Consider the following 63351-nt stretch of genomic DNA (forward strand, 5'->3'; position numbering starts at 1 on the left):
GTGATTTAAGTGGAAATTTACCCCCTCAATTTGTAAGCAATGGACAATTACTACATAAATTAATTTTGTGTGCAAATTAGTCACAAACTTGGTAATTATAGGTAATTAATCTCATTTAGGCAAACTAGTTTAAAAGTTGAGAGGGAAATTTGCCAATCTGGGAACAAATAGTTTACAAATTAAGGCGGCAAATTGTTAAAATGGGGTTAATTATCCATAATCAACAAGTTCGTGACTAATTTGCCCAAAAAGTTAATTTATGTGTTAATTGCCCATTGTTTACAAGTTGAAGGGGAAAATTGCCACTTAATTTGACGCCTCAACTTGTAAGCAATGGGCAATTACCACATAAATTAACTTTGTAGGCAAATTAGTCATGAGCCTGGTAATTATAGGCAAATAACCTCATTTGGGCAAATTAGTTTACAAGTTGAGGGGAAAAATTGCCAATCTGGAAACAAATAGTCTACAAATTAAAGGGGCAAATTGTCAAAATGGTGTTAATTACCCATAATCAACAAGTTCGTGACTAATTTGCCCACAAAGTTAATTTATATGTTAATTGTCTATTGCTTACAAGTTGAAGGGTCAAATTGTCACTTAAATCTTCATGTTGTTCTTTTTAGCCCGTGTTCGTTCATCAGCTGCTAAACGAGCAAACACGTTCATAAACGAGTGCTAGTGCATTAACTGCTAAATGAACAAACACGAGTTTAACAAGAATCAGACCTAAACCATTTCAAGGTTAGAAACTAATGAAATTAAGTAAAAGGTATATGACTTTTAGAGTTTTCATTTAACTCTTTTTTTTATTAAAATTGTGTAATTTTATTGAAAACTACATAGTTTTAATTAAAATAATAATTTATATTTAATTTAAATATGAGTTAGTTTGCGAATTCTTTATCGACCTCTTATACAAGTTAGTTCACAAACTCTTTATCGAGTCTTTATACGAGTTCACAGAATCTCAATTAATACGAGCCGTTCTTGTATAATTAAATAAGTCAACAGAAATGAGCTGAACACCAGTATATTCATGTCCGGCTTGTTTAATCAAACTCGAATTTAATTCGTTTACAATACAAACGTACACGAATCGAGTTTTTATCAAGTCGAACACCATCGTTCGATTTACAGTCTGAGTATTAAAATTAGAGTGTATAGGTAGAAAGTTCATATATGTCTAATCTTCTATTACTCAAAAAGTGAATAATGAATGATATAAATAAGTGAAGCAGTCGAATTTCCTATCATTAAAAAGAGCACACGGCTGCGGCTGCCATCAATATGTGTGGACAGCAAATCCAGGAATCAGATGGCATATGTTTTTAATTAATGAATTTCTCGTCTCATCACATGTTATACAGTCATCCACCCACACTACATTCAAAAGGTTTTGCATTCATTAAAATTTTCACGAAAATAGAATGAGAATAAAAAATATTATTTTGTTGATTTCTCAAATATAATATCCAATTTCCCATATTTAATATAAGGTACCTAATGTGTTTTTATTATTTTGAAATTATTTTAACCTTATTCATACTTCTAATCTTAGTTCGGGTCAATATTCTTCCATGCCAAGAAAGAAAAAGAGGAGTTTTTGGTAAATTGCAGTGGGGGTGGTGGGGATATTGATTTGAAGCCAAAATGTATAAATAGTGTGTATTTATGCATGGAATGAGTCGTAAAGTGAAGCTCTGTCTTCTACCTTTATCTTTATTTTCTCATCTAAATTCTAACCAAAAAAAGAGGTTTAAAACTTTGTATATATTATATTATTATTCTCTATAGGGTTTGTCTTTTTAGGGTTTTGTTTTGTTTTCTTCATATAATCATTCTTTTCTAAATTCTGATAGGTTTTTGTTATACTAACAAAGATTTTTAAGTGGACAAAAGAAAAAGATTTCGAGACAAATATTCTCTCCCAAGTGCCTTGCGGCCCCATTCACTCCATTTACCAAATGTTTTTCCTAATGGGTTTATATCATCCGATAATGTATGTATAAATATATAGTTAATGGTGAAATTTTTAGATAAATTCAGTCTAACACGTCATTTGTGTATTAGTCTATTATATTATGACACGCTATTAATATAATAGTATTATTGTAGTTTTGTTTATTATCTTTTTACACATTTGAATAGTAATATTACAATAGTGCCACTATTTTAATGACGTATCATAATGTAATAGGCTTGGTACATGTATGACGTGGTGGACTAAATCTATCTAAGAATTTTTCATAACTAATGATGTAGTCAGTAATAAAAAAATATACGGAATATAGAAAAAAAAACATCCCAGAGAAAAAAAAGCCAGAAAATGCGAAAAAAGAGCGAATAGTAAGCTCCACGCCTGCATTCGCTCATATAAATATAGAGTATATATAACAGTCCGATTTCAACTGGCACAACTTAACTTTTAAGCTAGTTTTTTATTGGCCAAATGTCTTAAAAAGGCCAAACCTTTCATAAAAATTTCACAAAAGTCCCGACCTTTTAATTTTATCGATTTTGGCCAAAAACAAATTATTTGGTTTCAATTGTGGCCAACTCTCAATTTGATTTCAATGTGGAGCCTATGTGGCATGCCAAATATTGAAAGATCAGGACTTTTGTGAAACCAAATAATCCATTTTTGGCCAAATCGACAAAATTGAAAGGTCAGGACTTTTGTGAAACCAAATTATCAGTTTTTGGCCAAAATCGACAAAATTGAAATGTCAGGACTTTTGTGAAATTTTTGTGAAAGATTTGGCCTTTTTACAATATTTGGCCTTTTTTATTTGAGCTAGTTTTCTTTTTCCAATTTTTTTGAGCTAGTTAACACAAGGTAAATTTTTAGTTGAATTCTAAATACTATAAATCTCTCAATTCATCTCCATATATTCAATGTGGGTTGTCACAATTTAGAGGTAGTATATGCCGAAGTTGACATTAAAACTATGTAATTTGAAAAGTTAATCTTCTTTTTTTATTTTCCTAGTTTAAAATTTTATGAAATTAATTAAGGAATTTACTTATAAGAAATGTGTTTTGGTATGTGTTATATTGTTAGTTCAATCAAATTTTATTTTCATCTTTCAGGAGTTAAATATAAGAATTTAGGATTCAACTGAATCTAATTAAGATTGAAGAATTTGATTGTAATATAATATTATATTGTGCTCGTTAATCATACTTCACATGATATTTTTATGATTATATTGCATGTTCAACCTTCCATTAGCGAGAGATTTATTATAAATATTTAAGTGGAAATTGAAGATCAAATCAAATAAAAACAAAATTGGAGAATTTAATTATTAAAATATAAAAATTCAGAATGCTGTAATGAATTTTTTTTTGTTTTAAAATATATGTAGAATAAAATATCGAAGGGTACATATATAGATGCATTATGTCTGAAATTTCTTTGTAAATGTTTTGTGTTCTTTAGTGAACAACTCAATATTCGGTAGACAGACTATACTTCGTTTGTCCCTCTGCAACGCTTTTATGTAGTGAGAATGAGCTTTCTCTCTTTTCTTTTATTATTTTTGTCTTTTCTCTTTGAAATTTACCAAATTTTACAAAAATAAACAAAATAATTTGTCTTTCAATATTTTTAAACCCAACAAGTAATTTATTAATTGTTGTAAATTTTATTCTAATTTATTGATTATTTAGTAATTTTGTTTCTTTATATTTTGGATTAAAAACATTTACGATTCCTTTGTTTTTTTTTTCTATAAAATGAACATTTCAGTATGGAGGAACAAAAGTACAGTTTAATTGAATTTTATATGAGTTCGATTGAAAAAATATAATTTCTACTAATTATAATAATTCAAATTTATACTGCAATGATATATCCATGAAGAAAATAATATATTTCATAAAGAGAAAAATCAAAAATTTCATAAAGAGACACAGTATCTATAAAATTAAAAAGAAAATTATAAACAAGTCTGAAATATGTGATTATTAAATAAAAAATAATTAACTCTGGAATAATTAAGAAAAAGGACTACCGCCAATCAATACCAAAGTATGAATTTTGATGAAGAAACACAGAGAGAAGGGATGGGACTTACTAAACTACGATTCTATCACGATTTTAAAATTTGTCAATTTCTTTCAATGTTTTTTTAGTTTTTTTAAAGATTATATAACCGTAAAATAGTCAGGCGTTTTGTAGATAACATAGCAATCAAAGGATATGTGGCACTACAGGTCACATGCCACCAGTAATAGATCATGCTGCTAAATTGATTATTCAATTAAAAACCTAATTTTAAGACCATAAATTTTCGTGGGAAAAAAATTGCAAAATAACAAATCATGCTCCAAAATATCGGTACAAATTAAGACCAATTATTTGTGGCATCTAACTTACAGCGCGGCGCCGTATTATGATCATCTGTCAGCTACAAATTGCCAAATTTCCGGGCGGTGATACAATTGTCAAAAATTAAAAGACGATAAAAAAATTGATAATTTTTAAAGACCATGATAGAATTATAATTTAGTGTAAAAGAAGTGATTTTATATGTTACTAACCCCTTTTTTTTTCTACATAGTCATGGGTCTTCTTTTTTTCAGTAAGTAATATTCTTCTCATCACTTAAAAAATCTGAATATATTTTTTGATACCCTCATGCTCATAAATGTCAAAAATGAACAAAAGACTTCGTATGTACAATGCCATATTTGTCAAAATATGGAATGGCTTTTGAAAGAATTATAAATATTGATATCTCCTATTATTAGATAAACATTGAAGCATTATGTGCAACACGTACAATTCCAATAATCTTCAATACGATGATGTCTCTAAACCTAATTATTAAAAAATAAACCTAATCATGACAGATTTAAGTGGTGAATCTTACCTTTAAAAGCGATGTTGTTAATAATTAATATATTAGTATGGCACCGCTATATACCATATCATATGGCTAAAATTAAACAAATGCATAAATAGAACATGCGCACCCAATAAATTTCCACAAATTTCTCCATTGCAATTATATCAAATAATGTTGTCTTACTATAACCCTAAATCATTATGGTTCATAATTGCATCAAACATATTTTCACAGCCAGAATCATTTTACACTAGATAATTCTTTTATCATGTCTTCAATAGAATAAATTAAAAAAATCAATTAGAAAGAGATCTCATTGATATTCTTATTTATAGTATATATAAAAGCATGGATGGGGAGTGGGGACAGGCAAATTTACTGAATAATCATTTTCAGTTGACTACTAAATAAAGGTTTTATAGTCATTAACTAATTAGTAATTTAATTAATCACTATTGTAATTAAAGTCCTAATTAGAATAGGTAGCTAAATTATCTCCAATTTAGTTTTTAATATGTAAAAAATAACTAAATTGTCTCCAAATTAGTAGGAATACCTATCTTTTAATTTGATTGAACTATAAAATTAAAATATTGTATTTGGTCAATATATTATTATTATTTAAATTTCTATTTTATTATTTTTAAAGATATTATTAATAAAATTAAGTTAATTATTCAATTATGTTTATTATGAAACCAAAAGAAGAATAAATTCAGTATGGGAAAAAATTTAATAGCCGAATATATTATATTTACTTTTACAAAATTTCTTAACTAATTTAATATTAATAATAAATAAAAAATTGATATAATTATAATAAATTTATTAATATGTTCATTGACGAGTTACGTTTCGAGCCACGTGCATAGCACGTAATGCGAAACTAGTTTTATAAAAAGATCTTATTGAATATTAAATTCAAAATTCCATTAGACCGGATACATTTATTGAAATAAAAATTTCTTATTTTTATAGTGAATATAAATTTAATTGTTTTTATTATGTAGTTTGCGGTTCATTATTTAGGCATGTATTAAATAATAATTGAATAATAAAATCTATATGAATAAAAAGTGAAAAAAGAAGGCTAAATCCATCTCGAGATCCTTATACTTTCACTATTTTATTTATCTGTTTTTTTCTTCAAAATTATATAGTCATTAGGTCCATGTATTTCATAAATTTTATTTTTAGATTCTCTTTTGAACGGAACTTATACGCATGTGTTCAGTTGTCATTACTATTATTACGTGAAAAATGATAAAAATATGTTTAGATTAACGAGTTAAGTTTTTCTATTTAATACGTACACATACTATCAAATTATTGTCTATCTGATTTCTCTTTAAATTCGTCTCACACGCGTTTCATGATGAGGATAGTGTACGCTCATTTTCCACCCAAAAAGACTTAAAAATTTAAGACATAAATTTAAAAAAAAAGACTGTATAAGTAAAACAGTAAAAATACAAGGACCTTAAAATGAATTTGACCAAAAAAGAAAAAGGGAATTCCCATCATTACAAAGAAATATGGATTCAAAAAGACAATCAAATCGAACCCTTTACCCCACCCAGAGAGACACAGATCACAAATAAATCAGAGGCTTTTTAATTTCCCAATTCAAAAACAATGGCATGGAATAAAATGATAGATTTACACACTTTAAACAAAAGCCTCCAATTTGGACCCAGCATGCCTATTTGCCATACTTCTTTCACATTTTGCAATCTTTCTTCTTCATACCCTTTATTTATTTTCCTTGATTAATGATAAGAAAGATCAATATATCAAAAAAAATAAAAAATCATGCCATGTGGGTTCTAATTAATATATAATTTGATCAAATCTTAATGGTGCTCTTAATATAACTTAGGTTGCTATGTGCCTTGAGTAGGGTCTAAATTGGCAATAATTAATCTAGTTCTTTAATTTGGTAATTAAGACACACACATGAGGTATAGGTCTTAGGATATTTCCATGAAGCATTAGCTACTCATAGCTCTAGGAAAGAAAAAGGAAATTACAAAAATGTAATTATTCTTGTTAGAGTGAAGGAATCCCAATAAAGAGAAATTTAGGGTTTTTTTCATGGCAAAGACAAATTTGTAGCATATGCATACAAATGAGAGTATAATTTTTGAAGCATACCTTCTTAGGGATTTACAAATATTCCATCATATCTCTTGATTTGGGTTATTACTGACATGCCTTGAAAATTTCAGTTAAAAAGAGAAAGGTTAGTAGGAACTTAGGTCTTATTAGCATTAAATGGTATAAGGAATTTAGTTTTTGGAAAGGGAAGAGGTAATGTGGATAAAGAAGAGATGGTATTTTCCCTTTTACACTTTTACTTTTTTGTATTTTGTAATGTTAAAGAGACTTAGAGGGGGAGATCCATTAGCTATGTTGGGAAAGGAGAGGATGAAAAAATGAAATTAAAGGTGGGTTTACACATGAAAGACCCAAAGTGTTTTTTTTTTCCTTCATTTTTTGGAAATTTTCTTTTAGATGAAACTAAACATGATCATGGGTAGGTTTGGGTGGGTTCGGACTCGACTCTTTTGCATTTGAAAACTCAGTTCGAGTCTAATATATTATTATTCATGTTCGATTCATAAATTAAATTTCAGCAGGCTCAAAGATTTCATTTTATATTTCTATAAAATTGTATATGAAAATAAAACCGGCCAACTGTTGGTTCAAAAAACATTAAAAATGATAGAGTTGTCCAACTGGATTGAACCTAATCGAACTGACGGTTAAACCAGACATAAAGGATTAGCGACATACAAACCTCTAGGTAAATAATCAAAATTTGCTACTAATTCTCTAACTTTTCATTTAAAGAATTACTCAACCGACTAAATCGAAAATCGGTGGTCTCACCGGTGCGTCCGTTAAAAAAACTACGTAAAATAATAAATTTATTAGATTTGAGCTGGACTTGGACTTGGGCCAGAATTAAAAAGATTAGAGAAATTTAGTAAGTTTACTACATTTTGCATAATCTTTTTCTTATCATTGCATTTTTTAAAATTTCGCATTATGTACTGCTTTTTTTTAGTTCTAAGAAAAAACAGATTTTTTATACTAATTTTTATTTTTTTTCACATTTTCTAAATTTATTTTTTTGATTTTGTTCATACACTATTATATCATTAAACTTTTTCGTTTTGTCCACGTCTAATATCGCCTTCATTGTCAATTCTACATATAAACATATTTTTTATTGTGTGTCGATTATTTTGTTTACAGTTTTAAATCAACTAAAAATAATGTATAAGTATTTGGCCTCCATATAAATTAACAAGATCAACTAAATGTAAAATAAAAATCAATACGATAGCAACATGCGTACACTGTAACATTATAAATATTTAAAATCAGTCACCAATAACAAGTCCTACTGCATAATTAAAAAATATAAGAACACAAAAAACCACAAAAAAAGATTTAAGATAATATAACTCCGAAAATTCATAGTCATTATAATAAAAAAATGTAAGATGCACAAAGAGTACAATTGAAACACAAAAAAACAAACTACGGTACAATTGGCATTTTTCCTATGTCAGAGTGCAATTGAAAAGAAGTTTAAAGGTGATCTGAAAATAAATTTGGACTCGATGAGGCTGAGCCGCGAATAGGTCGCTTTCTATTAGACGTTTTGCGGCACAGTTCGGTGGCGCAAAGCTGACTAGTAACGGCGGCGTCTCTAAGATAAAATAGCTAGAATACTACTATCACTAGACTGTGACAACGGCTCTAAAACACTTTTCTCTATTGCTATGTATTTGCTCTGTAATTCAGTGTTTTTTGCAAATGAAAATAGATACAGTTTTTATAGGTTTAGAAAATATAGCTGTAAGAAAAGAAGTAAATATGAGAGTAAATCATGAGAACAAAACTGAAAACGTTTTGATAAGAAATGATATTAACAACAGTCAAAACACATGGAGCAAAGTAAGGGATTTAATTTTATTTGAATAACAAAAACTGTCACGTAATAAAATTAATTAAGTATCTAAAAAAATATAGTGCCAACCGAACCATCCACTCAGGCCAGGCCGGGCCGGGCTGACCAGATGAACGGCGCTCGTGTGTGTGGTAAATAAGGAAGGATATAACTCATAGCCCGTTCACAAAAGTGGATACCCTTTGAAGGCCAAACTCATATGAGAAAAGCCGAGTTTATAAACTCAATAAAAAAACTTTACACATTTTATGTACTTTGTTTTACTATAAAAAATATGTTTTTGATAAATATTTGATACATTATCAATATATCTTTAATATAGTACGTAAAAAGTGAGAATACATTACATATTTTTGAAATTGTTTTGGGTATTAAATGTAAACTTTTTTTGGAAGTATACATGTTTTTGTAATTTTTTTCAATTTTCTGGATTTTTCTATAATTTTCCCAATTTTAAATTGTTAAAATCATTAATTTTACGTACTTTCAAATATATCTTTCATATTTGGCACATAGTCTAAATTTAAATAATCATAAAATATTTTAAAAATTACTAAAAATTGAGACTACCTCAAATATGGATATTTTTTAAACATTTTTCAAGTAGGCAAACTCAAATTTGATCAACTGAAAATTAAAAAATTAGATAAAATTGAAGACTTTGATAATTTAGAGTATAAACAAAAAAAGTTGAAAAAATGTGATATTTTTGGATAGTTAAAGCCTAAATGGCCCTTAAAAGCATTAAAGTATACTTCATTTCTGTGATAATCTGAGAGCTTCATTCTGATCTTTATCCCATTTTTCTACTTGATTTTTTGGGGTCAAAATCTTTGTCACAAATATGAAGCAAAAGAAGAACCGGACAATGCAATCATGTCATCTACAAATCTAGGAAAATTCATGTCTTAAAGGTCCATTTTGCTTTATACATTCCTAGTGCTAAGAACTTATTTGGTATTTACAATTTATCACCTTTAAGCAAAACTAGTCTTTGTTGAGGTTCTTCTTTACCATCTCCATGACTCTTTGTGATAAATTCTCCGCAAATGTTTCGATTAAAGGCTCATATCCTGTAACTTGAACCATACTATTCCATGAAGACTTGTTCCTGCATTGCACTAGTTCTGCAATTGCATTTAGTTTTTCAGAAATTGTTGGAACTACTTTACTTGCCTCATCATACAGCTTAGCTCCACATTTCTCTTCTTTGAAGTCTCCAGTTTCTAATTCTGCAAATAGATCAAACACATTTTGAGCAGCAACGTCTAAATGAAGCAATGCCTCCATGCACACATTGGTTCGCTGCTGCAAATTAGGTATAACGTTCTTTTGATCCGTGGCTTCGGGTTTAATTGATTCCGCTTGTGGTAAAGCATGACTTGAAATCTGCATGGAGTTCTTCGCCTCCTCCTGCATGGAACCATAAACAGAAATATAGCTTATAGAATAATTACCAAAGCGGCTATATTGCACGAAAACTTATCGAATCCTACGTTTTGTAGTTTTATTTTCATTTCCAAAAACACTACTAAACTCAAAAACTCTATTTATAACTTATTAAATAATATTATTTTGCCATTTCCTCCTATTCCAGCATTTCTGCTTTTGTGCTACATAGTCTCTAAATATCACTCCCACATTGCTAATTTGCATTATTAAGTAAAGGAGCTCGTGAATGATTGATTACAACAATTCATGATGGTTTAGGAAAAAAAAAAAAAAACAAAAGCTGACGGTGCAATCCATATGTGTAGATTGTCTTACAAGACCTCTCTACATTTTTGCTGTCTACTTTTACTTCATCCGAAATGGGTTTAAGTAAATTTAAGGTAAAAATAATGAACTATGAAAAGTTTGTGCAATATTAAACGCCAAACCTGTCTACAGGAATTTGTCTCATGCTTTTCCTCCTGATTCTGGTTTCCAGAAGTTGTATCAAAGAGTTTCTTGCACTCTCCAGGATAGTCCAGCCTCACAGAATACCGTCCGGAATATCTTCTCGCTGCTGAATTACCTCCTTCCGCCTGCAAAAGATATGCTACTAAGTAAATTCAATATGATACTGTGCAATGTCTCGAATCATATCCCAGTTAGTTGGATCCACGAACTACTGTCACAATCTATTTTTTGTCCCATTTCACATTTTGTTCCTGTCATTCAACTCTATTTGAATAAGTTCCCACCGATTTTCATTTCCATCACTTCCATCTTAAAAAATGCCCCAAAAACTGGTCCTGTCATTCAACTCTATCATGGTTATGAGGAACTGCAAATCTTTATAAAAAAAAGAAAATTTATTACTTAAGAAAGAGTTTGCAAGCCCATCTAGAAACTTAAAATCCCTACCTTAATAGTTTGTAAGAGACTTCTTTTACAGACTGAATTCTTTCTTTTCTGACATCCTAAATATGTAAGAAATTTCTGTTCTTTCGAATGTTGGAAAAATCTTTCCATTTGTACTTTGTGTAACACGAATATAAGTATAAAAGACACATCTCTCTCATCTGTTCTCCAGCAAAAATGAGAGAAAAGAAACTTCCCAACTCCCAACCTCCAGATTAAGTTAAAGCATCGCATTACTAAGCGTGAATTTGGTTCAAACAGGACCAAAATATTGATTTATTTTCAAATTTTCAAAATTGAAACAAACCAATTATATAAGAACTTAAAATTATTTAAACTGAACCAGTCGTTTTAGTTCATTTTTTCGGTTTGGTATGCACCAAAAATGAACTAAGATTTTTTACTCCAAAACCAAACCAAACCGAAAAACTGTTACTTTTTAAAATTTCAAACTGAACTCTAATATTTTTTTTTTGTAATTCAAACACAACCAAAAATATCGATATTTTAATAATTTTAATCGAACCGAATTTGGTTCGGTTCAGTTGTTCGGTTTGATTCATTTTTTGCACACACATATGCATTACATCTGTGTACTGCATGACGAGATACTGTACTAACCTTGCAGCCCGTTGAAAAATTGCCAAAATGCTGCAGGACATGGTCACTGTCTTCAGACTTCATAAGGCGGTAATCAACTGACATAGCTTTTTTCATGTGACTTCCAGATTTATGCAAACTCAGTTGCTCTGCCATGTGAGCAGAAACTGCCTTATTTAATGTGCTTGTATTATTCATGCCAAATGTATGATCATAATTACCCATGAGGCCATAATTATGGGAACTAACACGTCTTCTGGAAGGGGCTTCATGTTCACCATCCATTAACAGACATGGTTTTTGGAAAGAGCACTCACCATTCGGATGTATTTGGGCTGGATTCTGTGCTGCAGAAAATAACAGCCATGAGAAGAAAGAATAGTCACTTACGAATTGAGCGAAAACTAATCTGTTGTCGTGGTCTTTTTCTAATTGTAATAACTATTTAGATTCAAAACGATGCTTGGCAAGCATTCTGAGCGAGCGCAAATTCCATATCAGGTTGCATTTATTGAAAGTAAAATGGAAGGGGTACCATCACCACACATCCTACTGGGTAAAATGTACAAAAGTAAATTGCATGAACTTCAAATTTACCACTCTTGTCCAAGTTTAATAATGACATGGAAAGATGACAACCAATTGGTAGAATAAGTTCCATCAACCAGCAATGCCAAGGAAGCGGATTTAAGTAAACCTTCAAGCACAGAACACGTTTATCTTAATAAAACATGCAAAGCTATGTTAAGAGGCTATTCACTGCATTCCTTATCTGTATTCCTGCAATTTAAAGAATGCCATAGCCAAGCTTATCAAAGAATTTATGCTCGCAATGATCTGTAGCACAGTGAATGTTCACCTAAAGCCAGAAATTAATCCAAAAGATTATCCACATGCTACAGAATGAGGCCTTGGATTTATTTACAAGAATCTAGAACCAAAAGCCTGACGTAGCCAAATTTCATAATTGATGATACAACCTCTTGAATCAAGTTGAAAGGTGCACCAGACTCTAAATGTGGATAAAAAAAGGAATAGAAAATAAATTGGCACCAATGTAAACAGTTCATTTTGCAGGTGATCGTGTTTTTGAGAATCTATGAAAGTGAGTGTCACTACCTACAGATTTTAATTCCATCCAAAAGAAATTAACAGTACTGTCTCAAGACCTATTCCATGTACTTGAAATATTTCATGAAGTAATACCTACATTTGCATGGTACTGCAGTATCACATGATACACCATGTCAATAGATGTCCATATCAAACAAGCTGTGACTTGTCAATCAACAGCTGATACTAAGCGCATACTAAATATAGTCCATAATGCAACATGCAAATTGCAGTTAGAAATCACAAGAATTCACTGTTAATCATCTGTATTTCCTAATTCCTCAAAATACTGTCCATAAAATAAGTTGCAACAGAAGTGGTTTTGATGAGAATAATTCAGCAATCAGCATTAATCATTATTGGGAAAACATAAAACAAAACAGCCTTACATAAATGGGATGACAAGTTCGGCACCTTCAGATCGTTTAGGAACTTCAACTCTGGGGAATCGAGTAGATCAAGACATACAGTGTAGACTTGAAGCCAGCGGTTGTCTCCGGAAAAATAGCTGATATGCAAAAGCGAGGCAGTGAGCAGGAAGAAACTGATATCAAACTGTTAACCAGACAGTAAATAACACTCATGTGCACTCACCAAAGAGATTCTGGGGACATAGGTGAAGTTTGGCTGCTGTGGTTTTCAGGAGATCTTCTGGAAAGCCTGCTTAGTCGTGAAGCATTGCCCCTTACACCAATACTGGGTGGAGTCTGAGCTTCATGGCAGAAAAGTCCATATTTCCCTTCACCAGTGATAATAGGAGAAAGATTGTTTTCCTCTATTTGCAGTTGTGGCTAATGTCAACAGCAGGAGAATAAATAGGAAGATAACAGGATAGAACAAAAATGCATATCTATAATTTCTGAAACTTCTTAGCTGTTTTCAAGTTTGTAGAATGAAATTCAAAATGCCTTGCAGGGATAAATATATATATTCTTGTAATATAAATATAATGGAAACATATAAGTTTCGATTTTGGAGAAATTGACAGCATATAATGAATTGCGAGAGTCTGAGGACTTGATTATTACACTAGCCTACAATTGAATAATGTAATGGTTTGTTTCCTAATATTTGCAATCATATTTTCAACTATGGAAAGAATCTGCAGTTTTTTCAAACAGCTTAAACAGAGACATTCTTATCCATTGCATCTTGAACTCTCCAGAAGACAAGAACTTCCCATTTGATAATACGCAACAATTAGAACATTTGGGTATAACTTTTAAGTCGGATGATACTGTCTTTTGCGCATCTCAGATGCAGATCGTTGTACTTTAATGATACTGGCATGCTACAGTTCACATATGAAGAGCGCTCATAAGGTACCTGAGAACATGTGAAATTAGGATTCACTATGATACTCGAGTCTGCGACTTTAGATTGTGCCCACATGGGAAGTCTTGAAATGCTAAATCTAAATCTTGGTGTCCTTTGAGGGCCCCCTCCTTGGTCAAGCACTTCTTTTGCAAATTGATTAAACTCCTGTAAAAGTACATCTTGACTATCGATTCCACACACCTGATCTTCCTCTTCAGAAATTAAAATTCGACTGAGAGTAGCTGGCAGGACCAAGTTTTTGGAAATCATTCTCTGCAGCATTTTGGAAGAAATAAATGCAGGCAGTTTCCATACAAATATGCAACCATCAGCTCCGACCTGAGAATATAAATAAGTTAGAAGTGGATATGCCAAATATTTTGCTCTTCATTTTCAAACTATGGTAGAAATTCCAAATTAAAACCACCATAATATTAATGATTGTCAGGTGAAATCATTCAATTTAAGCTGCCAAGTCAACTTTGCAAATTTTATCCTCAAGATTGGGCTTAGCAGAATGCTGTAGCTCTCAGCTTAACATTAACCAACTATTTGTCAATTCAGAGATGAATCCTCTCCTACACCAACAGCTGTTCCGTTTCTCTGAAGAACATCTATCACTTAGCCAAGTTCCTATGGTATTCAGTTGACTGGAGTAAACAGCTCCGAAAATTGAGTAATGGCCATGCTTAGCCAGACCATCTAATTTGCGATATAGAATCAAATAAACGCCTTAATGAGCTGAAAATAATTTTTGTTTATAAAGACTAAATATTTGCTCAGATAACTAGAACTTATAAAATCAGACAATACATTTCGTAGGGATCAGTAAATGGTAGTCTAAACTAGAAGATTGTTTATTAACAAAATGAAAATTACGAATGACGAAACTTACTGATACAATATGCTTACAGTCAGGTAAGAAGATGACACCAGTTATAACTTCACTATGACCCATGACTTGAACAACCATCTCTCCATTGATAGCGTCATAGATGCACAAAGACTTGTTAGAGTAGGAGCACGCCAAATAACTACAGCTTGGATCGACTGTGACCTGCAATGAATGATAGGTCTCAGCAGAAGGACATGATAATGTTGCATAATTTTGCTGGTAACTAATGCTATCTCACCTTTATTGGATCTCCAAAATCTTTATCCTGCTTGAACGATCTCATTAGCTTCCCAGAAGCAATGTCGAATATATTGATCTTCTTATCCTATTAAGTACAAAAACTAAGTCACCAATGGTCCAAATTCCGGCAGCCAAAATTTTGAGGAATCTTCTGCTAGTATCATTAAATTAGTTAATCAACATATGTTTTACTTGCATGTCATCCATAAAAGGGAATTACTTTATCCATTTCCCTTCAAGTGACACTAAAGGTATATCCTAGCCACCCAAGAATTTTCAAGTAATTTACATCCATTATATTCTAACCTGTCCAACTGTTACAACAAACTCAATATTTGGATCTACAGCCATGTCATACACAGTTCCGTGAGATGCTAGTAATTGTTGACGACGAGAAATCTTATGGCCACCATCTGCTGTGGAAATATCTCGGAACACGAGAGACCTGTAAGATGGAAATAACTAGGTTAACTGCAAGCTCAGGCTTGTTAAGAAAATGCATTACCAAATGGGATTATTATGCTGTAGCTGTGATTAAATTTGATAAGAAATGAGGCTACCAAAATTTCCAGACTGATTTTCCCAAAGATTCGTTTAACAATGACGAGCATAAATTGAATTCATCAAATTGTATTCTTCCAGAAATCCCAATTGGGAATAATATATGTAGGCTACTTGATGCAAATAGAAGGTGAATGGATAGTAACATACCTATCAGCGCTGCAACTTAGAATTTCCTGACGAGTGAGCTTTACAGATGTCACAGCAGCTGAGTGGTCATCGATACTCTTAATGAGATTAAATTCCCTGACAAGAAATAAAATCCTAATTGAAATACAAGCTAAGCGGTTGAGAAAATTATGGGACTAATGATGTTTAAACCTTTTCACATCGAAAAGATGGATGATTCGATCACGCCCCCCTGATGCAAGGAAGTAATTGCCATCCACGACTTCTTTAGAAAAATCACATTTGTTGCTTGACAAACTGAAGCTCAACGAAAGGATCTCTGCATCATGGACACCCTGCCAGAAGAACCTAAGTTTTCACTATGATAAATCCAGATTATGGGCTTCTATTGCCTTTTTTTCTTCTTGATGAATGGCTTATTTTGCTTTGTTTCCACAAAAAAAAACTCCAAATTACATCTATCCCACTAGTTTTATGTTTAAACTCAGCATAAGTATGCTCTCGACCCTTCATCTTTAAATAAACTTTTATACCTGAAAACAAGTGTAGTCAGATGTGTCCAGATTGTAGATGTGAAGGTTTCCCTCACAATCGCCAGCTGCCAGGTACTTCCCATCTGAGCTAGCAGCCATTGAGCGAAACCCCTGAGTCCTAATCCTCGCCTCCATGATGTTCCGCTCAAAAATTCCAGCACTAACTGGAGTGACAAAACAGGAAGGGATAACCGGTATGTGAGAGAACACCACACAAGAATTCCCCCCAAAGGAAAAAAATTCATTCTTGACAAAATCTTACAGATTCCATACATTTATTTCCATGTACATATTTTCAAAAAAAAATAGACAAAGAAAAAGAGAGCTAAAATAATCATGGAAATTACCTAAACGCATAGTAACCAATGATTCTGTATTAAAAAGATGACTGCCAGAGTCATTATCTACCAAATCAGGTTGCAAAGCTAGATCCCAGACCCTAATAGTACCATCAGCTGAGCATGTTGCAAAGGAAACTCCGCCAGGACAGCCTCTAGCAACACATGCAAGAGATGGATCATGCATGTTTTCGCAACAAAGGTTTTTGACATCCCAAATGCATGCAGCGTGTGAAACTAGCACACAACACTTCCTGGTCTGGAAGTTTAAGAAAAAATAGGTTACAATAACATGTACAAATGTTTAAGCTCCAACAAACTATTGGGAAGAAGAATTTAGGCAACAAAAAAATCTTATGCATTGAAACTCAAAAGTAACAAGATATGAAAGTTTTTGCAGAAACAAGCAAACAGTAAATACCATTCGTTATAGGAAGTAATCACCTTATTCATGTCATGGATATCCCATACATAGAGAGAATGATCTCCATATATAACCACTGGCAAACAGAAACATCAGTATTTAACTTGTAAAAAATTCCATTTTTAACAACGCAAACGAGTAAAGTGCTTGAATACTTACCCAACTTTTCTGAGGTAGAAAATTGACAAGCTAAAGCATCAGGAAGAGTAGGTATAAGTTGAAAATCTTTTTCAGTGGTGCTGCTCTGGTAGACAACATCAGTTTCCCCCTGGCAACTTTTGGTTTGGGAGTATAGTAAACTTCCAGAGTAATTGAGAGTCTCAATAGTAAAGAGTTGTACAATTCCGTTACAACATGCACAGGCAATGAGGTTATCAGATGCAGATAGAGCAAAACCTTTTTCAACCTGAAATTTGAGATCAACAAGTTGAAAAACACGGTAAAACTGAAAAGTTGCAATACGAAACCATTATTATTGCAGTTCATATACTTATAATCATGATAAAACAACTTCCAAACATAGATTTTCCTGATTGTTGTTTATGACCCATTAGACATGACTATCCATTTCAACACCCAACTATGCACTATATCACAAGGACATAAGATAGCTCAAACCTTTTAAATTTTACATCAACATAATAGCATGCTTCGTGCTAATGGGAGTTCAAATTGTAATCACTTGGGCATCCAGTAATCTACTCAGCCTATTGCACCTTGATTTTTGTTTCAATTATTCACTATTATCAAGTGGCTTTACAATGGCGAATTGAAATACCTTTAGATCAACTGACTTTCGTATTGCTAACCCATTATCCACGAGGCATAAAACACCTGTATATTAAACAAGCAATTTGGAAATGACCTTTGGTCACAAAATATACTTCAACAACACCAATGCTTTTCAAAATTGTCGGACTGCTAAGTAAAAGAAATCTGACCTTCATCAGTTAATGCATAAACAGGAAATGGATCACCAGCTTGTTTACTATTAACAAGACCATTACTAGTCACTGCAGATGTGACAGATGAAAACGATCTTCCTTTCTGAGGACCCAGATTAACAGGTCTGCCATGCGTTGTCACTGAAATGGTCCCTTTATTTAAGCGGGTCCCAGGAGATGATCCAATTGTCCAGAACTTCAAGTGCTTCTTCCCAGCAGTAATGACGAATTTGCCATCAGTTGAGAAGCTCACAGAGGTAACAGCAGAACAAGATGAACTTGCCTTTAGCTTTGTTACCAGCACCCCACTCCGCCAATTCCAAAGATAGATATAGCCCCCAACAGATACAAGATGCTCCCCTGGAAGAGAAGAAAACGACCATATTATTTGGAGAAAATGAATAAAAATAAGACTGTCTAGGCAAGATTCTACTGAAAAACAGGAGCATGCAATTGATAGATTATAACTCACCATCAGGCGAAAAAGAGATACATTCAACTCCATATAGGTGATCCTTCAGTTCAGATATCAAAGCCAAAGTTGAACAGTCCCACACTAGAACTGTAGGTTTATTCCCTGACTGCAAAATCACAATAGATATTTCATGAAAAGAGATAACAAAAGAAGATTTTAACATCGTTCTTCAGAGACCTCACCCAATACAATGACCAAATAAAGCTATAAATCACTATAGATTTCTTTAATTTTTCTCCATAAATTCAAATTCAATAATGACTTCAACGAACCAGAATGAAAAATAAACCAAACAAAACACATATACTCACCATTTCATTTTAACATGTGCATATAAGGTTAAAAAATGAAAGAACTCAATTAATTAGATTCTAGATAGTCGAATTTCATTGCAATCACCATGATTTCGCAATATATCAATTGATCTGACCTCTTGCACATGATATATTCTACTAGTAAGAGAGAGTATTCATAGCCAAATTATGAGACCTTCTCCTATAATTAAATTACTAAATCTGTTCGAGCAGCTTTCAAATTTTGGCCTCAAAATCAAACTCCATTCAACAACATAACAAAATTACATAACCATACTAAACAAATCACAAACAAACTACCTCTCCAGCAGCAATAAAACGTCCGTCGTGTGAGAGAGCCACACAGCTCAAGGGCTTAGGCGATCGATGAGACACCATGAGATGCGATTGTTTGCCGGAATCCACATTGTAAACAACCACCACGCAGCCTGCCACGTAAGCACAGCTGGATGTACACACATTCGAAGCTAATCCATTAGCGTTCTTCGTTGTCAATCCAATGATTTCTTCCAAAAGAAGCTGCTGCTGCAGCTAGAAAGTTGCAGTTCACTCAAAATCAGAGGTATAGTTACTGGCAATTATAAAATTTAGGGTTAAAGAATATACATACTTTAGGAGATGATGCGTCTTGTTTCTTGAACTTGCGATTTGGCTTCATTTTTGAATTGAGAACCCTAATTTAATTTGAGATTTTTAGTGTTCTTCATATGGTAGGCGTAGCCGTTATGATTTGGAGGAGAGAGACGAGGCGGGAAACTGGTACAAAAATGTAAATGCAAGTAAAATTTAAAAAGAAAATAAATGTGGGGCTAAAGGCGAATTCTTATATTTTTATTTTGATAATCGAGAAGAGAACGTTTGAGGGAGGAATTGAACTCACAATCTCACAAAATGTTGTTTAATGCTTATAGCATTTGAGTAATAGCTCATCGATAAATTGAATTTCTTTATTGGCAAACGGTGCTGATAATAGGATGTGTGTTAGTCGATTAAATATGACTTTCAGTTTAATAAAAATGTATATATAAAAAATAAAATTAGCAATTAATGTAAGATAAATTATAGTGTACTGATAAATTTTATCGCTTTGAAGTTTTAAACATATAATAAAATTAAACTTTTTTAATAATTTTTTTTTTATATATATATATATATACATATAAATTTTAAATTTTTTAAATTAAAAATTGAACGAAATAAAGTACATAAAAATAATATAATCTGATTTTGTTATTTTAAATTTGCCTAATTGTTGAAATTCCAAATCGGGTTTAAGAAAAACCCGAATAGGCAACTTAAGAGATTGTAAATGATAAATTAAAAAAAACGGAATAAAGAATTTAGAGAGAGTTAAAGATTAGGTAAATTTGAGACATGAGATTTAGAGTGGTTGTCCTACATCTACTACTCAATTAAAAGTTTAGATTTAGAATTCACTAATCAAGGTTGACATGTCGAAGTTTTTTAAGATTTTATTGTTTTTTTTATCTAAACACCAACTAATACGAGTTTCTTCAAAACTAAATTATAACTTATAAGAGGTTGATTTTCTAGTGCTAATCAAGAACCCGTAAAGTGAGTAGTTTACAAGTTTACTTCAAAATTACAACAACAAATATGAAGTAAGAAAAAAGAGAATATTATTCTTTCAAAGATGTAATTGCTAACCTTAAAACAATGCAAAATTAATATCTATTTATACTCATACAAAACCTTACAAAGCTAACAAGCAAACCAACTTTTTGCTGCGATCTAATTTGAAGACAAATTTTTCAAACGGCTAGTGCCACATATCATCACTTCATTGAGGTTTATCAAATATATTTATTGGATCTTTCACGGTCATTTATGTCGCGCTCGTGATGCTATTCATGAAGTTAGGGTTTGATGAACTGTCAGTGTCGCGCCCGCAATCCAAGGGTCACATCCGTGACTACATTCTATAACGGGTGCAAAAAACAATTTGTTTCTCTAAAATGGAGAAAACTCGTTTTTCTAGAAAGCTCTGAATCAATCCTTAAGTGTTTAGAGATGTTCTTATACACTTATGAAGATGATTAGAAGTTTAGGACACTCATAATTGATTGTCAAAATTAAATCAAAGGAGAATGAAAAGATAAAGGTCCAATGATTATTTTCTAAATTCAAATGTTTTCGTATTTTATCAATTGCGATCAAATCTTTTAATTTTTACTATTATCTCCAAGAGTTTAGGTTTAAATTACTATTTCACCAAAAAAAAAATTAAAAAAAATATTTCTTTTTTTATATTTTAATTATCTTTAACTAATATCCCTTTTATAAAAGAGTTTCAGTTATATTTAACGTAAAAGTTAAGTGAAAAATAGTGATCCTAATTTTGGATATTAATTGGCTATGATGAAAATTAGTTAATTTATATATATATATATATATATATATATATATATATATATATATATATATATATATATATATATATATATATATATATATTGCAGTTAAAAAAACCGAGCCTATCAAATAGTTTCATTTCAGTATCATTATGTACTTGTATTACGGTTTAGTTTGATTTGAACATTTAACAAATTTTAATCTGCTCGGTTTTGGCCGATTTTATCTAATTTCAAATCAAGCCGTACCAATCAATATACACCCCTAATCGAAGCAATAATTTTTGGTTAACGATCGATCATCCTATTAAAGACGCGGATTATTTCAGATTCGAGCTATAACCATGATTGGACTATACAAGCGATACCAATACAGTGATTTGTTCTGATTTTTTGAGTTTTTTTTGTCAAAGTTCTTAGTTTTTGAGTGATAGGCATATTTTAGTTTATGCCTTCAGAATTTATAATTGTAGAGAATTTGGTTTGAATTATTATTGAATCTATAATTTTAATTTTCAGATCTGTATTCTTATTTTTGTTTTGAAGTTTGATGCTTTTAAAATTTCGGTTAAATGGTTCGGTTCGGTCGGTTAAAACCGAAATATCGATGTACCGAACCGAAAAAACCATTCACCGAAATAGGTGGTTTGGTTTTCATTAATTAGGGGTGGTTTGGTTCGGATATGGCAAAGTGCACTCCGAACCGAACCGTGCACACCCCTACTTTTATCCATGTCATTATTTCAGGTTTATTTTCCTTTGTCATTAGCATTACTGCATGATCTATTATATTCTGAACTACTTTTTCTTCTGTTTTGGCTTTCCAGAGTTGGCAAATGTTGACCCTCATGCTTCCAGAAACAAAGATGATCAATGATGTAGTCTTTTTGCTTTTGAATTAGAGCTTTCTGGTGGTGGAAGACAAACTGTAGAACTGATCCAGTGTCCCTTGTCCCTTTTGATATCAGAAGCTATGATCCTATGAAACTCTGAAAAGTGAAAAACTATGAACTCCCTTTGGTGGATCATGTCCCTTTTGACCCTTCTGAAAAGCTCTGATGTTATCATTGCTATGCCCCTTCTAAATCTGAACTTTGCTACATTGGTGGTGGGAAGCAAAATAAGAAGTATGTTTTTTTAACTCTTTCTAACTCTTTAACTTTGATCTGTTTTGAAATCCTGCTTTCAAACTATTCTTTTAACTTTCATGTTTTGTGTTGAGTTTGATATGTTTTAAAATCCCTGGTTTCAAATTCTTGTTTTAACTTCCATATTTTCTGTTCATTTAGTTTTGAAATCCCTACTTTCAAATTCTTGTTTTAACTTTCATTACAACTCATTACTTGTAATTAGAATTTTTTATGATTCCTGAGTCTCAAACCTGATTTGAAGACTCTTGTTTCAAACTTATTGACCTGTTTTGAAATCCCCTTGTTTTAACTTTCAAGTTTTACTTTCAAATTGTTTAAGTGTTCTTATTTTGAAAATTTTAGTTTTGGACAATGGTGAAACTTCCACCACTCTTAAATATTGTAATGCCTTCTTTTTTTATATGATGAAATGGCAAATTTTGAGCCACCATGTCATCGTACATATTGCAAATGAAACGATAAACAAATTGCCCTTGTTTTTTGTTAATCTTTTAACCTTTAACTATTTAGTAGATTTATATTTAATTGTTTATTCTTTTGTTTCATAGTCTGTTTCTTTCTCTCTTCTCCTGCAAACAGCTGGTTGATGATTTGCAATCAGTTTGTGGACTGCATTTGCTGGGATTTGATGGGATCTGAACTCTAAACTCTGAAGTTTATTTTTTTTTTGCATATATAAATATGAATTGCTGTAAATTTATGAATTTGTAATTTGTGTATTGCTGCTGAATAACAATTTTGTACATTTTTGTATCATTGGAAAGGGATGTATACGAATATAGTATAGATAAGTTTATAGTGTAATTTGTAAAATTGAGTTCATTTCTCTTAAATTTAAGGTCCTGATTTTGGCCCATTTGAAAGCTACCGAATGACAAAACCGAATTCGAACAGAACCGACTGAAAATTTGCGGCACTAATTTTTATCGGTTTAATTATATAAATTAGCAATTTGGTTTTTAAATATATATAATTCAAAACCGATGGTTTCTGTAAATTTAAAACCGAATCGAACCGACCGACACACACCCTAGTTGTGATGTTTTATTAGACTCACCCTTTTTACATCAATTAGGGTTATTATTCTCAAGCTTTTAACAAATGTTTAAAGAATAAATTTGTGAAATGTCCTCTAACTTGACTTCTTCAAGCTATTTTTTTCTTATTGAAGCTTTTAAATTAATTAAGTATTTTTTTTTTATTCCTAACACGTTTTCAACATCTACTATTAACTGATATTTATCATTAAAATATTCAAAATTATATTAGTTAGGCTCCAGTCAATTGATTCGAATATAAATACTAGTCCGTCACTCAAATATTTTTTCTTTTTGAAAAGAGAAATATTTATAAAAGGTTAATTGATTTGTAATACTAAGCCATCAGCTCAAATATTTCTAAATACTAATCATCCATCATTCAAATATTTCTATTTTTTTTTTTGAAAATATAAATATTTATAACATGACCACTATCTAATGGATTATATATGTATTATGTAATAAGTATGTTTCTTATTATCATTATGTAATAAGTATATGTTTTTTGTTATCATTATGTAGTAAGTACCTTGATGTACCAATGAGTTATAGTTTAAAGCGCAACAAACTGCTAGATTGTGGAGTAAATTCTCTTCAAACGCTTTTTTTTTCAATTATTAAAAGAAAATGTTTGTGCAAGTGTGTTACTGTTCATTTGACTTTGATGGATTTTAATATTTTAGGTAGAGTGCCATAATACAAGAAAAAGTTGTTGCTTGAGAGATGGAAAATGATAAATTCTTTATTTTACGAGTGTTACATTTCATAAATATAGCTGAGCAGAGATAGCAATAATAAGGAAATCAAATAGTGGTTGTTGGCTAGCACAACTTGAGAAAGGTTGGTGTATTTATCATACTACCTACTGCATAAGAGATTTTGTGTGTGTTTATGAATTAATACTCACATGGATAATTTTTAAAAAGAAATTAGATTTGATAATATAAACTTAATATTATTTTTTCTATCATGTTCGTCCCTTAAATTCAATACTTAATTTAATTTTTAATCTTTTGAAATGCCATAAGGATAATTTAGTTTAGGTGAACAGTAACCCTAGATAAGAAATTTGATATAGTCCTAAAATATCATAGTTAATATTTATTTTTTTGATTTATTTGACTTTCATTAATACTTAAACGGGAAGCCTTGATGATTTTAAAGCAACTTTAATATGAATTTGAGTTATTTCTAAGTAGTCAACATGATTCTTTGATTTTTTATTTTTATTTTTCTTTAGTCTCTACATAGTTTCTTCACCAACCTCAATAAAAGGACTAGCATAAACAAACTATACTCACAATTTTCTTTTTTTCCTTTTTATCATTTAAATAAAAGCAAAGGGTCGATATGGTTCTTGAGCTTGTATTTTAAGACAAATAAGCCATTTTTGGTTTTTTTTAGTCAATCGATTCCAAAACTTTTATCTTGGGATCAAATAAGTTACTTGTAGCTTTTTAGTCAATTACATTCTAAACTCTCTTAATTTAAATTAAATAACTCTTAATCCGTATATCTCAAACGCGTGACTTATTTAATATATCCAAGCGTAAAAGGTCTAGGATTTAAATGTCTAAAAAGGCTATAAGCGATTTATTTGATCAGGAGACACAAATTTTGGAATCTAATTAACAAAAGAAGTTAAAATAATTTTTTTGACACCGAAATACAAGTTCAAAAGCCAAATTGACCTTTTTCTCATTTAAATAATAATCCAAACTCCCTCTTGTGATCTTGAAGAGGCATGTGTGCTACATTGACTTATTGCGGGTTATTAACTAGTGTGGAATCAAATCTTTATGATTAGTGCAGTATCAAATTGATACTTAAGCTTTAAGCCATATCATAAATGTGCCATAGTTTAAATTTATATTTTGGGGATGATGTTTGAACAAATTTAGGCAAACCAAAAAAATAATAATGATGGAAAACTCGAATGTAGATGCCATTATTTATCCAATTCCATATGCTACGTCGAAATGCATCAACCTGGATTTGTCTAAAAATCATTGTTTAAAATATAAATTAAATTTATAGAAATATTTTGATATAAATTAAAGTTTCATTAGAAAAACGAAACTAGAGGCAAAATTATGGTACCATATGAGATAATAACCCACTTATTGCTTAGCTTATAACTTTGCTTGCATCTCTACACCAACAACATTACCTAACTTTTTTATATAAATTCTAACATTTTCACATTTCATTTCATTTAAAGAGCTTCATCAATTTGGCGTTATATTTTTTTTTATTCTCTTCCTTCGAATGGCGGCAAAATCTCCGCTAAATCTCTCCGCTTCAAGTTACACTCATTTCACGAAGAGCTCCAAACCAAATTTGTTTGGTTTGAAGAGAAACCAGTTAGGGTTTGAGCAGAAGACAATCTTCAAGAATCATTACTCGATCGAAACGACAAGAAAACGAGAGCTTTTGAAGGGGAGCAGAAGCGGAGGAGGAGGAGGATGCACGGTGAGGTGCACGGCGGAGGGGGTGGAGAGAAGAATGTTGATGGGAGGTGGAAGAGGAGGAGGAGAGGCTACGACGACGAAGACGACGGGTGTTAGTATACCGGAAAGGTATAAAGTGGTGGCGTTAACGGCGTTTGTTATGTGTCTTTGTAATGCTGATCGGATTGTTATGTCAGTTGCTGTTGTTCCTCTGGCTGCTAAATACGGCTGGTCCAGTTCGTTCCTCGGCATTGTCCAGGTAATTCTTTTTTTTTAAAGAAAGAAAATCCAAAACTCTATTTTTGCTCATTTTTTGGTATTGATTGCAAATATTACACGTGTGGCTTGTATTTATAAACAATTTTGTTTTTTTTTTCATTTGATATTGTATAAAATAGTATTTAATAACTATATTTTAATAAAAAATTAATTACAAAATTAATTATATCTATGAGTTATGACAAATAAATTATACTATAAAATGAAATTTTAATACAGCTGAATTTTCAATAGAATTAAACCAAACAAGTTGTAAATAATTACCGACTATCATTGACTTAATAATGTAATTGAGTCTTTGTCATGTAACCCCTAATAAAATCAAGTACATGTCATGCAACGCATAAATAAATCAAGTATTTGTCATAAAATGCATATAATAGGCAAAAGGAGCAAATATGCCCTTCAACTTTTGATTAAAGAACATTTGTCTTTAAATCTTAACTCGGTTCAACTAGATTCTTAAACTTTTAAAATTGATGCAAATAAACCATTTTTCTAACGAAAAAATAATTGAAGTCAGCTTGAAGAGTTGATTTCCATTGATATTATAATTTTTAGAGAGTCGCACAAATTAAGTTAAAATTTTAAAATACAAATATACTTTTTTAAAAGTTTAATGACATATTTGCACCTCTTATTTAAGGATGTCACATCTTATAAAAATTTAGTTAAAGTCAAATATACAACGGATAATTAATTTTATTATTAAGATAAAATGAGTAATTAATTATGATGATTGAATATGGGGATGAATAAGTGATGGTTTGTTGAATTAATGGTGAAGTCGTCATTTCTATGGGGGTACATATTGTCATCAGTAATAGGAGGAGCCTTAGTTGACAAATATGGAGGAAAAAGAGTGCTGGCCTGGGGCGTAGGCCTCTGGTCTTTGGCGACAATTCTCACTCCGTTCGCTGCTAATCATTCCACCGCCGCCCTTTTAGCCGCTCGCGCCTTCTTTGGACTTGCTGAGGGTGTAGCTTTTCCTGCCATGAACACCTTCTTATCAAGGTTTATTTATCGAAAAATTATAAACTTACAATCCATGTTTCAAATCAGTCCCCTAAATTTATCAATTTTGACGGATTAGTCCAAACTTTTTATCATGGATTCAGGTGGTTTCCAACTGAAGAACGAGCAAGTGCAGTAGGATTATCAATGGCAGGGTTTCATCTTGGCAATGTAGTAGGCCTTCTTTTAACTCCAATTATGCTATCAACCATCGGAATTTCCGGTCCTTTTATTCTGTTTGCATCTCTTGGAATACTATGGGTCTCCACATGGACTAACGGAGTCACAGACGATCCTCGAGACAGTCCTTTCGTCACCGTGTCAGAATTGAGGTTAATCCAAGCCGGTAAAATAGATTCTCCGGCGCCGAACAAAGGCCAACTTCCACCGCTACGCCTCCTGTTTTCGAAACTGCCGACATGGGCTATTATTTTTGCTAATATAACTAACAATTGGGTGAGTAATATACACATTACGTACTTTCAGAATCTTGAAAAATAAATGTGAACCTTTGTATCTAATAATACTCTTTATCATTTTGTACTCGCAGGGTTACTTTGTTCTGCTTTCATGGATGCCTGTTTATTTTAAAACTGTAAGTTCTTCTTACCGTTTAAATTTGGATTAGACTGGTTTTTAAATGTTTTGTGGATACAGGTATTTAATGTGAATTTGAAGCAAGCAGCGTGGTTTAGTGCTGTTCCGTGGGGAACAATGGCGGTTTCAGGTTACATTGCAGGAGCAGTATCCGATTACTTGATCAAGACAGGCTACTCTTTGACATTTGTCCGAAAGCTCATGCAGGTATTTCTTTTTAATATGTAACTTAAAACACCCGAAAAGTCGAGTCTGTTACACGGAAACGGAAATGCTGAAACGAGAAACAATGAAACTACAATTTTTACAATAGTATGTAATGAATATAGATTTTTGAAATTTCATGAGCGTTTCCGGAAAAGAAAATGAAAGGTCGGAATATATGACTGTACAAGTTTCCGTACAACGTACTCGAGATTGAAGCTCATGAGGACTTGATCATAACCTATTATTATGTATGTTGCAGTCTATTGGTTTTATTGGACCTGGTGTATCATTGCTGTGCTTAAATTATGTGAAGACACCAGTGAGTGCTTCTATGTGCATCACAGCAGCTCTGAGCTTGAGTTCTTTTAGCCAAGCTGGATTTCTTCTCAATATGCAAGTAAGTCCATCCATTCTCTAATACCACCATGATCTCTTGCGGGTTCGATTTCAAACGAATTGATCAATTTTTCATTGTTTTGTATGATCAGGATATAGCTCCTCAATATGCAGGTTTCCTCCATGGTAAGTTGTTCTGTTGCAATTTCATTAACATAAAATTAACATTTAGGGTGTTTATCCAACACAACCGACCAACAAACATAACTGTCCGGAATGGAAAATGATCGCTAGCAATTTATTTAAAATAAAAAAATTACAATATATTTACTTTGAACCGAGAAAAAAACCGATGTACACTCCTAATAAGCATTAACATTAACAATTGGATATAGCTCAATTGGTACTGACCAAAGAGATTGACATGTCATACAGGAATATCAAATTCAGCGGGTACATTTGCAGCTATAGTGAGCACAATAGGAACAGGTTATTTCGTTCAATGGCTTGGGTCGTTTCAGGCGTTTCTGAGTGTCACAGCAGGCCTATATTTCATTGCCGCAGTATTTTGGAATATGTTTGCGACAGGAGAGCGAGTTTTGTAGATTTGATAGTTTTTAGATGCCAAATCAGAATCAAGGTTGAAAATGTTGAGACGTATAGTATTGTATAGGTGACTTTTTGAGACATTTTGTGGTACAGTTGGTTGATTCTTTTGTGTGTAGTTTTTTGAATTAATTTAATTGGATTTTACTTGGCATCTACAGTGAGAATAATGTAAAAGAAAATATGAAGAACTTGTATATACTGATTTTATGAAGAAAACCGCCTCAACTTGGCACGAAATATCAAATAAGTCATTTTGTAGGCTTTTAGGTTAAACTAACCTACAACTTGCATTTTTGTATCACAAAAACCCGCAATTTGCATTTTTATATCAAAAAGACCCCTCTGAACAAAAAAAAAGGGTGAGTTAGCTAATTATAAATTTTAATCTTAATTAATCCTAATTTAATACTAATTAAACATAATCAACTTAAAGTAAACAAAAAACTAACTAAACCTAAAACCATAACACCGACCAATCGAATTCGCCACCGGACACCCAAATTCCACCACTGGCCACCCTCAATCTCACCACCGGCTGCCCTTAATCCCACCACTGGTTGTTCATCCCCTAAAAGAATGAACAGGATCTATTTTCGGTGGTGGGGGTGGGGGCATATGGCGGTGGGTAGACGTCGGCGGACGGTGGTCGGAAAAAGAGGGGGATGGGGGAAGGAAGGGAAAAAAGAAAAAAGAGATCTCTAAATTTTTATTAAAAATTAAAATGATTATTTAAATTTTAAAATTATAAAAATATAATTGAAATTTAAAAATAATCAATGATCAATTTAAAAGATAAATAAAACATTAAGAGTTTTTTCAAAAACTTTTTTTTTATTTTTATGGGGAGAGTGTAACTCACTTGCTTAGTTGAGAGTGGGTGAGGGATTTTTTGATACTAAAACGTAAGTTCTGGGTCAGTTTGTAGCAAAAACGGCGAGATTGACTCATTTGATATTTAGTGCCAAGTTGAGGCAACGATTTGATCCTTTGTTCCTAATTTTTGTAAGACTAAGTTTTAGTGAGAGTTTAAGTTAGTTTACTTTATATTTACATTCGGTTTAAAATTTCAGCTAGTTTACTATCAATTTATTTTTCAATTTATTTTTGATAATATATATTATTTTAATTAAATTAAATTTATTTTAAATTTATAACCAGTTTATGGAAAGTTTACATTAAGTTAATTTACTTTACCTGATAAAAATATTAGTTTATTTTAAATTTACATGAATTTTATTTTCAGGTTACATTAGGTTTATTTTAGATAAATTTATTTTAAATTTCTTTTCAATTTAATTTGATATATTTTTTTATGGTTAAGGTCATAAAAATTTCATCAACTTTACACGTTTACTCATTTTAATCACGCCGTTTAAAAATTGTCATTTTCATACACGAACTATCAATTTTTTCCAAATTCATACACCATTCAAAAATCCGGTGAAAATTGCTGAGTTGGCAACCGGATAGTGACATGTCATAACGAACCAAATAGTGACACGCCAGCAATTTTCGTCGGATTTTTGAACGGTTTATGGATTTGAGAAAAATTGGTAATTGGTGTATGAAAATGACATGATTAAAATGAGAAAACGTGTAAAGTTGGTGAATTTTTATGACATTACCCCTATTTTTTATTATTCAACATTTCATTCAACTAACTATTCATATAGTCCTTAAAACGTTTTTGGCACTCTTTGACAATCAAACCAATAGAAGAACGATCCTCCATCGACGAATCGAAAGCTTGAACCAAAAGTAGCGTATCTGTTTCAAACCGAAAATTTTGCGAAGTCAAGCTCTTAATCCAGGACAAAGATTTTGTAAAGTTGATGGCTTCCTCCATAAGAGGCTCTTGCAACCCTTGCATCGAATGAGCCTTTGCCCCAATGCATCGACCAACATGATCTCGGACTACACAAGCAATACCAATACAGTGATTTGCTTGAAATATAACTGCATCCAAGATATAGGTAACATGACCAGCCTGTCTTAATTTCTAGAAGATGGATGTAGCAACAGTTGATGTAGCACTAGGGGTGAGCTCGGTTCGGTTCGGTTCGGTTCGGTGTGCAAAATGTTAAAACCGAACCAAACCACCCCTACTTAAGTGGAAACCAAACCGCACTACTTCGGTGCACGGTTTTTTCGGTTCGGATAACCGAATTTTCGGTTTTTTTCGGTCCGGTTCGGTCGTTTCACACACTATTCAAAATTAATAATAAACTTTAATTTTTAAAAACTTTTAATATACAAATATAAATATACAGTCTGTTTTAAAAGGCCTAAGAAATATGTGTAAGGCCTTTTACCCAAAAAAATAGAGGGCCTATAAATATACAGACCTAAATATAAATACAGACTACAAAAAATACAGGCCCACAAAGTTTAATAAATTTTACAGGCCAATTAACAACTTGTATAAGTTGTACAAAAAATGGAACTAATCTACAAAAAATGAAAGTAATCTTCACTTCACTTCACTTCTTTTACCAAAAAATGATCTCATCCCACCAATTAGTTCCCAAAAAATGAAGCCAAAAAACCTGCAAAAAGAAAGAAGGCAGTGAATGAGAAATAAAAAGAAAAAACTGACTTAAAATGAAAGTATAAACTAGTAATAAATCAGAATTAGGCTCAGCTTGCATAAGTTAAGTCATTAGATTCACTCAACTTTCATAAAGGCAACAAATTACTTATGTCACACAATTAAAAGTTGAGCAATTCCAGACTTGAAGTGGAAGCTTCATCATTGCCAAAATGAAATGATATATTAGCATAAGACAGAGAAATCAAACACAATATGCAGTGACTCTAAATTGCAGTGACTACATTTTAAACAGATCTCATCAATGTCATTTGCTAATAAGGCTCAGATATGAAAAGTGCATCAAGTATAAACACTTAAGATCATAAAAAGGTGGCAATAATAAAATGTCTCACAGTTCATAACCTATAGTATTAACTTAAATGTGGAAGCATCATCATAGCCATTAGCAGAAACAGACAGAGAAATCAAAGTAAATCACAGCATAAACATCATACCAGCCAAGATTTCTACAATGTCTATATGCCAAATACCATTATTATGATGCAGCAAGGCAAGAATAGATATACTAAGCATCAAATATCAAAAATGCAGTAAGGATATCACATAAGCCAATAGGAGCTTCCAAGGATCAGGAATTCAATTCAGCAAGTTAAATAAAAGAGATTAAACAGTCAAAGACAAACTGTTAATCATTTTTAGCATTTGCTGGATCTTGAAAACCTGCAAAATAAAAATGAACAAGTTAGCAAACATTATAGGAAAAAAAACAAAAATTAAACAGAAATAAGATATGGATAGATTTAATTTACCTGCTTCTAGCTCTTCCAATTCTTCCAAAGTCTGCTCAATTGAAACGGGCTTTGAGGGGTCCCTTAGCCAATCTTGAGTGCAAATTAAAGCCTCCACAATTTTAGGAGTTAAACAACTCCTAAAATCATCAAGCACTCTACCACCAGTGCTAAAAGCAGACTCTGAAGCAACTGTGGAGACTGGTACTGCAAGTACATCTCTAGCAATCCTGGATAGGACTGGGAATCTCTGAGAATTGTACTTCCACCATCTCAGAATATCAAAATTCCCATCATTAGGAGCTACTGCCTCACTTAAGTAAATATCAAGTTCGGATTTCTTGCTTCCACCCACACCACCAGTCTCCAACATTTGCTGCAAGAACCGTTCTTTTAACACAGAATTGGCTTGAGAGAATTGGCCCTGAGTTTCAGATGAGGAGCCAGTCTGGCCAGCAACAGCCATTTCTTTCTTGTATTGCACATCATAGTCATTAAATAACTCAACCAAGTCATCCATCACACACTTAAACAAAAATTTCCCTTCTAGGGCACCATACATCTCACTCAAGGTATATTCCATGTACACAACTCTATCCCTGGGATCTAAAATGTTAGCAAAAAAGATCAATTTGTTCATAACTATTGGATCACCCCAGTACTTATTGAACTTAGCTTTCATTTTAAGTCCCATGGCCCTCAGAGACACATCAGTAGAAGCAATCCAATCTTGGAGAATTGTTGACAGATCAGATATCTCATTAAAATGGTTGTTAGAGGTCACATAAAGAGAACCAGAAATTCTCAATGTCATTTTATAGAAACACTCTAACATACCACATAACTTCCTAACTGCCCTCCTAACCTTTTCAAATGAGTTACCAGACTCCTTTAGACCATCAGAAACAACAAGGTTAAGGATGTGAGCAATACATCTCATGTGTGCATATTTACATCTTACAGAAGTACACCCCCAAGTCAACAATTTTTTCATAAAGAAAGTCATAGCAGCAGTATTATTCTCAGCATTATCAAGGGTCACAAAGAAAATGTTTTTAAGCCCCCACTCTTGCAAACAAGTTTCTAATGCCTTAGTCAAATGCTCTCCTTTATGTTTAGAACAAGGCACAAAAGAGATGATTTTTTTATTAAGCTTCCAATCATCATCAATGTAATGGGCAGTGACACACATGTAATTTAGTCTTTGATTGGAAGTCCATGAATCACTAGTTAGACTAATTCTTTGTGTACTTGTTTTCAAAATATTTTTCAATTTCAATCTCTCTTCAACAAACATGGAATAACAGTCTCTATTCACAGTAAACCTAGAAGGGATTTTAAACAGAGGACAAGCAACACTCATTAGCTTCCTAAAACCCTGTTTCTCAACAAACTTAAAGGGCAATTCATCAACAATAATCATATATGCAACAGCTTGCCTAATTACATCTTGATCAAACTTCCATGAAGCAACATTAAACATTTCAGGAGCAGCAACACAACCATCATTCACAACAGGCTGAAAAGATAAAAGGGCTTGCCTAGTTTCAATAGTGTGTGGGTGTTTAGTACATCTAAGCATATGACCCCTCAAAGTAGATGTTCCATTTTTTTTGGCATGACAATTATAGATACGGGCACAGTACTTACATTTTGCTTGCAAGCTCACACCCTTTGTATCTTTAATGGAATCAAAGTGGTCCCATACCACTGATCTTTGTTGTGATACTTTTCTCTTTTTCTGATTTGCTTCCACATTAGCATTTTCCTTTTGTCCATCAGAAACAGGGACAGGGTCAGGTATAGCTTCTTGACTAGCATTTAATGCTTCCACATCAGCTTGTTCTTGGCCATTTGCAGGCTCAAGTTGGCTATCGATTTGATGAATCACCAAATCAGGTTCCATCTACAAAATTGATAAAAATGCAACAAAGACTCAGACAGCCAACCATTAAAAAATATACAAGCAGAACAGAACAGAAATCAGTACTCAGAGAGCCAAAACCAACCATTAAAATTATACAAGCAGAACAGAACTCAAAACTCAGAGAGCCAAAACCAACCATTAGATTCAGCAAAAGTCATATTACCTTAAGGTTAACGTTTTAAAGCTTCCACCGAAGACCGTTGGCCAAGTAACCTTCGAGAAGTTGTTCATGAAAGATAGAAAAACAGAAGATACTAAATAAGCAAATATAGAAATCTGATGGAGTACCATAATGATAAACCCCATAATAAACGAAGAAAGCACAAAGTATAAGAGTTTAATCTCAAATATACCTTATAATCTGGTCTTTTTGGTAAGAAATGCAGGATCTGTACAAAATAAACAAAGAGATAAAAAAAAGTTAGCCCAAATTGTTCAAACCCAATTTTAATGCAATATATTAAAAAAATTACAAATCGAACCTGTTTACCTTAAAGGTCTAGCATTTCTTCTCAAAATCACCAGAGATTTTATCAATTAAAACTCTGAAAACCGATTAGCAAAGTTGCAAAACAACAAAGTGAATTAGGGTTTCACTTTGATGTAATAGAGAAGAACGATGACTGACCAGGTCTCTAACAGCGTTCAACAAACATTGAATCCATTAAAGAGAAGAATATAAGCCAGAGAGAAGAGTGTTTTAGGGTTTCATCGACTGAGACTGAGAGAGAGGGTAGAGAAGAAGAGAGTTGAGAGGACTCATAGAAGAGAGAGGGGAGAGCGATAGAATTAGGGCTGCGAGTGTTGTTGAGGATAAACCCAACTTGTAATAGAGTGGACCTAAGTCCGAGTTATCGTACCCACAAGGAGTGAATTCAAGAGTGATTATCGATGAGAGTGATTTTAGTTGCTATTCAATTCGTTTAGCAAACATGAATATGGTTTTCAAAGTATCAAAAGTCTAAAGGTAAACAACTACTAAACTTGCAATTAAACAAGATTGAACAATAAGGATTCAACTAAGGGTAAAAACGCTTGGAGGTTGCTAGTCATGCCAAAGTCATATCTAGGTAGTTCGGGTCAAGGTGATAGGAGCTTAGGTCGGGTCAAGCTATTCTACGGAACCAATTCCGCTCTCTCGAGCCGGAAGTGAATGAGTCAAAACTTGATTAACAATTCCGAAATCTAATCCACTCTCGTGCTCATAGATTTTGATAGAGTTAAACGAGCCGACTAATCAAGCAAACTCCACAACCAAGATAGCCCTAGATCATGCTAATGCATCTAGGTCTAAAGCATGTACTCCCCTAGGTATAGTCTAATTAGTTAACTCTCGTCCTCTTAATTAAACCACATAGCAAAGAATAAGAGGCCAACCTATACTAAGCATTAAGCTCAAGAAGCACAACAACCAACATCACCCATAAACCCTAACCCTAATCACCTATTTAATCAAGCATGGCAATCATAACAACCCCCAAACAAGGGGTTTAGCTACTAATCATCATCATGGCAAAACTAATTAAGCAATAATGAAGATTAGGCATAGAGTAAAGATTAAGTACCTTGGAGTAATAAATGAACCTTAAACACATGAACAAGATAATGAAGCTTCAATTAAAAGACTAATACTTGTATTTAATAAGTTTCCCAATATAGCAAAATCTGGAAATTAGTTTGAAGAACACCAAGAACTATGAAGATCCTTTACTACTTTTAGTAAGAACAATAAGAACAATGATTTAAAGCTAGAGAGAAAGTGTTGCTACAATAATGAGATGTCTATCAATTCTCTACCAAATCATGACATAACCTAAAATAGAGATAAAAGGGTTTTTATATGTTTACAAAAGAGGAAAGAAAAACATTCACTCAAGGAGTGTTTGGCCCAAAGAAGCAAAGAGAATCAAGCCTTGAAGCATTTGAAATCAAATTTCCCCCTTTACACAAGCCTAAGCTCGAATCGAGCTTGATTTTTTGCTCCTCAAGCTCGATTCGAGCTTGAATTTCTGGAACTCAGAGTGGTGAGCTCGAATCGAGCTCCCTCTTGGCCTTGGTGAGCTCGATTCGAGCTTGGCATTACGGTTTCAGCTCCAATCTTTAAAACTTCATAACTTTGCGTAGAAATGTCCGATTGAGTCGATTCTTGAACCGTTGGAAAGCTTGGGACGTCTACTTCAACTTTCATGAAGAACACAAATTCATTTGAGGCTTCTAGCTGGTTCCAATTTGCCAATTAGTGCAGAGGGGTCGGTTTTTCAGACTTGCAAATGAGCTTTCGCCTCTTTTCCGTCGACTTTTCCATCTTTTGTATCAAAATGCTTCCGCGATGCTCCAAAGTACCTGAAATAATAAAACATATAATAAGGCACTCGGAATACCATAAAACCGTGATAAATCATAATAAAAGCATGCGGAAACGGCACCCTAAATAGGAGTAAAATACTCCTATCAAACCTCCTCACACTAAACCTTGCTTGTCCTCAAGCAAGAAATGAATCTTACTCGGAGACGCATGCTAGCTAATAACTTCAAACCCGCATATATATCATACACAATGTTCCAACTAATGAATTACCAAACGAATGATTCCCGACCTAACAACTAAGAGTGATGCAAACAAGTGAGAAATGCAATGTCAATGACATAAATTGATAGCATCAAGGTTACAATCACAGAAGCATGCTTATCGACCATTCTATATTACAAACTTGCTATCTTATGCGGGACGTGTATACAAATCGGATTCAAGCTACGTTGGGCACAACACGGCATAAATGTTCTACTACAAGCAATGGCGTATTCCTCACTAGATTTCACTCGCTCAAGATAACAAAGGGTATACAAAGAACACATGTAATAGTCACCATAGGCTTGCTCAAATTCCGGACTCCACTACTTAGTTCGGTTTTCGGCAACTATCAAATGGACTTTCAAGGGTTATAATGGGGCTAAGGGTTAGGGGTAGGTAAAAAGATAGATTTTTGCTAAAAACTTGACTTGAATAACAATTGCACTCTTTTACTTGGTCTAGCTTGGAAATTTTCATACAAGTGAACTTTTTAACAAATGAGAACTTTTCATGCCTTTGTTTATTCTTTCTTTCTTTTCTTTTCTTCAATTTCTCTCTTTTTTCTTTTGTTTTCTTTTTCATGTTTTTTTTTATTTCTTTCTCTAAGGCATTAACTTATATTTTTAGCACTTAGTTCACTTTTTTCAATAGTTCATCAAGCTAGAGTTTCCTTATGTTTTTATATGAACTATTTCAAGTCAAGTTAGGGTGTTTTAGAGGTAAAATTTTGAAAAAGGTTGATTTGTGTGAAAATTGTGGTTTAAACAAAAAATTTGGTTAAGGCTCAAATTGTGTTATCTAGGGGAAAAGGGGTAGGCTTTTTGAGTGGGTTGGAGAAGTGTGTAATCCTAATTTCCATTATCACCTAATTGCCAAAAACTCAACAATACAATCTTGCCCGGAGATATGAGCAAGTTCTAGGACTAAACATGCAAAACACAACAACAAAATAGGCTCGAAAAAACTCAAGACTTGGGTGTGTTTTAACCAATGCTAGAACTACAACAATCATGCCACATATGCCCAATTTCCTAAAATTCAACAATTTTACTACATACACATCATGTATCCGCATCAAGCTCATTGGTCATGCATTTAAGGTCAATTGTTGCTAACAAGTGATTTCACCCTAATCTTATCAACTTATGTCATATAATTGGCATTTCACTAAGCAATCATCAACAACAATTGTTAGAACAAGAAAAACCATTCAATGATTCATTAACTAGAACATGACAATTGATATAATGCAAGTACTTGATCAACTTAGCTAACATGATACAAAATTAAGCTAAGGGTCATGCTCAAAGATTCGACCAAAATTCTCCTAAACAAAACATCAAAAACACACAAACAACTAAAATTAACAACGAAAAAGAAAAAACATCAAAACAAACAATCCTACGCAACTACATTCAATTTTCCAACCCTCCTCACACATTTCGATGCAATGTCCTCAATGCTAAGAAATTAGACAAATAAAAATTGAATTGGAGTTGAGTTTAGAAAATCAAATCTTGTGTGTTCAATCGAACACACAAAAACATAAATGAAACACTAAAAATAAGTAACAAAATATAAATGACAAGAAAAGAAATCGAACCTCTTGGGAATGCCTCCCAAGTGCGCTTGTTTTAAGTCGAAAGCTCGACTATCGATCCTCAAAATCATGGAGGATCAAAAAGAGCGACTTGCTCGCGACTTTCATCGATCAACACTCTAGGATATGGTTTGCACCATTCTCCAAGCACCTTAAAAACATCTCCATTGGCCCCCTCCAACTCAATCAAATCATTATCCAATTTGCGCCGTGTTTTAAACGGCCCGCTCCACTTAGAAATCAACTTCCCCGCTTGTGAATGTACTTGAGAGGTTCGAACTTGGACGTACTCACCAAGAGTAGCAACTTCCGTGCATATTTGTCTCTTGCTTGCGGTTGCTATCCCGTTGAGCTTCAACTTCCATGATGCCCAACGTCTTGGTTTTCCCTTGCGTGGCTTGACATGAGGTGTTGTCTTGATTTTTGCACACACAACCTCGGGTTCTTTCATAGGAACCTCCTTCATAGGCACATGGAATGTGGGCTCAATAGTATCAATCTTCATGCATTTCTCCTCCTCACACTTGCTTTTGCCATGCTTGATGTCAAACACCATGCTCTCATCATTCATTCTTAATGTTATCTTCCCCCCATTAACATCAACCAATGCTCTCCCCGTATTCAAAAAAGGACGCCCGAGAATCATGGGGCAATCTTTGTCGACCGCATAATCAAGCACAACAAAGTCCACCGGAAAGATGAACTTGCCCACTTTTACTAGCACGTCTTCCGCAACCCCGTGCGGTCTCTTGAGCGAATGGTCGGCCAATTGGAGCATCATGGAAGTTTGTTTTATCGGTTGGTTTCCACATATTTTCCTGAAAAGACACAACGGCATTAGATTTATACTTGCACCTAAATCGCAAAGACAATTAAGAGAAGTAGAAGTGCCAATTAAGCAAGGAATCGTGAAACTCCCTGTATCTTGTAGCTTGGTCGGTAGATTGCTTTGGATAATAGAACTACAACTTTCCGTTAGAGGAATTGTTCCGCCTTGTTCCCAACTTCGCTTGTTCATAATTATGTCTTTCAAGAACTTAGCGTATTGGGGCATCTCTCGCAAGGCATCCCCTAGGCTCATGCTTATTTGAAGTTTCTTGAATATTTCAAGAAACTTATGAAACTTTTCATTATCCGGAGCCTTTCTCAACCGGTTTGGGAATGGTATTTTAGGCACAAAAGGTGGTGGTGGTGGTGGCCTCACATATGGTTCTTCAACATCAATATCAATAGCCACCTCCTCACACGACTTTGGTAGCTCTTGACTAGAGCTTGCAACATCTATTACCACTTGAGGCTCAACCTCCACAATCATTGGCCTCTTGCCATTAGCTTTTTCAAGATCCTTATCATGATCAACATCAAGGACTCTACCGCTTCGAAGTTCCACAACTTTGATGGCTTTCACATGCTCTCTAGGATTGTTTTCCGTAGTAGAGGGCAATCCCCCTTGAGGTCTACCTTGAAGCGAAAGTGCCATTTGTGAGATTTGAGTCTCTAAGTGATGGATGGTGGAAGCTTGGTTCTTCTCCCTTTGCCTATTTTCATTGTGAAGTTGCCTATTTTCAACCTCCATCTTTTCAAATTTCTCCATCAATTTGGCAAGCATGTTTCCCTCATCCGTGTTCCTTGGTTGTTGGAAACCGGGAGGGTGTTGTGGTCTACCACCATAATTATTCCCTTGGTGTTGGTTGTTGTGGTATTGACCTTGTGGTTGTTGTTGATATTGAGGTCTATTTCCTCCTTGAAAACTAGGACCCGCTTGGTTGGAGGCTTGAGCATTGCCTTGACCTTCTTGGTTTCTCCATCCAAAGTTAGGATGATTCCTCCATCCGGGGTTGTAGGTATTAGAGTACGGGTCATTAGCTTGCCCTTGGCCCCCAACATAGTTCACTTGCTCACTCCAAGCTTTCCCCGTGGCATAACACTCCCCACTACTATGGTTGTAGTCCCCACAATGCTCACATCCCACTTGAACATAGGCGACCGGTGCGTTTCTTGGAGCAACTTGTTTCTTGAGGGCATCCACTTGTGCTTGTAGAGAAGCATTAGTTGCTTTTATGGCCTCCATTTCCCTCACTTGATCAAGAGTCATTACCGACTTTTGAGTAGATGGCGCTCTTCTATCAATAGGACCCCAAGTGCTACTAACTATCGCCAACTTTTCCACCAATTCTAGCGCCTCTTCATACGTCTTTTGCATTAGTGATCCGCCCGAAGCCGCATCAATTGTTGCTCTAGTAGTAATAGTCGTCCCATCATAGAAGATTTGGATCACATGCTCTTTATTGAGCCGATGATGGGGGACACTCCTTTGTAAATCCTTGAAACGCTCCCATGCCTCATAAAGTGACTCCCCTTCAAATTGAATAAATTCAAGAATATCCTTGGTCAACTTTGTAGTCTTGCCATGAGGGAAATATTTGTTGAGAAACGCTTGAGCCAACTCTCTCCAATTGTGGATGGATTCGTTGGGTAGAGAGTGAAGCCATAAGCTAGCCTTGTCCCTTAAAGAGAAGGGGAACATTCTCAACTTGATTTGATCCGCGGTTATCCCATGAAGCTTAAACGTATTGAGTACACCCAAGAATTTGGCGATGTGCGCATTGGGATCCTCTTGACTCAACCCGTAAAATGCACAACGATTCTCTAAAAGTTGTATCGTACTTGGCTTGATCTCAAAGGTTGCCGCTTGAACCGGCATTGCAAAACATCCAAACGTGGCATTATCCACATTCGGCAAAAAGAATTCGCCTAAAGTTTGTCTTGGTTGATTGTGCACTTGTGGATGCAAGTGGGGTCGATCATCCCTTGGGCGTTCTTGATGCCTTTGGCGATTCACATTCTCAAGTGGGGGAGGAGGCGGATAATGTTGTTCCGCTCCTTCCACTTGAGGATTGAACCGCTCACCTTCCTCAAAATCTTCATTCTCATTTTCCATGATAGCGGGTCTACGATTTTCCCGCCTCACACTTCTTTCAAAGCCCCCGAAATTGTCTTGAAACGGTTCTAGTGGAAGATTAGCCCTTCGTGTATTGTGCATACACTATAGTTGATATCCTACACAAACAACAACAAGCAAACCACGCGTAACCCGGAAAAAAGCAAAAACAAACAATTGTAACAAAAACAGAAAATAAAACTAACTCGACCGAACTACAACTAATTTCAATCAATCAATAAACACTCGTCACTCCCCGGCAACGGCGCCAAAAACTTGTTGAGGATAAACCCAACTTGTAATAGAGTGGACCTAAGTCCGAGTTATCGTACCCACAAGGAGTGAATTCAAGAGTGATTATCGATGAGAGTGATTTTAGTTGCTATTCAATTCGTTTAGCAAACATGAATATGGTTTTCAAAGTATCAAAAGTCTAAAGGTAAACAACTACTAAACTTGCAATTAAACAAGATTGAACAATAAGGATTCAACTAAGGGTAAAAACGCTTGGAGGTTGCTAGTCATGCCAAAGTCATATCTAGGTAGTTCGGGTCAAGGTGATAGGAGCTTAGGTCGGGTCAAGCTATTCTACGGAACCAATTCCGCTCTCTCGAGCCGGAAGTGAATGAGTCAAAACTTGATTAACAATTCCGAAATCTAATCCACTCTCGTGCTCATAGATTTTGATAGAGTTAAACGAGCCGACTAATCAAGCAAACTCCACAACCAAGATAGCCCTAGATCATGCTAATGCATCTAGGTCTAAAGCATGTACTCCCCTAGGTATAGTCTAATTAGTTAACTCTCGTCCTCTTAATTAAACCACATAGCAAAGAATAAGAGGCCAACCTATACTAAGCATTAAGCTCAAGAAGCACAACAACCAACATCACCCATAAACCCTAACCCTAATCACCTATTTAATCAAGCATGGCAATCATAACAACCCCCAAACAAGGGGTTTAGCTACTAATCATCATCATGGCAAAACTAATTAAGCAATAATGAAGATTAGGCATAGAGTAAAGATTAAGTACCTTGGAGTAATAAATGAACCTTAAACACATGAACAAGATAATGAAGCTTCAATTAAAAGACTAATACTTGTATTTAATAAGTTTCCCAATATAGCAAAATCTGGAAATTAGTTTGAAGAACACCAAGAACTATGAAGATCCTTTACTACTTTTAGTAAGAACAATAAGAACAATGATTTAAAGCTAGAGAGAAAGTGTTGCTACAATAATGAGATGTCTATCAATTCTCTACCAAATCATGACATAAACTAAAATAGAGATAAAAGGGTTTTTATATGTTTACAAAAGAGGAAAGAAAAACATTCACTCAAGGAGTGTTTGGCCCAAAGAAGCAAAGAGAATCAAGCCTTGAAGCATTTGAAATCAAATTTCCCCCTTTACACAAGCCTAAGCTCGAATCGAGCTTGATTTTTTGCTCCTCAAGCTCGATTCGAGCTTGAATTTCTGGAACTCAGAGTGGTGAGCTCGAATCGAGCTCCCTCTTGGCCTTGGTGAGCTCGATTCGAGCTTGGCATTACGGTTTCAGCTCCGATCTTTAAAACTTCATAACTTTGCGTAGAAATGTCCGATTGAGTCGATTCTTGAACCGTTGGAAAGCTTGGGACGTCTACTTCAACTTTCATGAAGAACACAAATTCATTTGAGGCTTCTAGCTGGTTCCAATTTGCCAATTAGTGCAGAGGGGTCGGTTTTTCAGACTTGCAAATGAGCTTTCGCCTCTTTTCCGTCGACTTTTCCATCTTTTGTATCAAAATGCTTTCGCGATGCTCCAAAGTACCTGAAATAATAAAACATATAATAAGGCACTCGGAATACCATAAAACCGTGATAAATCATAATAAAAGCATGCGGAAACGGCACCCTAAATAGGAGTAAAATACTCCTATCAAGTGTCGGTGTTTCTGAGTGAATTAGGTTTAGGAAAATTTTAAGGAGAGTATTTATACCCCCTAACCCCCTAAAACAAAACGACGTCGTTTTGTAATTTCGGTTTTCGGTTCGGTTCGGTTAACCGCGCCCTAAAACCAGATCAGAACCGAAAACTGCAGAAATCAAAAATCCCAAACCAAATCACACCGAGTAAACCGATTTAACCACTCCACAATTTTTTTCGACTCGGTTTGGATCGGTTTTGCGGAGTGGTTCGGTTTTTGCTCACCCCTATGTAGCACCATCGGTTATGCCAAACTAAGTTGATTTCCAAAACTGAAGAAATATCAGCCCACTAGAGATAGAATGAGTAGTCGAGCTACCACGACCGTGTCAAGCCAAATTTTTTGATTTCCTAAATACCCTGGAGAACCATGCTGCTCTTGCTGATCAATTGTCTGGGATATGAACAACTACATCTATTGGCCAAGAGTTGTCATCTGACCTGCAGCCAATTATAGACCAAAATGAGTCAAGCAAGAGACAGAAAACGGACACTGGAAAAGGATATGAACAAGTGATTCCCTCCCCAATGCTCACAAGATATATAATGTCAATCTTCACGTGACTAGATCTCAAGGCATCTCTAGTTGGAAAAATATAGCTTGCCAAAGAAAGTGTTTCACTTTAGGAGAAATATGTTGAGACCACAAAAACATCCAACCAATCTAGGTGTTTTGAATACTACCACATTCGGCGAGATGTCATTAGATGCTTATATCCACTTTTAATAGAATATATCTCGTGTCTTTCCTGATAATAGACATAGGGCTAAAGAGAGAGTCAAAAAAAGGATCTTTCGTGTATAATCATGCATAATCTCGAATGTTATCAGTTCCGCCACGTAGACCAAATAATACAATATAAAATTGAACAAATGATAGGTCAAGATCATGTCTGCCGGTCGACGAGAGAGACCATTCTACAACATGACCAACCTCCAACAAAGAGAGTCCACTCGTCTATCAGGCACAAGAGGTATACTCACAATTTTAAAGATATCCCCGATTATTAAATAAATTTGAAACAACATCAAGATCACACTCTTTTAGCGTCAACTTTGATCAAAGAATTGACACTTCCCTGCATAATAATTAGATGTAAATCTGTCGTGATAAACGGATTGTCGATGTTCATCAGCCATAATTCACCAATGGTGGACACTGTCTTTCCATCGCCTATCACCTAAAAACTCCCAAATTTAACCAAACACTAAGCAATCAATGATGTTTCTCCATATAAAACTAGGTTTACCACTCAACCTAGTAGACTGGAAACTCGATGTAGGAAAACAGCGAGCTTTCAGTAACCGAGCAACTGTAATACCCCAAAAATTTTAATTATCTAATTGGACCACGTGTCCAGTTTGGATTCGCCAAAGTGACATTATCGGAAAGTTTTCCGATAAATAAGTTTTAGCATGTCGGTTTTAGAAAAGATAATTTCGGAGAAAATTTATATTATATTTCAATTCTGAAGTTAAAATTGGAATAAAAAGGAAAAATGTCAAGAAATGTCCAAAATGAAGTACAGGGACCAAAGTAGTAATTTAGCCACTTTGTGTCGAAAATAGAAATATTGGATTTTGACGGGAAAGTGTTAATATCGAGCTTTGTATTATTTATCGGATATAAATAATACGTATAAGTCGTAATAAAAGAGTTTATCGATTTAGCTATGGACTAAATCGTATTAAAGAAAAGTTTAAAGGAAAAATGATAAGAAACAAAAAGAACAAGGATTAAAGTAAGATTTTTGCCAAATCATATAAGAAAAGAAATATGAATCAGATAGAGGAAGAGAAGCATCCAGAGACGAGAGAAATCCATCGATCGGTTTCGTTTCGCCGCCGTTTCTTCGTTCGACATCCGATTTGAGCGATTTTCGCGTCGATCTCTTCGTAATTGAAAGCTTTATCGATATCAAGCTTCATTCCAAGGTAAGAGTTTGAGAATTGGTGCCAAATTCGAGTTATATGGGCTGTTTTAAATAAAGAATATGAATTTGACGTTTTAGCTCGGTTTGAACGTTTTGGTGAAAATGAAATGACGGGTTTTGAAGGATTTGAGGTTGTGAGAGTGTGGAGCATGACAGGGTGCGGAGAAACGGCCCGGAAACAGCGTTTCCGGGCCGAGCATAGCGAGCAGCTATGCGCCCGCATAGCAGAAGCTATGCGAACGCATAGCTCAGGCTATGCGCCCGCATAGCTCAGGCTATGCGCCCGCATAGCCAAGCAAGGCTATGCGCGCGCATAGCCAAGCTATGCGCCCGCATAGCCAGACTATGCGAGCGCATAGCCAGACTATGCGAGCGCATAGTCATGCTATGCGCCCGCACAGTAGGTTCGGGGGGGCCGAAACAGACTTTTGACCTAGTTTGACCGATTTTCGATAATTTTGAATATTAAACCCTACAACTCAACAATAGACCCCGATCACTTGAAAAGAGATACTTAGCTCGACGTTTTACGCGAGTAACGATAATGAAAAATGTTAAGGGAATTATATAATTTCCGAATACGAGGAATGGTATTCGATAAGTCGTGGATACGACTAAGAGTTTCTGAATACGTAAATAGTATTAAGAATGAAATCAACACCTAAATTATGAAAGTATTAAATGTATAATCCACATCTGACTATTAAACGTTAATTAATATGTAACAGACGTACGACCAGGCAGTGAGGGCACTATAGGTGTGCTAGTACGAGCATATTACCACATCGATCTTGTTGTAGAGTGGATAGCGGTCACTGTGAGTTGCATTTTACTTTCGTGTATTATATATTAAAGTTATTTTATATAAATATATATATACTGTTTCACGCATCGCATTATATATAGCTGATTAAATGTTATATGTTTATGTAATTTTTATATACGAGAACTAGTATGCGATCCGATGAAACTAGCTACCTATTGGGTGTCAATAGGCTGTGTGATCACCAGTATCGAGTCAGTCTAGTATGTTTGCATTTGAGAAATGATATGACACAGCTGGGAGCTGATGATGATTATGAAATTTACGATTGGGTATATGATTTTGATACGAGTGAGCACTCGGCTACGGTGTAGTCTGGAGTCCCCGTATCTAGTGGCTGGGCCACCAGCGAGTTGGACTCGCAATTGATATTTACGATTGGGTTAAATGATAATGATTATTCGAGAAATGTGTCGCATGCTAGGATATTAGTTTCGTACGGATCAAATACATGTTTATATGTTTTATATTATTGTTTATTGAGATGCGATGCTATGTTTTTATGATAATACCGTTAGTAAATGCACACTCACTCAGTATTTTCCCAAATACTGACCCCTCACCTTTGATGCCCTACAGGTGCTTAGCTTGTGGACCTAGCTAGAGGCCAATTTTGAAGTCCAGAAGTCAGCTGTATATGTTAGTTTCTGACTTCTGTGAATGCTGCAGTAGTGGTCCTTTGTCGATAGTATAGTAGCCTAGACAGCAGTTCATTCTGATTGTATATATTAACTGCTGTTATTGTTTTATATGCATTTTGATAGGCTACGTGTTTAGTATATGATCCACGGCCCCAGATGCCGGTGTGATGTTTTGAGACACTAACTGATGTATATAGTACTGCGAGGCCAGTTCGTACATGGTACGGTAACTAGAGCCCGCGAGGTTAACAGAACAGTTAGTGTAAATGTTTATATATGTTATATATTTGCTTCTGTTGTGTTACGCTGTTTATTTATATTATTTGAGAAAAATTAATTGTGATTTTAGGCTTGCTACGGGTTCCGGAGCTACCACTCCCGTTCCCTAGCGCCGGTTGCGGCTCAATATTTTGGGTCGTGACAATGTTGGTATCAGAGCAGTTTGGTCCAGTTACCACTGCTAGATTTGTCTGATTGTCTGTTCGATTGGTAGTATTTGTCCGTAAGTATACCTAGGAACTACTGCAGCAATGAGTCGGACCCTAGTTGTCTGCATTTGATTGATATGTGCATTGTTAATAAGCTTTATAACGCGCACGAACCAGGATTATTAAGTTAGTAAGTGAATAGTATCTGTTTATACGGACGACTAAGGCAACTAAGAATTTGTTACTTACGCTAAGAGATAGAAAGTGGTTATATGTTTGCAAATTTCGGGCGACTGAGATAACTAAGTGTTTATTACTTGCGCTGGAATTGTTTAATGGTTATCTGCTTGCGAATTACGTACGGCTGGATTACATGCTAAATGTCTACAGCATTCTATAAATTGATGATTGGGATTGCGTGTGAAGTGGGCTCAGATGGTCGCTTACGTTTGAAATTGTTTCTTTTCAGCATGTCTGGGCAAAACGGAGCTCAGTCGCATGCTGAGGAAGAACGGGAGGAAGCGCCTCCTATATTTCAAAACGGGTTTCATAATGAAGTAGGCGAACCATCTGGGGTCCATCAGAATGGATTCCACGCAAATACTAGAGCATCACCAGAGATATATCAAAATGGCTATATGTCTGTGTCGGAGATAGGTAGTTCTTCTGGAAACAGAGTTAGAGTGCATTCACCGGAGATAGAATACAGCGAAGAAGATCCGGAAGAGGATCCTGAAGAAGACCCTGAGGAAGATCCTGAGGAGGACCCATAAGAAGAATTAGAAGAAGAAGCAGAAGAGGTAGATCCTCAGGAAGAAGAGTATGAAGAAGAAGAAGAGTTAGATGAATTAGACGTCGAAGAGTACAGAGGTGACTATTTCTGGTCTAGTGTGCGGAGATACCGCAATTTGAGGGAAGATGCAGACATAGCTAACAGCCAGGCGCAGATAGCCCTAAACCAGGTTAGGAGGCAGATGCGTTCTTTTTCCAGAGGGATGTTGACTGTAGGAGCGTACTCTACTGATTTTCTGCGGATGGCTGAAGGAGTCCCTAATCTGAACGAAGACAATAGGACCATTAATCGTAGGTATGTCAGGGGTTTAGGACCTCAGTTTGATGAGTTGTATGAGCACGTGGACGAACATTTCAGCACACTTACTACAATGGCCCGTAGGATTGAAACAGAGCATGAATGGGCGGGTGATCCGGTACGACCCTATTACTTTAGACGTGAGTACCACCCAGATTACGTCAGTACGTCCTCCAGAATTACAACAAACCCCTATTTTGTGCAAAGAGGTGGAAGAAACTCTGGTAGAACAGTTAGGGGCCGACATACAGGCGTAGTTATTAGGGAACCTAACGTTCCGCATCAGGCACCTCCAAGTATTAGTGATTTACATGTTTTATATAATAGTGATTATATGTTGCATTATTATGTTTATATAATTGTTGCATTGCATAATAGAATGTCAGTAATAGGGTATGCCTATAGGATAAATCCTCGGAAAGCGAGAACCTATAGGAAGCGTTGTAGTTAAACACGCGCCTAATAAAAGAACAGATAAACATAACTCACAAAAACAATAATATAATAAACACTACATAATACATTTAAAGAGAACGTAATTCCTATATTACGTTCTAAAAGCTGTAAAGGGAAAGATGAATTATTACAAAGAGAAATCGATGTGGAACATCGACACCTGTATTTGTATCTGACGTGGTATAGAGTATTGCAGAAGTGGATATGGTGATTACAGCAGTAGAAAATTTTGAATTTAATTGAGTTGTCGGGGATATGTAGAGAGAAGAATTGTGACAGAAGAACAGTTTGTAAATGACAGAAAAATGACAGCAATACAAAAATTTGACAGCAGTACAAAAATTTGAAATATACCCAATAAGTATAAAGAAAACCGTTAATAGTCGCAGAGCGTATAATCTAGAGTAAGACTTACGATTTTATGAAGATTTTGAAAGTTTCTATGATTTTTCAATACAATTGTGCTCAGGCATCGCATGTGACATTGCATAATCACGATAGAAATGCATAAAAGAATGATTTTCAAAATTTTAGATCATGCATCATATCTTTATAATGATAAAGAAAATGCGATTTTGAGCAACTCCTTGGTGATGAGAGGTGTCATCACTCTAAGCAACAATTGTACTAACGATTTTAAATGATTTGTGAAAAGTGGTTTAGAAAGAGCTGCGCAGTCAAAAGAAGTTTTAAAATAGTTTTGTTCAGTAAGTAAACTCGGATGTAAAGTCCTGCGACAAATAGTAAAAGATTCTTAATAAATAAGAATAAAAAAAATAGAAAAAAAAAATTGTAAAAGAAACTCCAATAACAGAATAAAGCCATATTAATAATTATTTGCAACGAAGCTAGTGAAGCTAAAAAAGAATGGGAATAAGGAATTATCGCCGGAAAGCATACGCGGATAAGCTGCGATGCACTGGCACTATTTAAGGATGTAGTATTTATCCTTATGCAAAAGTAAAGGGTGAAACGACAGGGAGTCGTGCTAGACGAAAGAAACGTAACAAGAACATGAGGACGATATATGATTATTCTTAAGTGGAAATAGATGAAGTGGCAATCCGAAGTCATAATTGGAGAAGAGAGATTAACAGTAAGAAGAAAGGGAAGAAATATGAAACGACGAAGCAGACGATTTTACAAAACGTGAAGGTTTAAGATTGGATAAATTAAGAGAGATGATGATGCTATATGACTGATATTAAGTAAAGTTACTAATATCAGCATGAAGAATTATAAGTTGCGTTAACAAAAAGGGAGAAAGGTTAAGTGTAAAATTCTAACATAAGGAAAAGACACACGTATAGGCGTACGTATCAGTAAATGTAAGAATGGTGAAAGATATGAAAGAAAGTATAATAAGGAAACTCATATACCCTCAAAATTTTACAAGATGATTAGAGGTATGAAAAGTTTTAAGGATATGCGAGAAGGATTATCGGAAGAAGGCAGCAATACCAAAGCTGTTATAGATAGAAGAAAGACGTAGTGAATACAGTGAGTAAAGAATAAAGTGATACTTCATTGTTATTGGACAGATAGGAGTGAACTATATTTAAAGAGTCACGATGACATACGAATGAGAGGTGGTGTTAGTATAAAGAAATTAAGTTATTAAGGATCTACTGAGTATATTACGGATGAAAGTTAAAGATGAAGTTAGTTAAAGGTTAAAGATAAGGAAGAAATTCAATGAAGGTTAATTAACGAGAAAGATTTTCAAAACAGCTAAGCGTTAAAGAAACATATAAGATTCTTATGAGGTCATTATGAATGAGAAATTATGATGTTAAGGAAAGACTGTTTTGACTGATAAGTCAATAGAAGATTCGAGACGAACCTCAAAGGAGCAACTAAAGAGAAGAGAATAGAATTAGAATATGACTTGTACTAAAAGGCAACTGTACAAGTCATACGACTAAAAGTAACGTGAAATGAAACGTATAAGACAATGGTAAGGGATGAAGAATCATGACCGACCGAACGACGTGAAGTTCATAATAGACTAGAGGAGCAAAGGAAAGAGAAATGGAAGATAGTGATAAAGGTATCAAGTTTAGCTACGTTAAGAGAAAGTGAAAGTACTTAAAATAATGCAAGTCGAGAAAAAAATTAATTAATGCAGAATGAGGTGTCAGACAATAATAGAAAGGAGTAAGAAATGACAAGAACCAGTAAGAAAGGAAGGTGATAATTACAGATAATAGTAAAGATCATAACTGCAGGTTATGAATAAATAAGTACGTCAGTAAGGATGAAAATGGTGCGTCGTGACCATTTATGTAGAAAGAAGACTAGTAGCAACCTATAGCTACTAAGAAGGAAATAAGGAAGCAAGAAAACATTAAATTGTGATTAGCGACAACTGGGTAGCAATGATGCAAAGACTACAATATCAAGAATACGTCCAAGGACCATACTGTTTCGGGAAAGATAATAGATAAAGCGAAGGTGTCAGTAAGAGGATTCTCAACGATGTGACAGCAAGCAGCTATACAAAGACAGAAAGTTATGAGAAAAGAAGTGAAAGTTAAAGTACAAGACAAGATACAACTAATATGTATTAATGGACGCTAAGGAGGCAATAAGGATAAGTTAAAATCCTAACAAGATTTATAAAAATTCGAGGACGAATTTTTATAAGGGGGAAAGAATGTAATACCCCAAAAATTTTAATTATCTAATTGGACCACGTGTCCAGTTTGGATTCGCCAAAGTGACATTATCGGAACGTTTTCCGATAAATAAGTTTTAGCAGGTCGGTTTTAGAAAAGATAATTTCGGAGAAAATTTATATTATATTTCAATTCTGAAGTTAAAATTGGAATAAAAAGGAAAAATGTCAAGAAAAGTCCAAAATGAAGTACAGGGACCAAAGTAGTAATTTAGCCACTTTGTGTCAAAAATAGAAATATTGGATTTTGACGGGAAAGTGTTAATATCGAGCTTTGTATTATTTGTCGGATATAAATAATACGTATAAGTCGTAATAAAAGAGTTTATCGATTTAGCTATGGACTAAATCGTATAAAAGAAAAGTTTAAAGGAAAAATGATAAGAAACAAAAAGAACAAGGATTAAAGTAATATTTTTGCCAAATCATATAAGAAAAGAAATATGAATCAGATAGAGGAAGAGAAGCATCCAGAGACGAGAGAAATCCATCGATCGGTTTCGTTTCGCCGCCGTTTCTTCGTTCGACATCCGATTTAAGCGATTTTCACGTCGATCTCTTCGTAATTGAAAGCTCTATCGATATCAAGCTTCATTCCAAGGTAAGAGTTTGAGAATTGGTGCCAAATTCGAGTTATATGGGCTGTTTTAAATAAAGAATATGAATTTGACGTTTTTAGCTCGGTTTGAGCGTTTTGGTGAAAATGAAATGACGGGTTTTGAAGGATTTGAGGTTGTGAGAGTGTGGACCATGACGGGGTGCGGCGAAACGGCCCGGAAACAGCGTTTCCGGGCCGAGCATAGCGAGCAGCTACGCGCCCGCATAGCAGAAGCTATGCGAGCGCATAGCCGTGCTATGCGCCCGCATAGCCGTGCTATGCGCCCGCATAGCCGTGCTATGCGCCCGCATAGCCGTGCTATGCGCCCGCATAGCCGTGCTATGCGCCCGCATAGCCGTGCTATGCGCCCGCATAGCAGAGCTATGCGAGCGCATAGCTTAGGCTATGCGCCCGCATAGCCAGGCTATGCGAGCGCATAGCCAGGCTATGCGTCCGCATAGCCAAGCAAGGCTATGCGAGCGCATAGCCAGACTATGCGAGCGCATAGTCATGCTATGCGCCCGCACAGTAGGTTCGGGGGGGCCGAAACGGACTTTTGACCTAATTTGACCGATTTTTGATAATTTTGAATATTAAACCCTACAACTCAACAATAGACCCCGATCACTTGAAAAGAGAGACTTAGCTCGACGTTTTACGCGAGTAACGATAATGAAAAATGTTAAGGGAATTATATAATTTCCGAATACGAGGAATGGTATTCGATAAGTCGTGGATACGACTAAGAGTTTCTGAATACGTAAATAGTATTAAGAATGAAATCAACACCTAAATTATGAAAGTATTAAACTTATAATCCACATCTGACTATTAAACGTTAATTAATATGTAACAAACGTACGACCAGGCAGTGAGGGCACTAGAGGTGTGCTAGTACGAGCATATTACCACATCGATCTTGTTGTAGAGTGGATAGTGGTCACTGTGAGTTGCATTTTACTTTCGTGTATTATATATTAAAGTTATTTTATATAAATATATATATACTGTTTCATGCATCGCATTATATATAGCTGATTGAATGTTATATGTTTATGTAATTTCTATATACGAGAACTAGTATGCGATCCGATGAAACTAGCTACCTATTGGGTGTCAATAGGCTGTGTGATCACCAGTATCGAGTCAGTCTAGTATGTTTGCATTTGAGAAATGATATGACACAGCTGGGAGCTGATGATGATTATGAAATTTACGATTGGGTATATGATTTTGATACGAGTAAGCACTCGGCTACGGTGTAGTCTAGAGTCCCCGTATCTAGTGGCTGGGCCACCAGCGAGTTGGACTCGCAATTGATATTTACGATTGGGTTAAATGATAATGATTATTCGAGAAATGTGTCGCATGCTAGGATATTAGTTTCGCACGGATCAAATACCTGTTTATATGTTTTATATTATTGTTTATTGAGATGCGATGCTATGTTTTTATGATAATACCGTTAGTAAATGCACACTCACTCAGTATTTTCCCAAATACTGACCCCTCACCTTTGACGCCCTACAGGTGCTTAGCTTGTGGACCTAGCTAGAGGCCAATTTTGAAGTCCAGAAGTCAGCTGTATATGTTAGTTTCTGACTTCTGTGAATGCTGCAGTAGTGGTCCTTCGTCGATAGTATAGTAGCCTAGACAGTAGTTCATTCTGATTGTATATGTTAACTGCCGTTATTGTTTTATATGCATTTTGATAGGCTACGTGTTTAGTATATGATCCACGGCCCCAGATGCCGGTGTGATGTTTTGAGACACTAACTGATGTATATAGTACCGCGAGGCCAGTTCGTACAGGGTACGGTAACTAGAGCCCGCGAGGTTAACAGAACAGTTAGTGTAAATGTTTATATATGTTATATATTTGCTTCTGTTGTGTTACGCTGTTTATTTATATTATTTGAGAAAAATTAATTGTGATTTTAGGCTTGCTACGGGTTCCGGAGCTAACACTCCTGTTTCCTAGCACCGGTTGCGGCTCAATATTTTGGGTCGTGACAACAACTAAAGTTTTTAGATAAATAGTAATTCGCTAACCTTGTTCAGCAAGAAGAGAAAGATTGAATTCATATAATTTTCTAAAGTCAAGACTCTATGAATCTTATGAACACATAGTTTGTCCCATTTTTTCCAATAAATATTTTCACCATCGCGACTATTTCCTCGCCAAAACAAATTAAGCATTCGTTTAAGTTCATCACACAAACTGAAAGGAATCAGATAGATACCAATTATGTAATTTGGGAGAGTTTGTAATGCAATTTTAAGGCTTAACCCCTGAAAAACCCCCCCACCTTTCAACTCCCTTTCGTTTGCACCCTCACCTTTTAAAATCTCCAATTTTACCCAAATTATCACCTTTCATTTTCAATTGCACCCTAGAAGTATTTAATTGGGCTTTTGTCACTAGAAAAAAGTTGAAATCGATACTTTATATTTTAATTCATATTCTAAATAGTTCTTAATGTTTAAATTTCAACAACAAAACCATATTTAATGATATTTTTAATTGATTTTTATTTTATATAAAAAAATTAACTTTTAAAATTTTAAGAAATATAGTTTTATTGTTGAAATTTAAACATTGAGGAATATTTAAAATATGAATTAAAATATAAATTATCGATTTGAACTTTTTTATAGTGAAAAAGAGCTAATTTAATACTTTTAGGGTGCAATTGAAAATGAAAGGTGAGAATTTGCGTAAAATTAGAGATTTTGAAAGATGAATGTGCAAACGAAGGTGGTTGAAAGGTGGGGGGTTTTTCAGGGGATTAGCCCAATTTTAATAAGGATCCCGTACAACTTCGGATAAGTTTTGCCTAAATATACCTAAAAAGTAGGGCTTTTTACACAAACAACCTACTTTGCCAAATTCTTATCTTTTATACGGGTCCAAATTTGCCTTTTCTAAACTACCATGTGCGGCCTATTTTATTACTTTTATACGGACTCTATATATTAAACCCTAATAGCATACAAATCATAATTTCATTTATTTTCTCTCTCCTCATCATTCAATTCTCTCTTCCTCTCAGTTCATCTTCCTTTTTTTTTTACCGTTCGCCGTCTTCTGCTGAGCCGTCCTCCGCTCCTTCGTCATCGTTCTCATCATCGCCTTCGTTGTCATCTTTGTTAACGCCATCATCTCCTCTGCTCATCGTCGTCATCTATTTGATTTCAGATCTATAATTTATTCATTTTTCTTCTTCTTCTTCTTTTTTATTTTCAGATCTACAATTTTTTACTGTTATTTCACCATTAAACATGTATAAAGATTATATTTTAAGAATATAATGCTAATTTCATGTTATGTAATATAAATTTATGGTTATATGGAATAAATTTTTGTTATTTCTGCAGTTTTTGTGTTTGGTTGTATTTTTGTGTTTTTTTATTCTGCAATTCGATTTATTGATGATGGTTGATTGCTGAAATATTATAATATTACAGTGTTGTTGATTTTATGTTGATTTTGTGTTGATAATCAGTTGGTATTTCTTTAATTTTAACATTGAAAAAATTTATTCTAAAAAAAACATTAGCAAATTAGATAATTTTGTGCGTGAAATAAACTAAAAAAACAAACTTTAAATGATATTAGATAAGGATATGTTAGCATTATCATGTTGACATGTTGTTGATTTCTTGTTGATATTTTATAGATTGTCACAATTTTTTAAAAAATTATGTTTTATTTTATTTATTATGTTGATTCGTTGTTGATTTATTGTTGACATTATGTTGATATATATTTCAACTTTTTTTGATTTTCAATTTTATGTTGACATGTTGTTGATATAGTGTTGATAACATGTTGATTTTTCAATCATTGAAAAAAAAATAAAGTTAGTATTAAATTGATGTATTAATGAACTATTGATATGTTTTTAATAATATGTTGATTGTTTTTGACTTAAATCAATCAATATTCTCATTTTACAAACATCTTGACTAAATTAGCATTAATTGTTGATTCGTTGTTGATTAATTGTTGACATTATGTTGATAAGTATTTCTACTTTTTTTGATTTTCAATTTTATGTTGACATGTTGTTGATATACTGTTGATAACATGTTGATTTTTCAATCATTAAAAGAAAAGTAAAGTTAGTGTTAAATTGCTGTATTGATGACCTATTGACATGTTTTTGATAATGTGTTGATTGTTTTTTGCTTAAATCAATCGATGTTCTCATTTTACAATTAAATTAGCATTAATTGTTGATATCATGTTGACATTATGTTGATAATTTGTTAATATGATAGTAGTAATTCTACTAAAGAATAATAAAGGTACAAAATGTTTAAAATAAATGAATCAGATAAAGATATTAGCATAGTAAGTAATCAAAACAATATGAAAAAACAACAACAATAATTCAAATGAAAAAATAAAATTATTCTTACATATAAAAATAAAAATATACTAAATATACACCAACACAACAGTTCACAAATTAAAGAAATTTATTTCAAAATATTTTTTTTCCTCAATTCTCTTTGCAGCTGTACATTTTCTTCCAAATCACTTGTATAACTATTTTGCGTTCCACCTCTCATCCCTAACTAAATTTCGACAAAGACGGTTATGATACAATTTCATTTCATCTAACGAAAGTTTATTTCACAGACAATATTATCTTATTTGTCAATGTTAAAAGAAAAAGAATCAGTAGATATCAACATAATATCAACATAAAGTCAACATAAAATCAACAACACTGTAACATTACAATAATTCAGCAATCAATCATCATCAACAAATCATTCTGCAGAATAAAAAAAACGCAGAAATACAACAAAACACAAAAAAATACAGAAATAACAGAATTTTATTATATAAATCACAAAATTATTCTATATAACATGAAATAAGTATTAGATTCTTTAAAGATACTCTTTATACATGTTTAATGGTGAATCAACAGTAAAAGATAAACATATTTCAGATCTGAAAATAAAAAAAAACAAAAAATTTCAGATCTAAAATTAAAAAGATAAAAGAAAGATGACGCGGCGAGACAAAAGCGGAACGATAGAGGCGAAACGGCGGAGGCGGAACGGCGAAGGCAGAACGGCGGAACGGAGGAGGCGGAATGGCGAAGGCAGAACGGCGGAACAGAAGAGGCGGAACGGCGGAAGCGAAGGAGCAGAAATCGTGAAAATTTTCTTTCACAGCTCAAAAAAAATCGTGGAGAAGAAGAATGATTGAGAGAAATAAGAAAAATCGTATAAAAGAAAGAATTTGAAGTATAAGTTATCAAAGTAAGAAAATGAGTTAGGTAAAGTAAAGATTTAACTTGTCCTGTATAAAAGTAAATGGGCTGCCAAAATCATTATTTTATATAAAAAGCCCTAAAAAGTACTCCAACAAAATTGCATGGAGAAAAATTATGTTTACCTATTTTGTCATATTTAAATATGTTCTAGTCTACCCAACTTAGATCATAGATAGAATAATAAATCCAATTAAAAGAAAGACCTTATTTTTTTAAACATACTCTAAAAAAACTCAAGAAAATAAAGAAAGAAAAAGAATTCCTCCTTCTACCACAAACCACACAAACAAAAAAATCTGAAAATGCCAATATATAAAATAAGGCCACCTCTAATAGCAAAAAAAATCCCAAAAACCTACTTTGATTTCTCCATTAAAAGTGAGACAACTACTATTCACCCTTCAATTTTCTAATTTTCATCACAACTCTCACCTATGTGTCTTCATTTCTTTTGTTGGATCCTTAATTAACATCAAAATCCTCTATAGCAGCTCCAAACAACTTATCAAATTTTATCTACAGTCCAACCATATTTTTTTCTTTATTTTTGTGTCAACTTTTGAAGATTTGATCCTGATTAAGCTCAAATCTTTCAATTTAGACCAAACTCAGGTAGAATTTCGATTCTGGGTACCCAAATTCTGTTTCAATTTTGGATTTTGGAAGGTTAATTTGATCTGGGTATTTCTTCAAATACTTGAAGATTGTTGAAATTGGGTTATTGCTCAAATCTTTCAATTCAAACCAAACCCAGAAATAATTTTGATTTGGGTACTGAAATTCGGTTTCAAGGTTTGATTTTGGAAGCTAATTTTGATCTGGGTATTTTTGCAAAGATTGTTGAATTTTAGGGTTCATAAGCTATGAACTTCAGGAATTTTGAAGAATTCTGGCCATTTTACATGACACAACACTCAAAAGCAGCAACAAGAAGGTGGCATTTTGTGGGTACAGTAGCAAGTTTAATCTGTTTGATGTATTCAATATTTTTCAATTTATGGTTTTTGTTTTTTGTGCCATTGATTGGGTATGGTTGTGCTTGGTATAGCCATTTCTTTGTGGAAAGGAATGTTCCTGCAACTTTTGGTCATCCAATTTGGTCTCTTTTATGTGATTATAAGATGTTTGGTTTAATGCTCACTGGCCAAATGGATAGAGAGATCAAACGGCTTGGAAAGAGGCCTGTATTACAAGGGTTTTAGTTTTTTTTTTTTTTTTTATAGTTTGGGTTTTAATTTGTGATATCAAAATTTCATGTTTTGCAAATGGAAGAAACATATGTGAAACAAAATGGAAAAGGAAAAAAATGTTTGTGTGTTTATTGTTTCTTTCTTTGTGTAAATTATGGTTATTACTCTAGTAAAGTATTGATTCTTGAGTATAACAAATTTATGTTCACACTATTTGGTTCATTAAATTCCAAGGTTTTTAGTTTTTTTTTTATATCCAAAAATTTGTTTATTAATTTCTAAATGAATTTGATAGTGAAATATGTTTATCAATAAAATTTTATATTTGTTATTCCTAACTAGTATAGAATTTTTTTTGCCGAAAGATAATAATTTCAATAAGAATAGATCAACTACATGAGTCTCGACTCTAGCCACGTCAATTGGGCTAGAGGATTAGTACAAAACGGAATATCTTTAAGGGATTTTTTGGCTAAAACATGAGCCACCCAATTTCCGGTACGCCGGATAAAACTAAAAGAAACAGCCGTGAAAGACAAGCACAAGGTCCGGCAATCCTGAAGTACCACATCGCAAACTGAGTTAAGCTTTGTTCCTCCCTTCATAGCATCTATAATACCTTTGGCGTCACCTTCAAAGATCACTGCTGAGAAGCGCAAATGTTTAGCTAGCAGAATCGCTTCTCGAAGGGCAAAAGCCTCTACCAAAGCGGGGGAAGTAACATGTGTGAATCTGCGGGCACAAGTAGCTGTAGGTCGACCTTGCTGATTGCGAACCACCGCGGCTCCAACGCCAGTGCCTGAAGCTTGATGAAAAGCACCGTCAAAATTTACCTTTAGAGTATTTCCTGTTGGAGGGTTCCAACGAGGGGGGGCCTGTACAGTGTTGATTCTAACGCTCTCTACAGATAAGGCATTTTTACACTCTCTAAAAAGGTTGTCTGCAGTTTGAAGAGTTGAGAGAGGGTCCCCTGCATCTTCTCGAAAAACCATCGCGTTTCTGCTGAGCCAGATTGTCCAAGCAGTCCAGGCGGCCTTCTCAAGCAACACACCGTTTTCAGCTTCAGCGGCTTGGAGCTTGACCAAATGGAGCCACATTGCTTCAAAGGAGGCATAGTCTGTAGCTGCAAATATATGGCTAAGGGAGGATCCTAACCAAACCGCCTCCGCGAACGGACAATTTAGCAGGAGATGGTTTACGTCTTCGACGTCGCAGCAACGCGGGCAGGTGCTAGGACGTATTTGAATTCTGTGATGGATATTGCTATTGACTGCCAAACCGTTGTTAAAAATCTTCCAAAGGAAAATTTTAAGGTTGGGAGGGATGTTCATCTTCCACATTACCTTCCAATGGTTAGTAGGGAGCATCGGTTGGCGACGTGTTGGGCCATCCGGATTTCTCACGCTTGTAAAAGCTACATGGTAGGCTGATCGGACTGAGAAGGACCCTGTGGTGGTGAAATTCCAGATTAGCTTATCCCTTCCACCCGTAATGCTTATGGGTAAGCTAAGAATAGCGTTTGCGTCCGTCTCGTTAAAAGTTTCTTTGATCAGGGCCTCCTTCCAAATACCCAGAGGTCTATCAATTAGGTCGCCAGCCTTTGTAAGAGAATCCGGGAGAATGGTATCTTGATCAATTGTGAAGGGGAACGCGTTGTGAAGCCAAGCGTCGTGTTTAATGGATATCGAATCCCCTGAATTCAATTGCCATCTCAGACCTTTAGTAAGAACAGATCTCCCCCGCAGAATACTTCGCCACGCCCATGAACCCGTAGCATGATGTCTGGCTTCTAAAAACGATCCGTGAGGAAAATATTTTCCTTTAAAAACTCTAGAAATCAAAGTCTCCGGCTGATTCAAGAACCGCCAACCTTGCTTTGCTAGAAGAGCGAGGTTAAATTGCTCTAGATCTCGAAAGCCCATCCCCCCGGCGTCCTTTGACATGCACATTTTTTCCCACGAAATCCAGTGGAGTTTTCTTTCTTTGTCTCTCCTACCCCACCAGAAATTGGATATGATGGAATTAATATCCTTATGAAGCGATTTTGGTAGTAGAAAACACGACATAGTGTAAACCGGAACCGCTGTCGCTATACTTTTTATAAGAACCTCCCTGCCTCCGTTTGATAATAGGTTCCCTTGCCAACCGCTGACTTTGTTGCGAACTTTTTGGCTGATTTCCTTGAAAGTTGTCATTTTTGATTTGTTCACCAACGCCGGAAGCCCCAAGTACCTGTCTTGACCCCCTGAATTCCGGACATCTAGAAGTATCCCCAACTGCTGTCTGATGGTATGAGGAACATTATAGCCGAAAAAAATTGAAGACTTGCTTTTGTTTACCTGCTGCCCCGAAGCTGTCCCATATAGAGAAAGCAATTCAGTAACTACGGACGCTTGGGTACCCGTGGCTTGGAAGAAAAAGAGGGAATCATCTGCAAATAAGAGATGAGATACCCGTGGACTGCTCCTAGCAATTTGGATCCCACTGATCTGATTATTGGATTCTGCCCTAGTCAGAAGAGATGAGAGACATTCCGCGCAAAACAAAAAGAGGAAAGGTGACAAAGGGTCCCCTTGACGGAGGCCGCGAGAAGGCTTAATAAATCCATGAGAAGTGCCATTTAAGCTAACCGAGTACGAGACCGTTGAGATGCAATTCATAATCCATGTAATCCACTTGTGGTGGAAGCCCATTCGCCGCATAACGCTTTTGACAAAATTCCATTCAACACGCTCATAAGCTTTGCTCATGTCGAGTTTTAGAGCTAGTTCATATCTTGAGCCACCTCGTCTAGTTTTCAAGTAATGAGTCAATTCGTGGGCTAAGAGAATATTATCCGAAATATTCCTTCCTCGCACGAAAGCACTTTGGTGTTCACTAATAAGAGTGGTCATATGAGGTTGCAGCCGATTCGTCAAAATTCTCGAGATAATCTTGTAGAAGACAGGGCAAAGGCTAATGGGGCGAATGTCGGACATTGAGGCAGGAGTAGTAACTTTAGGGATGAGAGTTATGGTAGTGTGATTCAAACCTTTCGGGAGAGAGGCGCCGTCAAAAAAAGCTCGGATGGCCATACAAACGTCCGCTTTGACTGTTTCCCAATTGGATTGAAAAAAGAGACCGGTCATCCCATCTTGGCCCGGAGCCTTGTTCGGGTTGATGTCGAAAGTAGCTCGTCGAATCTCTGCATCCGAGACCGCCCTTGTGAGGCTTTGGTTTATACTCCTGGTTACTTTGCGTTGCATTGAGCCTGTTGCTTCCTGGATCCTCCTAGGATTAGAAGTCGAGTAAATGTCTCTGAAGTAGTTAACTGCAATGTTTGCAATCTGGGATTGCGTGTTACAAAGAGTCCCCTCATTATCGTTTAGCTGAGCGATGTTATTATGTCTCCTACGAGCTACCACCTTGGAGTGGAAAAACTTCGTATTTCTGTCCCCACAACGAAGCCAATTGACACGGGATTTTTGATGCCAAAATTGCTCCTCCCGGATCACCTCCGTAGTCAATTCCTCTTCTAGACCCTTGATCATGGTAGCGTTATCGCCAAAACCCTGTGTGTGGAGAGTTGCAATCTGCGTGTGGAGCTGCTGGATTTTAAGCCTGGCGTTTGATTTCTTCGATTTGGACCAATCAAAGAGTTTGTGCCTGCAGTTTTTGATCTTACTGAACACCGCTTGTAACGGACCTTCCCTAAAGTTTCCAGCTCTGTCTTGACCCACTGCAGTCCAAGCCGTGGTAATGATATTTTTTGCTTCCAAATTATTTCCCCATCTTTGATCAAAATGGAATTTCTTTTTGCCTTTAAAGACCTCAGGTGTCGAATCTAGCAGTAAGGGGCGGTGATCCGACCCGAGTTCCTCAAGGTGTAAGACCTTACTTGTAGGGAAGAGGTTGAGCCAGTCTGAGTTAGCAACACATCTATCAAGACGCATTTGTATGTTAGCAGAGCCTCCTCTCCTATTATTCCAAGTGTAACGGTTTCCAGAAAAACCGAGATCATGAAGACGAGAGGTATGGAAGAACTTCTCTAGAGCTTCCATCCTATTATGGTTATATGGAATGCCTCCAAGTTTTTCGCTACTCGAAATAATACTATTGAAATCTCCACCTACCATCACCGGCCCTATGAGAGAATTGATATACTGACTAAGGAAATTAAATTGATTTGCACGATCCGAGTAAGCAACACTAAGATAAATTCCGATAAAATTCCAAGCTACATTGGTAATTTCATCAACTACACTACAATGCAAGAAAAAGCTTTGAAAATTAACTACGCTAACTCTACTTGTGGAATGCCAAGCAAGCGCAATGCCACCCGAGAGGCCCAAGGGATCAACACACTTGAACGCACTAAAGCCGCATTTTCTGAAAATAGTTTCCACTTTGTGACTAACATTCTTTGTTTCTAAGAGAAGAACTAAAACCGGAGAATGGGATTTTACGATCCCTTGGAGATGATGGACTGTCAAGGGGTTCCCCACACCTTGACAGTTCCAAATAATTGTCTTCATATCTCCTTTTGGGGGCCACTATGGCTGGCACCCTCCACCTCTTTTGATCTTGACTCATAGCAATTCCTCTTAGTCTCCCTTCCTTCCATGTTGCGTCCGCTTCTCTTTGAGCCCGGTCTTGGAGTTTCCTGATCAGCAACCTCTGTTGCCCCCTTGACAGTAGTATTGTCCTCTTGAGTGTGTACCACTTCCCCGTCTGAAATTGGAATGTTCCCTCGATGGAGTCTTGCC

General features: G+C 34.7%; 3 protein-coding genes and 1 non-coding gene across 8 annotated transcripts; 3 read left to right on the forward strand and 1 right to left on the reverse strand.

Moving 5' to 3' along the window:
* Window positions 1-9697: 9697 nt before the first annotated feature.
* LOC126665648 (uncharacterized) lies at window positions 9698-19847 on the reverse strand. 5 transcript variants are annotated; one of them, XM_050358501.2, is made up of 21 exons: window positions 19678-19847; window positions 19368-19598; window positions 18751-18859; window positions 18276-18638; window positions 18113-18168; window positions 17494-17740; window positions 17355-17410; window positions 16920-17169; window positions 16573-16736; window positions 16232-16374; window positions 16061-16156; window positions 15656-15794; window positions 15348-15434; window positions 15110-15271; window positions 14224-14553; window positions 13492-13688; window positions 13287-13405; window positions 12006-12131; window positions 11806-11933; window positions 10719-10865; window positions 9698-10251 (listed from the first exon to the last, which is right to left on the reverse strand). In XM_050358501.2, the coding sequence occupies exons 1-21, from the start codon at window positions 19723-19725 to the stop codon at window positions 9826-9828; spliced, it is 3624 nt and encodes a 1207-aa protein (XP_050214458.1). In that variant the 5' UTR covers window positions 19726-19847; the 3' UTR covers window positions 9698-9825. The 5 variants fall into 5 exon arrangements, with proteins under 5 accessions (XP_050214458.1, XP_050214454.1, XP_050214457.1 ...); XM_050358497.2 differs by having other exon boundaries at window positions 11806-12131; window positions 19368-19592; XM_050358500.2 differs by having other exon boundaries at window positions 10719-10867; window positions 11853-12131.
* Window positions 19848-25830: 5983 nt separating this feature from the next.
* On the forward strand, window positions 25831-29359 carry LOC126666166 (probable anion transporter 3, chloroplastic). The gene is made up of 8 exons (XM_050359161.2): window positions 25831-26339; window positions 27147-27373; window positions 27478-27829; window positions 27924-27968; window positions 28031-28177; window positions 28437-28574; window positions 28666-28699; window positions 28949-29359. The coding sequence occupies exons 1-8, from the start codon at window positions 25899-25901 to the stop codon at window positions 29116-29118; spliced, it is 1554 nt and encodes a 517-aa protein (XP_050215118.1). The 5' UTR covers window positions 25831-25898; the 3' UTR covers window positions 29119-29359.
* An 11492-nt stretch (window positions 29360-40851) lies between these two features.
* Window positions 40852-40958, forward strand: LOC126666460 (small nucleolar RNA R71). The gene has a single exon (XR_007637958.1). It is a non-coding gene; the product is annotated as a small nucleolar RNA R71 (small nucleolar RNA).
* Window positions 40959-57660: 16702 nt separating this feature from the next.
* LOC126665563 (uncharacterized) lies at window positions 57661-58737 on the forward strand. Its single transcript, XM_050358394.2, has one exon. The coding sequence runs from the start codon at window positions 58280-58282 to the stop codon at window positions 58616-58618; it is 339 nt and encodes a 112-aa protein (XP_050214351.1). The 5' UTR covers window positions 57661-58279; the 3' UTR covers window positions 58619-58737.
* Window positions 58738-63351: the final 4614 nt, after the last annotated feature.

Source organism: Mercurialis annua, linkage group LG1-X, assembly GCF_937616625.2.
Source record: "Mercurialis annua linkage group LG1-X, ddMerAnnu1.2, whole genome shotgun sequence".
NCBI classification, from domain to species: domain Eukaryota; kingdom Viridiplantae; phylum Streptophyta; class Magnoliopsida; order Malpighiales; family Euphorbiaceae; genus Mercurialis; species Mercurialis annua.

Excerpts from the sequence above, each read along its gene's own strand:
- LOC126665648 (XM_050358496.2), bottom strand. The coding sequence starts at position 19,725 with ATGAAGCCAAATCGCAAGTTCAAGAAACAAGACGCATCATCTCCTAAA. Across the intron at positions 18,860-19,367 it reads GTTTTATTGCTGCTGGAGAG|TCAGGGAATAAACCTACAGT; the intron begins GTAGTTTGTTTG and ends GTGATTTTGCAG. Across the intron at positions 17,741-18,112 it reads GAAAGTCAGTTGATCTAAAG|GTTGAAAAAGGTTTTGCTCT; the intron begins GTATTTCAATTC and ends CTCAAATTTCAG.
- LOC126666166 (XM_050359161.2), top strand. The coding sequence starts at position 25,899 with ATGGCGGCAAAATCTCCGCTAAATCTCTCCGCTTCAAGTTACACTCAT. Across the intron at positions 27,374-27,477 it reads ATGAACACCTTCTTATCAAG|GTGGTTTCCAACTGAAGAAC; the intron begins GTTTATTTATCG and ends TCATGGATTCAG. Across the intron at positions 28,700-28,948 it reads ATATGCAGGTTTCCTCCATG|GAATATCAAATTCAGCGGGT; the intron begins GTAAGTTGTTCT and ends CATGTCATACAG.
- LOC126665563 (XM_050358394.2), top strand. The coding sequence starts at position 58,280 with ATGAACTTCAGGAATTTTGAAGAATTCTGGCCATTTTACATGACACAA.